Here is a 67,763-nt window from a genome sequence, read left to right as displayed (position 1 = left end):
ATGTAGTCAAGCCAAACACATGAGAGTCATCTAATTATAGGAAAATAAACTTCAAAACTAATAACTTGCCGTTGTCAATTGTGGTCTCAAGAATAATGGGTCATTTGTTCATTACAAAGTTGACCAAGGATTGACTCAACAAATGGTTTCCATTCAGAAAGAACTTTCTACACTCGGCTCAATGCAAATAGAACTTTCCACACCTGGTCTTCTTTAATGGGAAAATTGTCCCAAAAGTCCTAAACCTATTGTGTGGCGGTCAATTCAGTCCTAATCTTTTCAATTATGCCAATTTCATCCTAAAATTTTTCATGATCAACCAATTTAGTGGTAAACATTTTAACGATTTGTCAAATTAGTCTTTCTAGCCAATTTTGACTAGAAATCGCTAATGTGGCGGTCTTGTCAACTTTGTCCATGTAACATGGCCAATGCGAATGTGGACAATTTTTTTCCTTTTCTTTTCTTCTCTTTCTTTCCTTTTTTTTTTCCCTTTTTCCATCCTTCGACCATCGACAAGGCGATGGCCAGCGAAGGGAAACAGAAAAAAATAAAAAGAATAGAAAAGAAAAGGGAAAAAAGAAAAAAGTCATAAAATTAAAAAAAATTGTAAAAATTATCCATATCGGCGCCATCCACGCCATGTAGGACAACCAACACAGACTAGACCGCCACGTCAACGATTTCTGGTCAAAATTGGCGGAATAACTAAAATGGGAAATCATTAAAAGGTTTAGGACTAAATTGACAAATCATCAAAAGTTTTAAAACTAAATTAACACAATTAAAAGGTTTAGGCCTAAATTGACAAATTATGAAAAGGTGTAGGACTAAATTGGCACAACTAAAAGGCTTAGGACTGAATTGGCCACTATACATTAGGTTTAGGATATTTTGGACAATTTTCTCCTTCTTTATGTGAAAAATGAATAGGCTAAAATGCATTAGGTTTACGACTGAAATGCATTATTCGGATTTTTGAAATAATTAACCTAGTAACACATAGTATTTTTTTAAAAGTGGTCATGCCTTCACCTATATCGAGAACTAGTAATAGGCTGGTTGTGCATTTTCTGAAAACTTGCTTGTTTCACACATAAAGGTTTTGTGCATCGTATGTAGTCAAGCCAAACACATAACAGTCGCATAATTTACGGTAACTAAACGTCAAAACTAATTACATGTCTTTGTCGGATATGGTGAATTAATTATAAAGGAAACTCCATTCTTCACGAGAACAATGATTTCTTTCGGTGCCAAAGTTGCCCAAGAATTGACACGTTAGATGGTTTCCATGCAGAAAGAACTTTAGACACCTAGCTCGATGCAAACAAAACTTTCCACAACTAACTTCTTTAAATGAAAAATGACTAAGTTGAAATTAATTGGTTAAATATAGGACTTAAATTTATGAAAAGAAAGCTTAAAGAATGAAGTGCATTATTCGGACTCTTGAAACAATTAACCTAGTAACACGTAATATATTTTAAGGTGGTCACGCCTTCACCTATATGGAGACCTAGTAAGGCTGATTGTGCATTTTTTGAAAGCGTCCTTGTTTCACACATGAAGGTTTTGTGCACCATATACAGTCAAGCCAAACACATGACAGTCGCATAATTTACGGTAACTAGATGTGAAAACTAATTACTTGCCTTTGTCACAAATGTTGAATTAATTATGAAGGAAACACCATTATTCACAAGAAAAACGATTCCTTTCAATTCTAAAGTGGACCAAGAGTTGACGCAACAGTATGGTTTCCATGCAGAAAGAACTTTAAACATCGAGCTTGGTGCAAACAAAACTTTCCACAGCTGGCCTTATTTAAATGAAAAATGAATAAGTTGAAATTTATTGGTTAAATATAAGGCTTAAATGTATGAAAAGAAAGTTTTAAAACTAAAGCACATTATTCAAACTTTTGAAATAATTGTCCTTGTAACGCGTAGTATTTTTTAAAGTGGTTACGCCGTCACCTATATCAAGGGCTAGCAAGGCTGGTTGTGCATTTTCTAGAAAACTTGCTTGTTTCACACATGAAGGTTTTGTGCACCTTATGTAGTCAAGCCAAACACATGACAGTTGCATAATTTATGGTAACTAGACGTCAAAACTAATTGCTTTTCTTATTAGAATATGGTGAATTAATTATGAAGGAAACACCATTTTTCATGAGAAAAACAATTCCTTTCGGTTCCAAAGTTGACCAAGAATTGACACGGCAAATGGTTTCCGTGCAGAAAGAACTTTAAACACCTAGCTCGATGCAAACAAACTTTCCACACCTGGCCTTCTTTTAATGAAAAATGAATAAGCTGAAAGTTATTGCTTAAATGAATGAAAAGAAGGCTTAAAGAATGAAGTGCATTATTGGACTCTTGAAACAATTAACCTAGTAACATGTAGTATATTTTAAAGTGGTCACGCCTTCATCTATATCAAAAGCTAGTAAGGTTGATTGTGCATTTTTTGAAAGCTTCCTTATTTAACACATGAAGGTTTTGTGCACTTTATGTAGTCAAGCCAAACACATGACAGTCGCATAATTTACGGTAACTAGACATCAAAACTAATTACTTGCCTTTGTCGCAAATGTTGAATTAATTATGAAGGAAACGCCATTATTCACGAGAAAAACAATTCCTTTCAGTTCCAAAGTTGACCAAGAGTTGACACGACATATGGTTCCCATGCAGAAAGAACTTTAAACACTTAGCTTGGTGCAAACCAAACTTTCCACACCTGGCCTTATTTAAATGAAAAATGAATAAGTTGAAATTTATTGGTTAAATATAAGACTTAAATGCATGAAAAGAAAGCTTTAAGGCTGAAGTGCATTATTCGAACTTTTGAAATAATTAACCTTGTAACACATAGTATTTTTTAAAGTGGTCACACCTTCACCTATATCGAGAGCTAGCGAGGCTGGTTGTGCATTTTTCGAAAACTTGCTTGTTTCGCACATGAAGGTTTTGTGCACCATATGTAGTCAAGCCAAACACATGACAGCCGCATAATTTACAGAAACTAGAAGTTAAAACTAGTTCCTTGCCTCATTAGAATATGGTGAATTAATCATGAAGGAAACACCATTCTTCTCGAGAATAACAATTCCTTTCAGTTTCAAAGTTGACCAAAAATTGACGCGACAGTATGGTTTCCATGCAGAAAGAACTTAAACACCTAGCTCGATGCAAACAAAACTTTCCACACCAAGCCTTCTTAAAATGAAAAATGAATAAGCCGAAATTTATTGGTTAAATAAAAGGCTTAAATGTATGAAAAGAAAGCTTTAAGACTGAAGTGCAATATTTGAACTTCTGAAATAATTAACCTAGTAGCGCATAGTATTTTTTTAAAGTGGTCATGCCTTCACCTATATCGAGAGCCAGCAAGGCTGGTTGTGCATTTTCTGAAAACTTACTTGTTTGACACATGAAAGTTTTGTGCACCATATGTAGTTAAGCAAAACACATGGTGGTTGCATGATTTGCGGTAACTACACGTCAAAACTAATTACTTGCCTTTGTCGAATATGGTGAATTAATTATGAAGGAAACGCCATTCTTCACGAGAAAAGCGACTCCTTTCGGTTCCAAAGTTGACCAAGGATTGACGCTACAGATGGTTTCCATGCAGAAAGAACCTTCTACACTTGGCTCAACGCAGATAGAAATTTCCACACCTAGCCATTTTTACCGTACCTCCCGTGCACATCGACGCGTAGTTTTAAGTTGCCGTGCAACTGCGCAAGTTTTTTTACCTATGTAAGTCCTTCCATTCCAGACTAAAGCGCATTGTTTCTCTCCTCCAATTTTTTCCGTAAACACTTCTTTTCCTCCAATCTCTAAACATGTAGAATCATCCTTTTGCGAGCAATCAAATCTAAGGGTTAATTTTCTGTGAGTGCTCAGGAGGAAGATTTCAATTATAGGCTTGGTAAGCAACTCAGATAAGCGCATTCACCTGAAAAGGTTCACTTTTTCTATAGAAGATACTTTGATCTTTTCTTCTTGTACTTTGAAAATTACTTATGTCTCTACGCCCTTAATAAAAAAAAATTGTAATAAAATAAGTTACAATAAGTTCATAATTGAAATGAGCAACTCCTTAACTGCTTATAAAAGCAAGATTCACCTATTTATGATTCATAAATTTTCTCAAGAAAATGTAACTCTTAAAGCTGTAAAAAAAAATCACTATTTTCTCAATGCGGTCATCTATGACCACCAAATTTTCCCTCCCGAATATCGGGCTCGATGGGGGAGTGAACCGGGGTGATGGAAACGACGTGATCGTCCATTCCATCTTTGCCATTTTCTAGTCCAATTTCCCTCCAAAGCAGTCTCGCTCTCTTCCCGAGTTTCTCACGTTTGAGGGTGGTGTCTCGCGCACCATTTGAGAAGAGAAGCGTCTCCCCGGTAACCAGTTCTTGCTTATCAGTCCCTTTCAGTTCCTCTGCTTGTTCATCACATCATGGATGCTTGACTCCGATTTGCTTTTCTTTGATTACCCTTTTCTTTCCTGCGATACGTGGGTTCTGAGTTTTCAGTGGTTCTGTGTGGCGATTTCGTGGAAAGGTCTCAGTGACCCTTTATGAACGACGGTTACCGTTTGGAGTAGAACAATAATCTACCATACTTCATTACTGAGTGAATTCGCTGACTTTCAATTTAAATTTATCCTACTGGGTCAACTGTTCCTGAGGAGACATTGCCTTGTTGTCTTATGATAGGTCCTGTTTTGATGAGGCTTGTTATGGTTTGATATGCAATATGAACGCCAATGTGACTCGTTGGAGTTTTTACTATTAATCTAATTATGTTTAAGGGCATCGAATTCGAAAATAGAAGAGGTTCTTGTTAACAGATTTTGACGAAATGGGTACTACTTTTTTCGGTTTCTGACTTATTCGATTAGTGCGCTGCGAGTGTCTTATTGACTACTGAGTCGCTGACCAGTTAATATTTATTTATTAAGAATTTGAGATGCCAGTTTTCCAACTTCTTTCTAGATTGAACATAAACTCTGGGAGAGATTGGGAAGCTGATGGATGCGAGGCTTCCGGTTCACCAAGCTAAATGCCCGCGCTGGAACGACACCCGAGATGTTGGCAGTCATACGCATATATGTGACCTACCTGATGAAATTCTTCTGCGCATCCTGGGTCTTCTGCCGTTAAAAGAAGTTGTTCGAACAAGTGCGCTGTCGAAAAGGTGGGAGTATCTGTGGACGTCAATTTCTAGTCTTGTCTTCAGAGAAGATGAAAGCAATGGGAGGATGGTTTTCATGAACTTTGTGGAGAGAGCATTGTTACTCTGCCAGTCGTCTCCTCTGAAAGTATTTTCTCTTAATTATGTGATTGATGGTGACGAATATGTTGCTGGTGATGAGTCTCGTATAAATTCGTGGATTACTGCTGCAATAAGGCGCAATGTTCAGGAGCTTCGATTGCACCTTGGAATAGAACATCCTTCTTTTAATTACAGTTTACCGAGTTGTATATTTAGATGCGAGACGCTGACAGAATTCCATCTACTATTGAACGGTACCCTCAGACTTCCTTCTTCAGTACGTCTCAAGAATCTGAAGGTCTTAGCTCTTGAGTATCTACATCTCGATGATGATAGGTCGGTCGAGCAGCTGTTTTCATGCTCTTCCCTTGAGACGTTGTCTCTGGACTATTGCACTTGGCCAGAGGATATGACTATGCATATTTCTGCTCCTAAACTTTTGAGTTTGTCCATAGTTGAACGCGACTCTTTTCTAGATATTGGAAGTCACGCGCATATCAAGATCCTTTGCCCCTGTTTGAAGTCCTTTGAATATTATGGTGAATTTTTGGATGATTATGCCATATCTGGCTCACCCTCTCTGGAAGAGGCTATCATCCATGTGTTTCATCCATCTGACGTAGAGAGAAAGCCAGATCAATGTGCACGCCATGCATATAAGCTTGTGAAGGAGCTTTCTCGTGTTAAACTCCTGACTTTATCTGAGGACATCCTTGAGGTACACTATTCTATTTGCATCTTCAATGCCATGTCTAAATCTTCCATTCATTGGATCTACCTATTCCCAGAGCCTTGAGGGGCACTTTATCTTTTCGTTACCTAAGGTACACTTATCTGAACCATAGTGTGTGCTGCCATTTTTTGGCTTTGTTAACAGGACTTGGATGAAAATAAGAGGATTCTTGATCTTGGCTCCGTTCCCTTCTTTGGTTATCTTACCAAACTGAAATTGACAACTCGCAACGTGGACCTAGAATCTGTAGCGTTTCAGGTTTTGCTCAGGAAATGCTCCATTCTAAGGAGTCTAAAGTTTGATGTGGTAACCGTTCTATCGCTGTCCTTTGCCCCCTCCTCCTCTTACTGCAGATATCAAAGTGACACTGATTGAATGTGATTGTGTATCAGGGTGTTTCCATCGAGTCTGAAACGGCCGAAGGGATATTGGACCCGGCACCTCACTGTTTTCTGACCTCGCTCAAGGAGATCACAATTGGTTACTTCGATGCGGCTGACTATGAACTCCTGGCCGTCATGATTTTGCTCAGGGCTGCTTCGGTTTTGGAGGAACTAGTTATACATTGTACGGAGCAGTGTTTCGTGACTTTCCCAGGGGACTTGATGGAAGCATTGCTGGCACTCCCGAGGGCTTCAAGTCGATGCGCAATTACCTTTTTGGCGTGCAAAATGCAGACTGCATCAAATGTGTAGGTTCCTTCTTTGTTTTGCTGAAACGAACAGCTCCCTGTGACATCCATAATTTAGAGTCGTATTTGGAGATTTATATGTTCTGAGAATGAATTGCTGGCTTTCGGATTGGCTGATAAATTTCTATCGATGTCCTTCTACTAGTACATGCCTAATTGCCTATACTATTATATTCAGGAACAGGATCATCTGTTAACAGATCATAAGCTTTTTCTTTTGATTCTTCTACTTTTTCAATCTCGAGTATTTGAAACTTTTGAAATATATCGATATGGATTACTATTCGATCTACCGCCACGGTTGAGTGACGTGTGTGTTTGCACTTAGTTTGTTAATTGAATTTTTGCAGATGTCAACCATTCAGTGGTAGACGTATAACCATACCGGAAGTTGCTTTAACGAAAATACGATAAAATATTAATGCATAAATTGACGTAAAAGATTTTTTGTAGCGTTTTTTTTTTTAAATTTTGAATGTTACTTTAGATGTCCCACCAAATAAATCCTCAATCTTTAGGTCTTTCAACTCTTCAGAACGTTGATCTCGAAGGTGATTCAGTGGAGAAGCTGCTGCTTTCGTGGCTTTTCCCCTTGAGAAGTTGTTTCTCGACTCTATTGCATGTGGCCAACGTACAAATCTCCGAATGTTCTTGCTCGCCAGCTTTTGATGTTTTCTGTAGTTAGCACGTAACAAGGGTGATTGTGAAAGTGCCTCGGCTCCGTTTGTTTCGCAGAAGATTTGACATATCTAAATAATGTTTTCCAAGTTTCCAGAAAAATGACAAAATTTTTCGATATTTAACTCAAGTCTAAAAATAAATTGAAAATTATTTTCTATTGTTTGGAAAAGAAAACCTGCTCACTATTCGAGTGCTAGTGATATGGGCAATGGCAGGTGGGGAACTGGCCACGGGCTGGCCTTGATGGTCCTAGGTTCGAGAGCCAAGGACTGGCGACACAAGCACAGGCACCGGTCTCAGGTCCATAGAAGCTGGTCCCGGGTCCATCGAGCCCTGACCTTGGCCTAGCTCCTTCATGCTTGAGTCCGGTCTCACAAAGGCCGAGCCCGGACCCCAACACCCATGCCCGAGTCCCCGACACCCGGCCTGTATTCATTGAGGCAGGGCCCAAGTCCATGAAAAACCGGGCTCGAGACCCTCATACCCATGCCTAGATCCCCAACCCAAGTCCATCGTACATCGTTCACTAGAGGGAGAGAGAAACTCTGATCACTATGCTTACCACGGGTTTAAGCATATAGCCGACCATAAGCTATCCAAGAAGGAGAGGCGCACTCAAATATAACTCGTGGGCAAGAGATTTAGGATGCCACATGGACAACTTTTAAGTGACGTGTAGGTAACGTTAGGTATTATTCATCGGAAAGATTTGATTATACCTTTTGAAAAAAAAATTATTACTTAGCTGAACTAATTGAAAAGTTTAGAAAGTAACTGCATTTCATACACAAGATTTAAGACTTCTAGTATAATTTTCTAAGGGAAAATTTCAAATCAGTACCCAAAGTGAGGTCATTTTCTCAAAAAAAGATTCAAAGTGGACATAGTATCAAATAAGGGTTTGAAATGCCTAATCAGTCTCAAATAAGGGCCCGAAGTGCCCAATTAGTCTTAAGTAAGGGTCTGGGTTCGCCGGCCGGTCAAATGCTCACCGGCTGACAAGCACGTCACTGTTCCGATCGCTGGAATAAAGGCAATTTCATCTTTTACTTTTTAAAATTTTTTGTTTCTTTTTTCCTTTTACTGTTTTTTTCTTTCCCTTTTCTTTTTTTTTTTTCCTCTTTCCCTTTAGCCGGCCTATGGCCGGCGGAGGTTGCCGGCCTCAGGCGGAAGCCGGCGAGGGCGGCCCTGGGTTTCCCTCATACATGAAGTCACAAAATAGAAGCTCCTGCCCTATATTACCAAATCCTGAATAATCCTCCTCCTTTTATAACCAAAAAAAGAAAACGAATAATCAAAAGCAGCATGGCATCGCCATACTAATTTTTTCATCATACATTTTAAACTTCGGTAAAATATTAATGACCATTTGCCAAATAACTTTCAAAATGAAATTAATTAATTTTTTTTGTCTTTTTTTTGCGAAGGAAAAATGACACAAACAGTCCTTGAACTTTTAATTTGTTCAATGTCATCAATGAATTTTTTGTACATGTTCAATTTAGTCCTTGAATTATATAAATGTTCAATGTAGTCCTTCCATTAATTCAAATTCGGGAATTACATTGAATATTTTCATATAGTTCAAGAACTATATTGAGCATGTACCAAAAGTCCATGGACCACACCGAATAAATTAAAAGTTCAGGGACCACATATAATATTAGACAAAAATTTATGGACCACATTAAATAAATTAAAAATTTAAATATTATATTACATATTGAGTTAAATTTCAGGTACCGTCTGTGTAATTATCCGTTCTGCGAACTTTAGTTCTATACTATTTGCTTTTTCTTTGTTCCCTCCTTTCAAAAAGTTCACTCGACCCTGCCCCTTCCTCTCCTATCCACCCAAATCGCCGCTGCGTGGATTCCATCACCTGGACAAACCGGTGCTTCTTCGCTTATGGCTCGCTGGTTCTCTTTAATCTCCATGAACGCTTGACTTCAAATTTTTTTTTCTTCCACAGCCATGTTTTCTTGCTCTTTCTACTATGTATCATCCATGTGATCAGCTGCTTTCATTCATATCCATGTCATCCTCGGCTTTTCGCGGTTCCATGTGGTGATGTCTTTTCTGGGTTCTTGATGTTTGGAGGGTGGTCAGTCGTTTTCCACTAACCTGTGTAATAGTTGGTGAAACAATGGTACATGGGTGTTGTTGAAGAAATTTGCTGGCACCCCATGTGTTTGATGAAAAGCTTCAATGACCCGAAGTGCACACTCGTCCCGTGGGGTCGACATTTTATGTTCCGTTGCATATTTCATTGTCGAGTGAATTGGCTCATTTGTACACCCATGTCCCCGTTTGTTCTGGCTCTTGTCGTTTAGGCTGGTTTTGCGATGCTTGTTAAGGTTTATCATGAAATCGCAATGTGCCTGCCAATGGAACTCATTAGACTTATTTGACCCTGGTCATGTTGTAGCGATGCGCATCAGGTTCAAGAATTCCAGAGTTTTCTTTATTTTAAGCGTATCTTGAAGAGAGTTAATTATCTTACCACTTGGTATAGTCATTTTGACATTCAAAGTGTAATGAATGTGTTATGATTGGTGATTATCTTTATTTTAGATTTGACCTGCATTCTGGAGAGGTTGTGGATCTGATGGATAGGAACCCTCTGGTTCACAAGGCAAAATGCCAGCACTTGAATGATGCTCGAGATGTTAACCGCTGCAAGCAACTATGTGATCTACCCCATGCAATTCTTTTGCGCATCCTGGCTTTTCTACCAACAGAAGATGCTGTGCGAACGAGTGTGCTGTCGAGACGGTGGGAGTATTTGTGGACGTCCATTCCTTGTCTTGTCTTCATAGAAGAAAATATCGATGGGAGGATGCTTTTCAGGAACTTCGTGGAGAGAGCATTGTTACTTCGTGACTCGTCTTCTTTGAAAGCTTTTTCTCTCACGTGCAAGGTTGACAGTGAAGAATATCTTGACGGCAACGAATCTCGTGTCAATCTGTGGATTACTGCTGCAATACGCCGCAATGTTGAAGACCTCCGCCTGCACCTTAAACTTGGTCATGGTGCTACTGTGTACATGTTACCTCGTTGCATATTTAGGTGTGAAACTCTGAGAGAACTCCATCTAGAAATGAACCATGACCTCAAGCTTCCTTCCTTAGTTTGTCTTACAAATCTAAAGGTCTTAACTCTTACGGGAGTTCAGTTTAGAGATGATAATTCAGTGGAGAAGCTGCTTTCGTGCCCTTCCCTTGAGAAATTGTCTCTTTACAGCTGCGAGTGGAATCTTGAGGTTTTGGAAATTTCTGCTCCCAACCTTTTGTACTTGACTATTGTAGAAGATGTCTTGGCTTCTGGTATCCGGAACTCCCAAGTAAGGATCCATGGAGCTTGTATCAAGTCCTTCGACTATTTTGGTGAATTATTTTATGACTATGTTATATTGAGCTCCAGCTCATTAGTTGAGGCTTCCATTGGGTGTCATCATGACGAGACTGAGAAAAATATCGATCAAGGCGCCTGCCATTTATATAAGCTCTTGAAGGCTGTTTCTAACGTAAAACAAATGTTTTTATCCATCGAATTTCTTGAGGTACGCTTTGCTGCTCGGTTCCTCGATTTCGTCTTTATCCCCCTCCTCCTTGGATCCATTTATTGGGACAATCTTGAGGTACGCCTCATCTTGATTCCCGATGTTAGTCTAAGTTGCTATTGTATGGCTTTGTCATCAGGATTTGGATGAGAGAGAGGATATTCTCAATCTCAACTCCCTTCCAATCTTCCATAGTCTAACGAAATTGATATTAGACGACTGTCACGTGAATTTAGAATCTAGAGCACTTTTGTTGTTGCTCAGTGGATGCCCTATTTTGAAGAGTCTTGAGTTCTCTGGGGTAATTACTCAATCCTTAGTCCTCTTTCCTCCCATTCTTTTGTTCTGCATTAGTGGTGCTATTGTTGAGATCAATGTTAAAGCTCATTGATACGTTGTTGTGAATCAGAGCATTCTTGTGGTCTCTAAAAATGAAGACTGGACATTGGACCCCATGCCTCCGTGTCTTCCTTTGTCGCTCAAGGAGATTACGATTCGTTGCTTCCAGGGGACTGATTTGGAATTGTTGGCTGTAAGGATTTTGCTCAGGACAGCTGCAGTTTTGGAGAAAATGTTGATTCACTGTTCAAGGCGCTGTTCGAGGACTTTTCAAGGGAACTTGACGGAACACTTGAATGAGCTCCCTACAGCTTCAAATCAATGTACGATCTTTGTCAAAGCGTGGGCACCTGGAATTCTATAGCATTTGACATCCGTAATTTGGTTAAATTCAAACTTGTGTTCTGATGACTCAGATTTTGTAATTGTTTTGAGTCGATGGACATGTGAATTTCAAGTTCTGTTCTACTAATCATCGATGCATCCATTGTCATAGCTGGACTACTTCAATCATCCTACTTGACAAGTCAATATTCACGGTATGTGTTGGGCTATCCATTGCTTCTCTTCTACTTCTCCACAGTGAGCATAGGCATTAAACATTGTCCAAAGACAATGGATGAAACTTGTAAGAGTATGAATTAATTATTTTTATCGTTTCGTCGTAATTCGAAAAGTTTATCCTACGTAGTAGATTAATCACTTAATTCTTTCTACTATGTCCTCCGGTCGTCTGTTTCCGTCCTTGAGTCCCCTTTGCAAATACTCGAGTGTCCCGAGAAACATCAGACTAATGTCGATTTCAAATCAATCGGGATTAACTTTGAGCCATAACCGACACTAAATGCTATTCTTGTGATAACTTTTCCTTCCTTGGAGGCTTTGACAGTCGACAGCACTAAAATGGAATGATATGGACAACTTTCATCCGCAAAAGTTGCTTGCAATTGAGGGATGCTTTTACATCGGTATGAAGGTGAGGGTCTGCACACCAGTTTGCACATCAATGTCATCAATCCTGTTCTTTTTTGGTAGAATTCACTTAGCTAGACGATGATGAACGCTCTTTTATGCAATGGTGTGTATTCATGTGTTCGTCTAGGATGAGATGTTGTCGAAAATGGTCACGTCTCAACTCATAGAATTCGAATTCTGACAAAAAAAAAACTCATGGAATTCGAAATGCAAACCGTCCTTAAGACACCATTTTCAATCTCACGGGAGAAATGTTCTGATCCATGACACCTTGCATTCAATCTCAACCTAATTCCCTAAAAAAATCTCCAACTTTAGGTTCAAACCCTATTCTCCCCACCCATCCGAAAATCGCCACTAAATTCTCTAAGATTATCAACATCGAGTCAGTTACAAGTTCGTTATCACAACCTGTGTTTTCATCGACACCCTCACTATGTTTTGGAATAGTAACAACAACCTGATGTCGATAATCTTGAAAAAGTTGGTGCGATTTTTTTACGCGTAGGCATATTGGAACTAGAACGAAAGTTAGGAGCTTTTTTTTTTTAAGATTAATACCATGAAAAACCCCAAACTGCTACATCTATGACAAATTTACTCCAAACTAATTGTTTGACCACGAAAAATCTCAAACTAGTACACCTGTGTTAAATTTACCCAAAAAAAAGTTTTGACTACCAAAAACCCCCAAGTGATACACTTGTGACAAATTTACCCTTGGTTAAATTGGATTACCACCACGAAAAACTACAAATTGATACACCTGTGATAAATGAAGGGGTAAAACCCTAAACCGGTACACCCGCCAGCTGTCACGTGTCATCCAACTCAACAATTTGACGAAAAAATTTAACGAAAACTGACCGAAGGTAAAATTTATCATAGGTGTATCACTTTGAAGTTTTTTGCGTTATTAAACCTTTTTCTTTAAATCTAAAGTTGATAATTTTTTAATGGAACGAGCCCCTTCAGTCTCATTCGGAAACAAAAGAGTCGTGCGCGTTCCCAGTTGAAAGGAACGAGCCGACAGGCCCACACGCAGTTGACCTCGACGAGTCCACGTCCAGTCCCGCCATTGTCGCCTGTCTGGCTTTATACATCTTGTTCCGGGCAAGACACGTCGATCCTCGCCCTCTTCGGTGTCTCCGATTTCTCGTTTCTCCGCCGCTTCTGAAGTCGCTCTCCGGCGAAACCAAACAGGTATGGTTCAACCCGTCGCTCATTTACGACTTGGGTGATGTTCTTTTTCTGGATCTTCGTTCTTCATCCTTAGTTGTTTCGTGGGTGCGTTTTATGGTTCTGTATAGAGTAAAGTTTTGGCGCTTTTGAGGGTACGAGGCGAACTGGATGGTGAATTACTTGTGATCTGTTATCAATCGATCAATTGGGTTTTACTTACCAGAAAAAAACAAGAAGAGATGGATTGATCAATTGGGTTTCAATAGGGAGAGAAGTTTCACTCACCAGTTGTAGGTATGAGTGGCATGGTAAGCACTTGTTGGTTGACGCACGAAGCGTTTGATGAAGTGCTTGAATGACATTGACATTGACACGCTGTGAACTACCAACACTGCTGAGGTTTAAATGAGAGCTTGTACCCGCCATTCGTAATGCTTCTGTGCTGTGTTTGGTTGAATAGTGGCTCATAAAAAAAATTTAAAGTGTCATCATTCGTGGTTCCTGCTTACAAGAGCACTTGTTTAAATATGCATGATTTGAATTTTCTCGGGATATTGTGTTAGCTTGTTAGTCTGCCTAGAGTTGTCTAATATATCTTCATTTAGTTTCCTCCTTCATGCTCTGACTCTGAGTAGATTACTGGAGCAATGGACAACAAGTTTGATGCCGGTAGCTGCAACCGATTATGTGATCTACCTGATGCACTGCTCCAACACATCCTTGGTTTTCTTCCTTTAAAAGATGTTGTGAGAACGAGTGCATTGTCGAGAAGGTGGGAGTACATGTGGGCGTCGGTTCCTAATCTCAACTTCAATGAGTTAGAGTTCCCCGATAGAATGGAATTCTTGGGCTTTGTGGAGAGGGCATTGTTGCTTAGTGATTCATCCCCTCTGAAATCTCTCTCTCTCTTGTGTTTTGTTGATCGAGAGGCATCTCGCATAAATTCTTGGATTACTACTGCCATAAGGCGCAAGGTTCAGAAGCTCCAAGTGTGCCTTTGTTTCCAGACTGAGCCGGATATCAATTACATGTTACCATCACGCACGTTCAGGAGCGAAACATTGACAGAATTCTGTCTAGCAATGCACTGTCATGTCAGACTTCCTTCTTCATTTTCTCTTCCGAAGCTAAAGGTCTTAACTCTAATGGAAGTTACTTTCGAGGATGATGGTTCAATCGAAAAGCTGCTTTCAGTTCCTTCCCTTCAGACTTTGACTCTTCAGAAATGCATCTGGTGGCATCTCAAAGCTCTGTATATTTCTGCTCCGAAGCTTTGGCGTTTGTGCATCATGGAAAAGGTATTTCCTACGGATATCCGAAGCAATTGCCCAGTATTGATTAATGCACCTAATCTCCTGTACTTTCGCTATAGTGGTGGGCTCTTCTCTGAGTATACCATATCTGGCGCTTCCGTGCTACTTAAAGCTCTTGTCGGAGTACATGATCCGGTCGAGGGAATTTCTGACCAGTTTGCCTCTCACACATATAAGCTTTTGAAGGATCTATCTGTTGTAAAACATCTTACTGTGACTTACAACATCCTTGAGGTATACTTGTCGATATCTATCCTATTTCTTGTCTTTTGGTATGAATAGATTGCACTATGACGCTTGATGCTTTGAAATTTTGGATTGGCTTTGGCCGTCTAACGAACCATTCTTTGGATTTGTTATTAGGATTTCAACTTGAGACAGAATTTCCTTGACTCCTTCCCACTCTTCTCTTGCCTTCTATATTTGGAATTCAACTCGGGTCGCGTAAATTTAGATTGTAAAGCACTTGTAGCAATGCTCACCAACTCTTCTTCTTTGATCAGCATTTATTTTGGCGGGGTAACTATTCTGTCAGTATAGTTTCCTCTTACTGCATTCAGCGTTATTGACAAATTCTGTGATCAAGCGCGGAAGTTGATTGATATGTAATTGTGAATTAGGGCTTGCTTGTGGACTCCGGAAAAGATGAAGGGATATTGGACCCAGCGCCTCGGTGTTTCCTGTCGTCGCTCCAGCAGATCACAATTTGCAAATTTGATGCCACTGATAACCAACTCTTAGCCGTGGGTATCATGCTCAGGGCCGCAAAGGTTTTGGATGAGCTGTGCATTAACTGCTCAGAGCATTGCTCGGAGAATTTTTCAGGACACCTTTTGCAACACATTATGGAGCTTCCTAGGAGCTCACGTCAATGTACTATTAGGCTAGTCACCTAGAACTTTTAGTGCATTCGGTTCAGTAGTCGCCTTGTGTACTTACCTAGGACTTCTTGATCGATTGTAATTACTTTAGTTTGCGATGCGCAGTAACCAATCGAAAGTTTAAGCATGCTAATCATTTTGTGCATGTCTCATTTGACAAAACAAGTCAACAAAGCCTCACCTAAAAGCTGGAGAAGCATGATGTAAGTAACCTTGAGGATGTGATTGAAGTTTAGATTCTGCATTAATACAGGTTTGAACGCGTAATTAGTTTTTAAGCTAGTTTATCGGCAATGCATAGCGCGGTTTTGTTTATAGAAGTACATTTTAATATTCAATTGATTTCAACTGTGAAACTCCTAAGACATTAAAGGGATAATGACACAACTGGTTTCTGGACTTATAACATGGATGATGGAAAACAATCGAGACATACCTTGAAGCGATGGAAGTTTACAACGACGGATTCGATTCAACCTACATTTTTCACATCTCATATGGACGATGCGTCCTCTAATTATATATGCATGTTTATCGTACTTTTGATTCTTTTTCTTTTTGTTTTATTTTTACTAAATCTTGTAGTATCGACCTTTTATTTAATCTTAAGATTCGAAACTTTAGCCTATGGATTATTGCACATGTAGAAAATCTTTACACACGTACCGTCGGATGATTGACAAGGGTGTTTGTTTGTACTTAGTTTTCTAACTGAATTCTTTCACGTGTCAACCGGCCCAATGGTGAATGTATATCTTTTTCTCTATACAGGCGATATTTTAATAAACACACTGTGAATATCGATGTATAAATTCACACATAAACTTACATCCACGATCTCTTGCATTTCAAGGTAGTATAGATGTTTCGTCCCAATACATATCGACATTGGCGGTCAGGTCGCCGTACACAGAAAGGTCGAGGGTGCTTGATGCCACACTCGCGTAAGCTCCCCGGAGCTTCAAATCGACGTACGACCTCGTCAAAGCGCGACCACGGGTCGATGTTCGCAGTTTGGTTGAATTCGGGTTCGTGTCCTGAGAACTCAGATTCTGTTGTCGTTCGAGTCGAGGGACACGTGAATTATGAGTTCTGTCCTAGCTAAGCTTTCATGATTTTGTCTTAATAAAATAGTTTTTGCTAGGGTTAATAGTGGCAATCTTGCCTTTATCAAAATTTTACTAATCATAATCCGTACTTATCAAATGACTGTTTTTTTTGTCTTATCACCATGGTTCTTCCTCTATTTACGCAATGTGCATGTCTGAATATTTTGATTTTTTTTTTCTCTCGGGGTTTCTTATGAGCATTGGTTTGTCAAATTCTGGCTCTATTTATTAATAGTGAGAGGAAGATTATTAGGGCATTTTCCTATCTTATGGACATTAGGGTGATTATGCTAAAGAGAAATCAAGGAAAAAAAAAACTGCGGAAATGAAATATGTACAACACGAATTTTCGTGATTCAACAATGTGCCTACTCTATGAGGATAAATCGACAAGATGGCTCTAGTGTAATTGATAAAGAGAATATTACGGTTACTTAAACGCTCAACTTTCAAGTGTTTCACAATCCTAGATAATAACTAAACCAACAAGAAACAATTACAAAAAAGGAGAGTTTTCGGACACTTTTTACTCTCTTGGATGACAACTCTCAAAAGCTCTGACTTCAAAATATGGCTTAAAACATGTCTGGATTGAGTCCACGTCGAGCCCAGACAGGACTATGTGCCGGAAACAACAATTAGGCTCTGGAGATTTGCCGGGTGTCCTACTAGTCTAGGCAGGCCGACCCACGATGACCAAATTGTCAAAAGAATTCGTTTGATTCGATCACGTCTGCTTACTTTCTTCCTTTGTCCTGGTACGTTCAATCCTGGCGTTTAGGAAGTCCCTGGATCATATTCCATTGTACCCTAATCATGGATGTGCTTAAAATTCTCTTCGTCACTCGAAGACCAAAAAAAAAAAAAGGGTTGAATAGAGATTCACTTATGACTCAATGGTAAGGGCAACAAGAGATGGATTCGAGATAAAGCGACACTGGACTATTCAACTCATATACTTCCTCGTCAACATTAACTTTCGGACGGATTCCCGGACACGTCAAAGCGCTATCTAATTCCTCCTTGTTTTAGAGACCCTCTTTTCGTCCGAAGCTATGCAATTTCGGGTTTATAAGGTATAAGGTGCAAGCTAGCGAAGTTCTTTTGGTTCGGCTCTGTTCTACAAAAGTTTCCTTGCTCTTATGTCACACCCCCACCTCCATACTCTTTGTATACTTCATTTTCCTGACCGAGCTCAGCCACTTCTTGATCGGAGAGGGCCATCTTCTCACGCCCTCCGATCGTCCATCTCAATCTTCAAGCCCCCTCTCCAGATATTTCGAGGGTCCCGAAAAACAACAAATTCATGCAATTCCAAATCAATCGAGATTAACTTCGAGCCGTAATCAACAAATAAGAACGTCTAATTACCAGCCCTATGAATTGTTTGAGTTGTCGTTCTTGCAATGTCATTCCCTGCTTAGCGGCTTCGATTGTCTACAGCACTAGATGGAATGATATGGTCAAATTTCTTCAAGAGGGATGCTTTTACACCGGTCTGTACACCAGTTTGCACATCAATATCATCAAATCATTGTCTTTTTCGGTAGAAATCACCCTAGCTATACGATATGTAGAGCGCACTCGTGCAATGGTCTGTTCATAACTTCATACCTTCATCTCGGACGAAAAACGAGCAAGTGATGTTATAGAAAATGGTCACGTCTCAACTAGGGGTGATCGGTTTTTGGTCCGATTTGATTTCAAGGTAAAATCGAGAATCGGACAGGGAGGACCGATTCCCAATTTTGGGAACCGGGGACCGGACTAGACCAAATCAGTCCAATGGAACCAGACCAATCCACTAATTGCATTATTTCTTCAATTTCTTGCACTCACTATTACGTCAAACAGTCGATGCATATACCGAAACTTTTGAACCTTGCTGATTTATTTCCCTTGGAACATTGAAATGAAGAGTTATCAATAAACATGGGATCAGGATTTGGAAATTTCGAATTCATTTTCTTAACGATAAAAAAAAAGTATATATATAGTCGGTCCAGGAACAGAACCGTCCAGACACCGGTTCTACTTTTAAGAATTAGGGACCGGACCAACACTTCCAGAAATCAGACCCGACTAGTTCGGTCCAATCCGGGAGGTTTCCCGTTTGAACGGCCCGTTTTGCACGCCCCTAGTCTCAGCTCATAGAATTTGAAATGCGAACGGCCCTTAGACGCCATTTTTCCAATGTCATGGGGGGAGTCCCGCCATTCTCGTCTGTCTTGCTTTGTCCATCTTTTCCCGGCGACGCGTGCGACTCCTCACTCTCTCTTCTCTGTGCCTCCAAATTCCTCATTTCTCCGCCATTTCTGAAGTCTCTGCGGCGAGACCAAACAGGTATGGTTCAAATCGTCGCTCGTTTATGACTTGGGATCTTCTTTCTTCATCCTTAGTTATTCGTGGGTACGTCTTGCGGTTCTGTATCGCGTGAAGTTCTCTGCTTTTTCTGGGGTACGAGGCTAACTGGATGGTGAATTGGAAGAGAGAGAGAGAGAGAGAGAGAGAGAGAGAGAGAGAGAGAGAGATCAATCAATTGGGTTTCAAGTGGGAGAGAAGTTTCACTCACGAAAAGCTTCAATGACCGGACGTGCACACTCATCCCATGGGGTCAACACATTATGTTCGGTTGCATATTTCACTGTCAAGTGAATTGGCTCATTTCTAGACCCATGTCCCAGTTGTTCTGGCTCTCGTCATACAGGCAGGTCCCATGACACTTGTTAAGGCTTATCATAAAATTGCAAGGTCCTGTGACGATTTTGGCCCGAATTTTTTTTTTGTCTTAATAAAAATACCAATTTTTACTCGAGTCCCAAATCTGGCCCCCGTGATGTGAAATTTTCAAATTATTCTGGTCAAATTTGGGATTTAAGTGAAAGTTTGTGATTTTTTATGAAAAAAAAAAGTTCGGACCAGAATTGTTACTCAAGGTGAATTTGGTGTTTTTTTTTTTGGAATTAGGCCTAAAATTGCAATGTGCCTGCCTGTGGAATTCATTGGACTTAGTTAACCCTTGTCATGTTGTGCGGACGCGCATCAGGTCCATATTATAATGGGATCTTGGAGAAAGTTGATTATCTTACCACTTGGTATTATCATTTTTACATTCAAAGTTTAATTAATGTAATATGAGTGGTCATTATCTTCATTTTAGATTTAACCTGTACTCCGGACAGGCCGTGGATATGATGGATGCGAGCGCGCTGGTTCATAAAGCTAAATGCCAGCACTTGAATGATGCTCTCGACACACGAACAGCTGCAAGCAACTATGTGATCTCCCCGATGCAATTCTTTTACACATCCTGGCTTTTTTACCAACAGAAGATGTCGTGCAAACCAGTGTGCTGTCGAGATGGTGGGAGTATTTGTGGACTTCCATTCCTAGTCTTGTCTTCAGAGAAGAAAACAACCGTGGGAGGATGCTCTTCAGGAACTTCGTGGACAGAGCATTGTTACTTCGTGACTCGTCTTCTATGAAAGCTTTTTCTCTCTCATGCATTGTTGACAGTGAAGAATATTTTGACGGCAATGAATCTCGTGTCAATACTTGGATACTGCTGCAATACACCACAATGTTCAGGACCTGTGCTTGCACCTTGAATTTCGTCATCTTCGTACTGTTTACATGTTACCTTGTTGCATATTTAGCTGTGGAACCTTGATGCGTTATTGCGAATCAGGGTGTTCTTATGGACTCTGAAAGGGATGACGGGATATTGGACCCCATACCTCCGTGTTTTACTTCATCGCTTAAGGAGATCGTGATCCATTGCTTTCACTGGACTGATTGTGAAATCTTAGCTGCAAGGAATTTGGTCAGTGCTGCTCCGGTCTTGGATAAAGTGTTTTTATCCCGGTCAGATGGTCCACCGAAATGGCAAGGGCGCTTGATGCCACACTCAAGTAAGCTCCCCGGAGCTTCAGATCAATGTCCAACCTCGTCAGAGCACGACCACTGGGACTACATCTTAGATGTAGTCGACGTCGGTGGTTTGGTTAAATTTGGGTTTGTGTCCTGAGAACTCGGGTTCTGTTATTGTTCGAGCCGATGGACACATGAATTTCGAGTTCTGTCCTACTAATCAATTATGCATTTGGCTTGGAGGAACGACTTCATCATCCTACTTAACAAGTGAATATTCACAGGACCTGTTGGGCTATGTATTGCTTCTCCCCTATCCCTCTTCGGTGAGCATCGGTGATACTTGTAATACTTTTATTATTTCGTCGTATTTGAAAAGTTTGTCCTAGGTAAGTTTTCATGATTTTGTCTTAATTTAATGGTTTTTACTAGGGTTAATAGTGGCAATTTTGCCATTAATGATTTATCTATGGAACTCCAAATTGCATTCGAGTTCACTAATCACTTCAGCATTATTTTTGCAAAATATGTTTGGCTTGAATGATCTAATCTCGTGATCATATTGGACAATGCATAATCCGTATTTAACAAATTGACTTTTTTTTATGACCATGGTTCTTCTTCTATTTACTCAATGTGCTTATCTGAATATTTTGATTTTTTTTTTTCTCTTGGGGTTTCGTATGAGCATTGGCTTGTCAAATTCTGGCTCTATTTATTTATTGTGAGAGGAAGAGATTATAAGGGCATTTTCCCATCTTATGGGATTACAGTGATTATGCTAAAGAGACTAAAAGTAGTGAATAATATTACGGCTAATGTGGCAAGATGATCAAACGAAATGATCCAAGCGAAGAAAAAACAGAAAGAACGAAACTGTAGAACGAAACGTGAGCACAACGGATTTTGAGTGATTCGACGATGTGCCTACTCCACGGGGAAAAATCGACGGGATGGTTTCCCTGCAATTAATAAAGAGAACATAACGGTTGCTTCAATGCTCAACAGATGACAACCAAACCGACAAGAAACAATCACAAAGAAAAAAGAGTTTTCAGACCGACCGACCCACCATGACCCGCAACTCAGCCACTTCTTGGTCGAGTGCTCGCCTAGCGGTCTTGTCTAGTAGGCGCTACGCGGGACGATCTTCTCACGCCCTCCGATCGTCCATCTCCATCTTCGAGCCGCCTCTGCAAATATTTTAGAGTGTCCCAAAAAACATCAAACTCATCCAATTCCAAATTAACCGAGATTTCGACCCAAAAAAAAAAAAATTAACCGACATTAACTTCGAGCCATATTCAACAAATAAGAACATGCAATTACCGGCCATTTGATTAGGGGTGTGCAAAACGGACCGCCCAAATCGGGAATCGCCCGGACTGGGACCGAATCAGCCCCGGGAGTGTCGGTCCGGTTCCCGATTTTTAAAAGTGGAACCGGTGTCGGTGGTCAGGTTCCCGGTTCCAAGGGAGAACCGAACCAGACCGGACGGACTACACATATTTTTTTTTATTTCTTATTTCTTAATAAAAATTAGTAAAATGTTAACTAAACCCACATACAACACTTTCTATTTATCGCCGCACCACAATGACTCTTCCCTCATCGTTATTTCCATCAATATCTTGAGAATTGTCACTCTCTCTCGTTGTGATGGGAAAAAAACAAAAAAGTAACCGATTCCGTTGGATGAAACTAGAACCGGACCAAAGGCCTAGTCCGGTTGGAACCGGGAACCAGGGACCGGACCGTGAACCGATCACCCTTACATTTGATAACTAAGGCTGCGCATGGCAATCATTATGTGCCCGGGAACATATTCTGCTCAGAAATGATTCTTTTTTATTCTGTGCTCGGAACCAATTTCTAAACATTTGAAGGCGTTTGGTAATTGCCCAAAATTTATATTCTTAGAATAGAAAAAGAAAAGAAATGCGTTTGGTAACTACACAAAATTTCATTTTATTAATAATATTTTTATTAATATTTTGAATTTTTTAATATTTCTTTCTTTTTTTTTCTTTTTTTTTTATTTCTTTCCCTTCCCTTCCTTGGCCAAGGCTGGTCTCTGGCGCCGGCGACCGACCCCAGGCCAGGGCCGGTGAGGGCGTTACGGCCCTCGCCGCCCCCCTCGCAGCCGGCGTCGCCAGTAGCGACAGACCTGGGCGGTGACGGCGAGGTCGGCCTCGCCCAGCCAAGGCGAGGCCGGCCTCGCCGTCGCCACCCAGGTCGGGGCTGGGCGAGGCCTCGCCATCACCGCCTCACCGTCGCGGTTGCGAGCCGCCCTCGCCAGCCACCGGCGAGGGCCGCGATGCCCTCGCCGGCAGCCGGTGGCCTACGTCCAGTCGCCGGTGGCCTACGGCCGGTGGGCGGCAGGTCGAAGAACAACAACAAACCAAAAAAAAGAAGAAAATGAAGAAGAATCAGAAATGGAAAAACTATTCAAGAATCAATAAGCTACTTTTTTTTGCTTCTTGATTATGTTCCAAAACTGATTCTGAGAATAATTTTTTGTAAAATTATGTCCGGGCATAAAAAGTTTAACTAACGGATTTCTGCTCCCAAATTGATTCTGGAAATAAAAGAACGAAAATTTTTACTATTTGGTAAATTGTCAAACAGGCCCTAAAATGTCGATCTTGCGATATCTTCTCCTTGTTAAATGGAATTACATGCACGTATTTCACAGTCCCGCCGTTCTAGCCCGTCTTGCTTCCTACATCTTTTCCCGGCAAGGCACGTCCATCCTCTCTCTCTCTCTCTTCAGTGTCTCCGCTTTCTCACTTCTCCGCCATCTCCGACGTCGCTCTCCGGCGAAACCAAATAGGTACGGTTCAATCCGTCGCTCACTTGTGACTTGGGTGATCCTCTTTTTCGAAATCTTCGTTCTCCGCTCTTGTTTATTTTTGTGGGTACGTTCTGTGGTTCTGTATCGCGTAAAGTTTTCAGCTTTTTCGGGGTAGGAGGCGAACTGGATGGTGAATTGGGAAAAAAGAGATGGATCGATCAATTGGGTTTTCACTCACTAGTTGTAAGGTATGAGTGGCGAGAGATTCATGGTAAGGAATTTGGTGCTTTGGGCACTTACTGTTTGACACGCGAGGCGTTTGATGAAATGCTTGAATGAGATTGACATTGACACGCTGTGGACTACCAATACTGCAGAGCCTGTACCCATCATTCGTTAAGTTTGTGCTGCGTTTAGTTGAAGGGTGGAATCTTGAAAAAAATCTTTTGAGTGTCATCATCCGTGGTTCCTGCTCATGAGGGCCCTCGTCAAGTTCATCAGGCTAATTAGTTCACATTGAAGTCGTTACTTGGATAAAAGGAGCTTTCAATCTGCGTGATTTGAAAGTTTTTGGGATATCGTGTTAGTTTGTTGGTTTGCCTAGAGTTGTCTAACGGAACGTCACTTGATCTTCGTTTAGTTTCCTCCTTCGTGCTTTGACGGTGAGTAATTGCCGGAGCAATGGACAAAAGACCAGCTGTTAAGAAAGCTAGGCGCCATGACTCGAAGAACAATGACAGTAGCTGCAACCGATTGGGTGATCTACCTGATGCACTGCTCCAACACATCCTTGGTTTTCTTCCTTTAAAAGATGTTGTGAGAACAAGTGCATTGTCGAGAAGGTGGGAGTCCTTGTGGGCGTCGGTCCCTAATCTCTACTTCAATGAGTTAGAGTTCCCTGATAGATTGTGTTTCTTGGGCTTTGTGGAGAGAGCATTGTTGCTTCGTGATTCATCCCCTCTGAAATCTTTCTCTCTACTGTGTTTTGTTGATCGAGAGGCATCTCGCATAAATTCTTGGATATGCACTGCCATGAGGTGCAAGGTTCAGAATCTTCGAGTGTGCCTTTGGTTGCCATCTGAGCCAGATATCAATTTTGTGTTTCCTTCATGCACGTTTAGGAGCGAAACCTTGACAGAATTCTATCTAGACATGCACAATTATGCCAGACTTCCTCCTTCCATTTGTCTTCCAAAGCTAAAGATCTTAACTCTCGTGGGAGTTACTTTTGAGGATGATGGGTCAATCGAAAAGCTGTTTTCAGTTCCTTCCCTCCAGAAGTTGACTCTTCTGGATTGCATCTGGTCTCATCTGAAAGCTCTGAATATTTCTGCTCCGAAGCTTGGAAGTTTGTACATTACGGAAAAGGTAGTTTCTACAGATATCATAAACAACTGCCCAGTATTGATCAATGCACCTAATCTCCTGTACTTTTACTATACTGGTGGGTTCTTCTCCAAGTATGCCATATATGGCGCATCCGTGCTAGTTCAGGCTCTTGTGGGAGTGCATGGTCCGGTCGAGGGAATTTCTGACCAATTTGGTTCCCACGGATATAAGCTTTTAAAGGATCTATCTTCTGTAAAACATCTTACTGTGACTTACAACATCCTTGAGGTATACTTGTCGATATCTGTCCTATTTCTTGTCTTTTGGGTCGCAAGCATTGCATTATGCACAAATGCTGTATGACTTTTGGATTGACTTTGGCAGTCTAATTAGTTGTTCTTTGGATTTGTCATCAGGTGTTCAATGTGAGAAAGGATTTCCTTGACTCCTTCCCAGTCTTCTCTTGCCTCCTAGTCTTGGCATTCAACTTGGATCGCGTGAAGTTAGATTCTAAAGCACTTCTTGCAATGCTCAGCAACTCTTCTTGTTTGATCAGCATTAGCTTTGGCGGGGTAACTATTGTGTCGTTATTGTTCTTTCTTACTGCATTTGGTGTTATTTACAAATTCTGTGGTCAAGTGTGGAAGTTGATTGTTATGTAATTGTGAACTAGGGCTTGGTTGTGGACTCCGAAAAAGATGAAGGGATATTGGACCCGGCGCCTCAGTGTTTCATGTCGTCACTCAAGTTCATCACAATTTGCAAATTTGATGCCACTGATGACCAACTCTTAGCCGTGAGTATCATGCTTAGGGCCGCTAAAGTTTTGGATAGGATATGCATAAAGTGCTCAGAGCATTGGTCGGAGAATTTTTCAGGGAACCTTTTGCAACACATTATGGAGCTTCCTAGGAGTTCAGATCAATGTACTATTTCGCTAGTCACCTAGAACTTTTAGTGCATTCGGTTCAGTAGTTGCATTGTTTACTCACCTAGGACTTCTTGAGGGATTGTAGTTATCTATGTTTTGTATTATAATCTGGCAATGTTCTTTTCATAGAGATAAGCGACAGATCATTTTTTACCTTGGCGGTCGCCCCTGCTCCTACCGATGAATGGTGTGGGAGATCAAATGGATTCCTAAACAAGAATGATGCTAGGAACACAATATCATTTACCATCTGAACTTTAGTTTGCGATATGCAATAACCAATTGAACGTTTAAACATGCTAATCAGTTTGTGCGTGTCTCATTTGCCAAAAGAAGTCAAGAAACCCTCACCCAAAAGCTAGGGAACCATGATGCAGCTAACCTTGAGGTTGTGATTGAAGTTTGGATTGTGCATTAATTCGGGTTTGAACGCATATTTAGTTTTTAAACTAGTTTATGGCCCATGCGTTGTGCGGATTTGTTTATAGAGAGGGAAAGCCTCGCTTCCGGATGCAACATAAGCCTGAATAAGGGCATCAGCTTGAATTAATTTCTTCTGTGAAACTCCAAAGACAGCAAATATAGAATGAATTGAAGAAAAGTAGGCAAATTAGTGAAGGTAACTGAGTCACTTCCCGCCCTATCCCAACCTTCACTCCTCTAGAGTTAATCATATGCATGTAAAAGCCAGGGAAATCAGCTGTACCCAAAATCTATGTTATGATGAAGATGTGAACTAAGGTTTGGATCCTGCACTAATTCAAATCTGAATAAACAAGACTAGATTTTTAATTAGAAAACAAGAAAATTTTGTTACAGATAATAACTAATCACCATACTAAGTGTTTTAAGCGATTGGTACTATTGAAGAAACGATGTTAAAAGAGGTAACTTCCCATATTGAAGAGCTCGAAATAATTTCTATACTAGATTTCAAGCACACGCTATGTGCCTGCGCTGTTGCTTTTAAATGTTTCCAGTTTGTAATCATTGTAAAATTAAGTCTTAACAAAGCTCTTCTAGCTCTCTTCCGAAGTGAAGGTGCGAATAGTACTGAGAATGTGTGTGTTTAAGTATAATTATGCCCTTATTATTTGACTTCATATAATTTGGGGAAGCTTAAAAGTGAGACGAAACTCACTTTTGCCTAATATGAATAGATATATCTTCACATATCATACTAGACATACATCTTATATGATTACTAGTTTATATATATAAAGTTCGAGCTGATTATCGTAGATTTTTTTCCCGATGTAAACTCTGCTGATCAGGAAAAACTTAGGGTCCTGGAATATTTACTTCCACCAGGAATTCAATGGCGAAATGGACAGAATTCCCTAGAGATCTTCTAGAATCTCGTCACCCGGCAATTTCTTGTAGGCAATTTCTTGTAGAAGACTCCATAGCCTTTGGGCAGCATGCATGTCGTGGTGGTCGACCGCCACCAAAGCGAAGTACAACGCGAAAACTTAAGCCACTTGGCTCGTAATTCATCGAGGCACTGCCATTCGAGTGCCTCTCCTTGGATAGCTTATGGTTCACTATGCTCAACCTCCTTTCACGTGCTCTCATCGAACTTCCCAGCTTGGATAAGTTCTTCCGCAACAGCTACACCTCCTCTAAAGGATCTATCTGCTGTAAAACATCTTATTTTGACTTACAACAGTGTACTTGTCGATTTCTGTCCTATTTCTTGTGTTTTGGGTCGGAAGGATTGCATTATGCTCGAATGCTTTTGGAATTTTGGATTGGCTTTGGCAGTCTAATTAGCTGATCATTGGATTTGTTATCAAGAGTTCAACGTGAGAAACATGTCATTCAACTTAAATCGCGTGAAGATAGATTCTAAAGCACTTATTGCAATGCTCTGCAATTCTTCTTGTTTGATCAGCATTAGATTTGGCGGATAACTCTTCTATGGTCAAGTGCGGAAGTTGTGTGTATTTGTGAACTAGGGCTTGGTTGTGGACTCCGAAAAAGATGAAGGGATGTTGGACCTCAGTGTTTCGTGTCGTCACTCAAGCTCATCACGATTTGCAAGATGCCACTGACTCTTTGATTATTGGTTTTTTTAGGGCATTTATTATTTTTTATTTTCTATTACCAAAAATGCATATTTGAATTATTGGCAAAAATTTAGATGTCAACCGCAAGTGAGACTGAGATAGAGGCTGACAGATAGAGAGGACTCATCTTTGGTCCCGACAGCGGCGCGACCGGAGGTGATGACAGGGGAGGCAGCAACAGCGAGCACGAGGTGGCTTCAAAGAAACAAGGGATACGATTTTTTGGAGGAGCGCAAGGACGGAGACAGGCGAGGCAAGGCGCGGCGGCCGGCCGGCAAGGCAAGACGGTGAACTGGTCGATGAAGGGGTGACTAAACTGAAATACTGAGGATAGAGAATTGAGGATAACACGAGACAAAGAGCTCTAGGTTTTTGAGTTTTGTTAATAGATTATATTTATGAAATTAATTTTAATGAAATTTCTTATCAAAAAGATGATAAGATTTCTAATAATTCTTTTCTTCTTGTTAAAACCTATTTTTTTTAACTTATTAAGTACATAAATTTAGATTTGATCATCAAAGATGAAGTTGAAGCGCAAAACATTGAGGATGACTCATTGAAGGATACAAGTCAAATCCAAATCAAGTCACGGTGTCACGAGAAACACGATTGAAAAGGTCAAGAGTGAGAGATACTCTTGGATGGATTAAAGGCCCTGTTTGGTTCAACTTTCCCAAGGCCCTAAAGCCCCTTGAGGAAAATATGAGGTGTTTGGCAAGTATTTTTGGGACTTCATTGGCCAAATTCTAGCATTAGAAATGCTGACAGAATTCTCGAAATGCTATCGTTGGTTCGTTGTTGAGGGTTTCTTCCTTAAGCTCGCTGGTTCGTTGTTGAGGTCCAGGTCGCCCATCATCGAGGTTGAGGGCTGCACATGCCGTCAAGCCGCTGTCTTCGCCGGAGCAGCTGTCTTTGCCTAAGCTGCTATGGATCGAGGTCAGGATCGAGGCTCAAGCGACCCAGATCTAGCTATGCGACCATCGCCTGGGTTGCGGACGGTTGAAGAGCCCGAATGGTTTGCGAGATGGTCGCCGGTGAAGCTCCATTGCAAATCCAGGATCAGAAAACCCTAGAATCAACATTGCAAATCGCCGGTGAAGCCTCTTCACCTTGCCGAGGTCACTCGTGACCGCAGGTCACCTCGTATGGGTTCACGCGACGACCAACGGTCACCTCTGGTCCTCGTCGATGCTCATCGGTGAAGCTCGCTCAGTGCCTGCTTCTGCCAATACTCGTCCAGATTTGTTTTTCTTTTTTTTCTTTTTCTTTTTTTTTTGTCTTCACTTCAAAGTTGTTTTACAAAATATGCACCAAAATGAGTTATCTAAACACTATTACTTTCACCAAATGCCCCTTCATTCAAAGATACTTGGGGAAATGCAAAGCCATTTCCTCAAAGTTAAACCAAACAGGGGCTAAATAACTAGCCATGATTATTTTGTAACTACTCAATACTTTTATAAAAGGTCGCTGTCATCCTTATTATAGTTTATATTAATGTAATAAGGTTTGGTTCAACATTCAAACCCGGTCTTACTCACCCTTAGCAATATCAAACAAGTATATATAGAGCTCGTTACATCAGCTCCAATATATCTCTACTCAAAAAAGCACTTTCAACTTTTAACTTTGGTCCATATGAAAATTATCAATCTATCTATATATAATAAAAAGACCGGATAGAATGGCATTCCATGATTGTATCAAATGTCAAAATCTTATCAATCCCCAATTTTACCTAAACGGACATGATTGATCCACATGACATGTGAGGGCCACAAGAAGGGAACAAAGTTCTTTTCTCGAGCTCTTTCCTTTACCCATATGGCTGCACTTGTGCTATTACACATGACCTTTTCAAGACGTGGTGTGTTTTTTTTTTTTAAGTCTTTTGATGTGAAGCCAAGCTAGTTATATACCCATTTAAGCCAAGCCAAAAAGTAACATTTTTTGGGCAATCAAAAGGGTAAAAAAAGCCAGGCTAATAACTTTTTTTTAAGGTAAGGTTCTTGTAAAAGAGCGATGTGTTGAGTTGATTTAATGTAACGAACTTGATGCTAAAGCCACATGTTCTGGAGGTCTCCAAGGCAACGAGAATGCAAAGGATGAATACCCTTTATTAGAGTTAAGTGAGATGTTGGCATTTGTTTTGTTTTTTGAGTTTTTGGTGGTTGTCTTTGTATGAACTCAGAATGGAAATGATGCTCAGTTTAAATAAATGCAGCAGCTATTGTATACATTTGGCACAGATTCTCATATCTCTCTATTTAATACACTTTTTAGAAGTAGAAACACCACCAAGTTAGTGATCAACATTTACTGTGATCTCCCTTTTCAAAATCAACTTAAATCAAGCAAAAAGCACTTAGGATGCCCAATAATGACTGGATGGTTGCGTCAGCGATTTCCAGCGAAAATTGACGAGGACTACATTAGAATTTTGTGCGAAACATTTATAACTAAATTAGATAAGTCGAAAAGTTTATGACCGGACAAGTTAGGAGAAAAGAAGGGGTTCCTTTCGCATTCCCTCCTCCCCTGTGTCTTCGACATCAATGTCGCGATAATGGGTTTCTCAGGAGTACTTCGAACGTGGGGAGGCTCTCTCCATCGTCTCCGCTCCAAATGTGCAGCTAAAGCGTCGAGCCGAGATGCCCACGGTCGGGGCATTTGGCTTCGCTCAGCCAAGTTTGCTGCCTCGCGATGAAGTTTGGGCACCACGACGGCGATGCATGTGTGGTGATTTCTCTGATAAGCTGTATCCACTCGTATTGGCATGGAGCTGTGAGTGTTGCTCGCCGTCTGTTTGATAAAAGTTCAATCCCGGAATGTAGTTTGCTGGACAAGCCTGTCGGTATCATCATAGTCGAACTGACAAGATTAATAGTTAGATATGTCTTGTGACCTGGCCATCCGATTATTAATTGATACTAATAGCTAAAATTGGAACATGAGCTGAAAGATAGAAGGGAGCCGGTCTCCCCGGAGACATCCGATAAAATTGAAAAGATACAGAGATGATTAGCACAGGCCCTTGCGCAAGGATGATGGGCGCAAATTGAGAAACGGTTTCATTTTTTTCTTTACCGATTTGGCTATGACTTACGAGTACAATTGCTCGTGTTGAAAGATAAGGAGGATTTACGATCTCATTGACACTTCATGAGATGCACCTTTTTGTTTATAGCTCTTAGCTGTGATTCCATAAAAATAGTTAATCGAAGCTTGAAAGCTCCTTTAAGGCTTCTCCCACCGGAGACATCGTTATCAAATATCTATCCCGAGAAAAACCGATTCTTGAATCCCTTTCATGCTCACGTCACGTCGAGGTACTGCAAATTACAATCCAATTTATCGTAATCAATTAGTTAACATGTTGGTTAACCGTATTCTAAAATACGAAAAGAAAATCATTGACTTATCAAATTATCTATCGAGTCACGAAAAAAATTCGAACAGAAGACATTTTTGTATGAAATGGAAAGACGAACCGATGCGGGGTAAGGGCGGATGAAGCCAAGTGTGCATCTTCTCTCCACATCATTGTGTGAAGTCAAATGTATTATTCCAAAACAAATATTATATGTCGACGGAGTTTCCGAAGCACTTATCCGAAGCAGACCTTCTTGATGCAATGCAATTGAAGTCATCTCCTATTCAAGAATTCATGCTGCTTTCTTGGGAAAAAAAAAAGTTAATATCACGAAAAACCTTTGACAAATTTACTCCTAATTAATTTTTTTACTACAAAAAACCCCAAACTGATATACCTGTGACAAATTTATCCTCCATTAGTTTCCGTTAAATTTTACGATCAAATTACTGAGTTGAATGGCACGTGGCAGTTAATGGGTGTATCAGTTTGGGGTTTTACTCTTTGTTTGTCACAGGTGTACTAGTTTGTAATTTTTCATGGTATTAATCCAATTTAATGGAAACTAACGGAGAGTAAATTTGTAACAAATGTACCAGTTTTGGGTTTTTTGTGATCAAAAAATTAGTTTTGAATAAATTTGTCCGGTTTAGGATCTTCTATGGTATTAACCAAAAAAAAAAGAGAAAAATAAAATAAAATAAAAAATTATTAAAAAATTAAAAAAGACTTGCACAAATTATACACGTCAACTCTGCACATGCCACATACAACGGCCAACGGCCATGTTATCGATTTCCGGTCAAAATTAACAGGAAGAACTAATTAGCGAATCGTCAAAAGATTTAAAATTAAATTTGTCAAATTGGAAAGTTTAGTATTGAATTTGTTGTCATACAATAAGTTTAAGTATTTGCTACTATGTAACAATTGGCTTAAAAGTTAATTCGGTATAGAGATTTAAATTTTTTTTCATTGATCCCATATCTTTAGTTATGTATTTAATATTATTTGAATATTTTCAATATTAGCATTGTAGGGATGAGACCTTAATTTGAATTTACCTACTTTTTGATGTCATGCGTATTTTAGTTGTATTGATAATAATTAGGGCTAATACTACAAAAAATTCCAAATTAGTACATTCATGTCACATTTACTACAAACTAATTTTCATGTCACAAAAAATCCTAAAATAATATATCCGTGCCACATTTACTCCAAAATTTGAGATTTTTCAGTGACACAGTAATCAATTTTGGGTAAATGCGGCACAAATGCACTAGTTTGAGAACTTTTTCAACACAAAATGTAGTTTGGGTAAATGTAATACAAATTTACCAGTTTGGAATTTTTTATAGTTTGACACTAATAACTATCCCTGTATGATTTTCTTGTGATGGTCAACTTTCAAGTTTAAATCAATATTGTTTTACATACTAAGATTCATGATGCTCTCGTATCATGAATATACTATTAAAGATATAATATTCTATGTGTACATTATTACTACCCTTAAGTCGATTTAAAATTAAGAGTTTAATGTATTTAGATTAGGGTTAATACCACGAAAATCTCAAACTGGTACACCTATAATAAATTTACCACAAACTAATTTTTTATCACAAAAAACCTCAAACTGGTATATTTGTAACAATTTACCCTCCGTTAGTTTCCGTTAAATTTTATCGTCAAATTTCTGAGTTAGATGACACGTGGCAGTTGACGGGTATATCAGATTGGGGTTTTACTCTCCGTTTGTCACAAGTGTACCAGTCTGTGGCTTTTCATAGCATTAATTCAATTTAACGGAGGGTAAATTTGTTGCAAATTTACCAGTTTGGGGTTTTTAGTGGACAAAAAATTAGTTTAAGGTAAATTTATCACACGTATACCAGTTTGGGACTTTTCGTGATCAAAAAATTAATTTTTTGTAAATTTATCACAGATATACCCGTTTGGGATTTTTCGTGATATTAACCCCTTAGAATATTTAACTTCAACATGTAATGGAATAGCAAAAAAGCACCTATTTCTACATATTTTTTTTAAAAAAAAAAGGAATATCATCACAATTAAATTAGATTAAATTATCCAAACTATAAAAAATATTATTTAAGTAAAAGAAATAAAGAGAAAGATCATGAAGACCTCTTTCCTAGGTATTATTTGTAGGGATGAGCGGTTTCCGGTCCGGTCCGGTCCAACCCAAGAACCGGGAACAGGACCGATTCCCAATTTCTAGGATCAGGGACCGGACTGGCTAGTCTTGGGACCGTGAACCGAACCGGACCACGGACCGATGGTCCGTTTTTTCCTTTATAGTTTTGATTTGATCCCACAAGGACATGGAAAAAAATTGGAAAATATATATAATATATGAAAAAATTGAATAATCGGTTTCAATGGGATCAATATTAAATATTTTTCATACATATATATTATATATTATATATATGAAAAAATTAGAAAAATATATATTTATCGGTCCGGTCCGATTGCCACCCTAGAACGGGGAACTGGACCGCCCGAAAACCGATTCTACTTTTAAGAACCTGGAACTGGACCGATATTCCCGAGAACCGGACCAAACTGGTCGGTCCGATGCAATCTGGTCCCGATTTGGGCGGTACATTTTGCTCACCCCTAATTATTTGAGAGTACAATTTAATCAATGGTGGCCAACTTGAGAAGTACAAATCTTTCACTAAGGACTTACTTAGTCGGGATAAACTAAAAATTTTATTAGTCAAGAGGAAAATAAATGTATTTATCAAATGGGTATTAACGGCGTAAGATATAAATAGTACTGAAATTTATCAATTTCGTGCATTTGAGCCGTTCCGTCAACTCTCTTGACTTCTTGTAACCCCACATCCCCGGTTTTGTTTCTGTTTTTTTTTTTTTAATTTGAGATTACTTTCAGATTTTTAGTGTTATTTATATACATTTTTTTTCTAAATTTCTAGTGTTGCATTGAAACGATGTCGTCTTTTTTTGTTTAGATGATCTAGGGGCACAGGCGTGAAGACTCGGTTATCTGAAGGCCCATCAAACACCATATAAGCCCTAACAGCCGGTTAAGTTTAGGTATTTTGGCCTTTTGCACATGGTCCTAACTCAGAACAATTTGTATGTAGTCGGTAAGATTCATGGAAGTGACCTCCAATTCGAATGTTGAAGAGCTCGGGAGTTAAATGATGTCGTTCTTTAATTGAAAAGCCATGTAATATAAAAAATAATTAATAAAATCACATAGCATTTTCCGTCCACCGAAAAAACCGGCGGAGTTGACGGAATGATTTGAATTGCGATCGGTTTTCGGTCCAATTCCAAGGTGAAACTGAGAACCGGAGTAGGAGGATCGGTTCCCAAAATTAGGAACCGGGGACCAGACCGGTTGGTCCTAGACTGAGAACCGAACTGGACCACCGTCCAATCTGGTTCCAGTTCGATCCAATGGAACTGGTCACTTTTTTTTTCCACTACTTAATTCCATCTTTTCGTGTTGAATTAAGTGTTATGTATGCAAAGATACTCAAATTGAAAAGATGAATAAAAAAACGTGCTTCACTTAGGATTTAGTTTACATTTTACTAATTTCTTTGAAGAAATAAAAAAAAAAAAAGGTATATGTAGTCGGTCCGATCCGGTTCCCTTTGGAACTAGGAACCAAACTACCCGGACACCGGTTCCACCTTTAGGAATTGGGAATCGGACCAGCACTCTCGGGAACCGGACAAAATCGGACCAAACCGGCCAATTCGGTTCGGTCCGGGCGATTCCTGATTTGGGTGGTCCGTTTTGCACACTTCTAACTTGAATGCACAAAATTGAGAAGGTAGACGGGGCCAAAGGGGGGTCGAACGGCACCCAGAACTCAGACCTTCCTTTCCATTCCAGCACACCTAATCAATTCATATGAACGCCCAGGACGATCGAACCGCATTCAGAAAGGCGAAACCGATCCCACCTCTCTCCAAATCTAACGTGGTCACTCCAAAACTTAAATGCAAGAAACAGCGATTTCGAATATCAAACCGCACGAAGCCGACAGTTTTCAATACATCCGCACTGTAAAAAACAAATTTCCCTTAACCGAACCTATCGGTCCAGTCCGATCCCGTCGATTTTTCCAAAGTTATAAATCGAAACCAAAAACTAAAATCAAATCAAATTAAAAAAAATTCGAAAAATCCATCTCAATTTCGATTGGAAATATTTTTTTCGAAATCAAATTAAAAAAATAAAAAATGAATGTGGGAAAAAGAAAGGGAAAATACCATAAAAAACTCAAAACTATGTCACTTGTGACAAATTTACCCTGAACTTTTTTTTGACACGAAAAACCCCAAACTATGCCACCTGTGACACATTTTTACCCCACAATACTTTTGGCCCAAGGGCATTTTCGTCTTTTTCCTTTTTTATTTTTGTTTTTATTTTATTTTTTTCTTCGCTCTTCCCTCCGCCGGCCAGGGCTAAAGTATCATGGGGTAAATATTTCACAAATGGTGTAGTTTGGAATTTTTCGTATCATAAAAAAATTTTGGATAAATTTGTCATAAACGACGTAGTTTAGAGTTTTTGCTGGTGTTTTTCCAAAGAGAAATAAATAATCTTTCAGTTTCAGTTCGCTTCCTCCACGTCTTTCCTGCTCATTTTTTTGTCCGTACCGCTTCAGTTTCCCATCAAGCCGACGCGTTTCTCTCCTCCCTTTCGCGCCATTGCATCTCCTCCGCAATCGTCGTCGCCTTCCTCCTCTCTCCTCTTCGCCGGAACCCTAATCCCCCCTCGCTCGCATTTCGCTCCCGCCGTCTCCGATCGGCCGCCCCGTCCCTGCCGGAACCCTCCGATCCGGCGCCGCCAATGCCGCTTCGAACGAGAGGTCGGTGAAGCGCCCGCCCGTCCGCCGGGGCAGGCGGATCCGATCCGGGGAATGTCTTGGGTGGGATGGAACCGGGCGTCGGAGAGCTTCCACCTCGCCCTCGCGTACGGCGCCGAGGATCCGAGCCCCGCCGCCGAGGATCCGACGCGGGCGTCGGTCTCGTCGGCGTCGTCGTCGGGATCGGCGTCGGGGTCGGGGTCGGGGTCGGGGTCGGGGTCGTCGCTGAGCTCGATGGGGCCGCGGGATCAGGAGGCGGGGTCCGGGAGGATCGAGCTCGACTGGACGGCGGGGGATGACGAGGATCAGGTGGCGCTGAGGTTGCAGTCGCAGCTGATGGTCGCGATGCCGGCGCCGCAGGATACGGTGACCGTGGAATTGAGATGCCGAGGGGAGGATGAGAATGTGGGTGTCGACATGAGGGTGGTTAAGAGGAGGGAGCCGCTGAAGGCCGTGAAGATGAGTAAGACTAGTGGGTCTGGGCAGCAGAGCGATGGGATCGGAGTTTTGACTCGGCTGTTGCGGTGGAATTTCGCGAATTCGGTGGCTGCCGGCGTCGGCGAGGGTAGTCTGGTGTGCGGAGAGCATTGGAGGACCGTGACCGTGATCAGCCTCTTTGGTTGTGGTTTGTCGGTGAGTGGCTTATGCATGGTTTTCTTAAGATCTCTGATGATGTTCGTGGCTTAGAGTTTATGATTTGGACGGCATTAGGTAGGGTATGGGATGCTATATGATTCAGATAAAATCCAGGTGGCTTAAGTTGGAAGATGGTTCTGAGATTTGAATTTAAGTTATTTGATGGTGGAATGCCATCAGAGTTCAATCTGGGGATTTTTGTGCTCAGTTTAGCTTGTAGAAGACAAATCACAGCTGGTTAGCTTCTCAGAGAGCCTAAGTTTTGGGGCAAAAAGGAAAGAAACAAAATGTAGGACTTGTAGTATCTACGATTTACTGTTTCGTATCACTAATTGTGAGCATCAGTTCAACTGTAATATATAAAAAGAAAATTGACCATCTTTCAAATTTACCACATTTTCAATTAGTCTTCTTCCAAATTTACCACATTTTCAATAAGTCTTCTTCCAAAGGGCATTTTCTTTTTATTTCCTTTTGGAGGCATATCATTTTCTTTCTCAATTGGGGTGTTAATGTAATATTTTTGGCCCTAATTAAGTACTACTTGATGCATTGATAGGCTTTGCCAGTGGAGATAACTAGATTGCCGCTTGTTGAGAAGCTATACCTTGATAACAACAAGCTATCAGTTTTGCCACCTGAACTTGGTGAGCTGAAAAATTTGAGAGTTCTTGGGGCTGACAACAATATACTGATTTCTGTACCTGGTGAGCACAGAGGATTTTTCTCGTACATGTTCTGAATGGTAAAATTCATTACAAAGAACATAACGTAATCTTCTGGCTCATCAGTATTCATTTTGGTTGTTCACTGTAAGCAGTTGAATTGCGACAATGCGTGGAACTCGTGGAGTTGTCGTTAGAGCACAACAAGCTTGTTCGGCCTCTTCTTGATTTCAGGTCAATTTATTTGCAAATTCATGCGTCCGCTTACTTCATGCTTTTGTTTCCGTCTCTCGATTTGAGAAAAACTAGTATTTCTTTGTGTGCGACATTGCAACTTCAATTTATCTAATATGGCCTTTCAGTTTAAGTGCAGGGCTATGGCTGAACTACGAGTTCTTAGACTATTTGGGAATCCTCTTGAGTTCCTTCCTGAAATTCTACCGCTAAACAATCTTCGCCATTTGTCTCTGGCAAATATTAGGATCGTGGCAGATGAAAACCTAAGATCAGTGAATGTGCAAATAGAGGTAACACCTATGCTGGAAAAGGGAGTAAATTATTAACTTTTTTGCAGTATTTTCGGAGGAATGATTGGTAATTAGAGTACTTCTTCTGTGTGATTGCAGATGGAAAACAGTTCTTACTTCGGCGCATCTAGGCACAAGTTAAGTGCATTTTTCTCTCTTATATTCCGCTTTTCTTCATGTCATCATCCTTTGCTAGCATCTGCACTAGCAAAGATAATGCAAGACCAAGGGAATCGGACCTTTGTTGGTAAAGATGAGAATGCAGTGAGGCAGCTAATAAGTATGATAAGCAGTGACAACCGACATGTGGTATGTTTTTATTTTCTGGAGTTACCCTAACTTGGTTGGCCGTTGATCATTTCTGAAAACTTCTTACTTTGAGCAGGTGGAGCAAGCATGTTGTGCTCTTTCATCTCTTGCTGGAGATGTCTCTGTGGCCATGAAGTTGATGAAATGTGATATTATGCAGCATATTGAAACAGCATTAAGATTCATCACGGAAGAGGAAGTGATATCTGTTTTGCAAGTGGTTGTCAGTTTGGCTTTTGCCTCTGATGTTGTAGCTCAGAAGATGTTGACCAAGGATGTTCTGAAATCGCTAAAATCACTATGTGCTCGTAGAAATCCAGAGGCAAGTTCTCTTATTTGTGCTACTAGATTTTGTGTTTCTTAATTTTCTATAGTTGCTGAATATCTTAGTGGTTGACTGCTATCTTTGATTAGGTGCAAAGGCTAGCTCTGTTGGCAGTTGGAAATTTGGGCTTCTGTTTGGATAACCGCAAAATTCTTGTTACTTCTGAAAGCTTGAGAGAGCTTCTCTTGCGGTTAACCGTTGCCCCTGAACCACGTGTGAATAAAGCTGCTGCCCGGGCTTTGGCAATTCTTGGTGTGTTTCTGTTTCCCAGTTTTTATCTTCCAACCCCTCCTTTGATGAGATAAATGAAGGAACTAACAAACGTACTGAAATTATAGGGGAGAATGAAAATCTACGACGTGCAATAAGAGGGAGACAAGTCCCAAAGCAAGGATTGCGTATACTTGCAATGGATGGTGGAGGAATGAAAGGCCTTGCTACTGTTCAGATGCTTAAAGAGATTGAAAAGGGTACTGGAAAGAGGATACATGAGTTGTTTGATCTTATATGTGGCACATCAACTGGCGGCATGCTAGCAATTGCCCTGAGTATCAAGCAAATGACCCTGGATGAGTGCGAAGAAATATACAAAAATCTTGGTGAGGGTGATGCGATATAGAACAGAACTTGCATGGGAGTGCCTTTTGTCGTTTGCTTACATTAATTTCATTTGAATTTGTATTGGTCGGTTGTCCAGGAAAACTTGTATTTGCTGAACCTGGGCCAAAGGACAATGAAGCTGCAAGTTGGAGAGAAAAGTTGGATCAGCTTTACAAAAGTTCCTCCCAGAGTTTTAGGGTGGTTGTGCATGGATCTAAAGTAAGAGGATTATATTCTACTCTATATTGTTTTCTTTGACTCCTTTGCATATGCACTGTAAAGCAATATCATTTCTTAAGTGGATAGAAATAAACTTGAGCATCAAACCTTATCGGTATTAGAGATGGAGTCCTTTACGTTCCACAATTTTCTTTCACTGCCGGTGTTTCGGCCACAATTGCAGTGAATTGTGGATTTCTAAGTTAATTACTAAATGTTGTCATTCCGGTGGTTAATTTCCTGTAAGGTATCTTTCCCTTAAGTAGTGAAATTTGGAGAAATTAGCAATGTGAATGGATTTTTTCTTTTTCTTCAGTTTTTTCCTCATGCCTTAGATTATTGTTGTCTAGGCTTGTAGAAAAGCCACTCTAATATGTGATCTGGCAGCATAGTGCAGATCAGTTTGAGAGTTTGTTGAAAGAAATGTGTGCTGATGAAGATGGAGACCTATTAATAGAGTCTGCAGTTAAGAACATTCCCAAAGTCTTTGTCGTTTCAACTTTGGTTAGCATGATGCCAGCTCAGCCTTTCTTATTCCGCAATTATCAGGTTTGAGTACTCCGAACATCTTTGCACATTATTTTCTAGCCAAGAGTCATCTGCAATGGTTTTGACACAAAATTTTGAAGGATGTCATGCTTGTCGTAGCATATTACTGACTTAATTCCTTTTTGCCAAATTGCAGTACCCTGTCGGAACACCAGAAGTATCTCTTGCAATTTCCGAAAGTTCTGGCGTCGGTACATTAGGATCACCTACTACTGGGGCACAAGTTGGCTATAAACGCAGTGCTTTTATTGGAAGTTGTAAGCATCGAGTCTGGCAAGCCATAAGGGCCTCATCGGCCGCTCCATATTATCTTGATGATTACTCGGATGGTACTGCCCTCCTTTTTAGTTCTTCCTCTGGTTTTTTCTTCCTATGCTTCTTCTGTCTTCTGTCTACAGTTTTGCTGCTTATCCATCTAATTTTGTTGAGTATTCAAAATACTGCCCCAGATGTGCATCGTTGGCAAGATGGCGCGATAGTGGCTAACAATCCTACAGTTTTTGCCATAAGAGAAGCACAGCTTCTTTGGCCAGACACAAGAATCGATTGTTTAGTTTCCATTGGATGTGGCTCTGTTCCTGCAAAGGTATTCTTTTGTTGCCTGCTTGAAGAAGAAATGTAGAATGACTTATTTTCCCTCGACAAGGTCTCATGCCACTTTTGCTGTTTCCTCATAACATCGCACTATTTTAGATCTGATAAGATCATCATGGAAAAGTTACATTGCCCCATGGTAAAAAATGTGGGAGAGAGAGAGAGAGATTGCATTGAAACAGAGCGAAATGGAATTTCTTCGTGAACTAATGACAGCATTCTTCTATGACTTTGGTGGATGGAAGATAAATCATTCATGACCATTCTTACACCTTTATATGAAGCTTTCAGCTTTCTTCCGTCCTTAATTCCTGAAAGCCTAATGATACATGATTATCTCTTCTACATTTCCCTTCAGTCACAATGATTTAAAGATTCTTTTGCCATGCTTGCTTAATTTCCTTTTTACCCTTCATCCTGGTGAATGGCATGCTTGTTTTGCTTAAACACAACAAGCTGCTTTTCTAAGAAGGCAGCTGTGCTGTGACAGCAAAGAGAGTGCCGAGGGAGAAAATGCTCATCGCATTCCCTGTGCACTATGAATTCAAGCTTTCCTCTACATCGTCACAACATTTGATGTTCAGGATGGGTAAAAGTTTCGTCGTGGAAATATTCAGCCTTCGATACCTTCCATATACGCCTTTTTGAAACTTCTCTGTTTGGAATTTTGGGACCTAATCTGCAGTCTTTTTCTACCTATCACATGTAACTATTGCTGCACATGAATGTGGGTCGCACCGGGAGAATCTGAGCCCTGCAGTCATTGCAAACTGTATCTGATGTGTTATAAATTTCTGTCCTTAAGTTGAATGTGCTTGAGTTTATACTGCATTTTTTATTGAACTTACATAGAAATGCAAGAGAGCTTCACTATGCTCGATAGATTATGTACCAGTAGAAAATTCATAGAGAAATTCGGCACAGATGATGACAATTTATATCAAAGTAATGGCCCCTGGTTTTGAGACCACATATATGCCCAGTCTAAGGCATATTCTGAAGGATGTCGTCGCTATAACGTACTGTTAATTTGAGCACAGTAGAATCATATTTCTACTGTTTCACATAGGGAGAAATTTTTGGTTGTTTAGCAATATCCACCTTGTGGCTTTTAAGAACTTCTATTTAAGAGAAGCTTCACTAGGTATCTTGTAGAGCTATAACAGATGCAATAATCATGGATTCTTGTTTATTCAGGATTCAGACTCCTTTCGGTTAAACTTTGGGTTGGTCTTTATACCATCTTTTGTAAAAATTGTATGTGCTAAGTATAACGTTTTCCATTGTTATATAGGGATGTGCAATATCTTGTGCTTTTGAAGAGCCTTAGTAATTTTAGAACGTAATTTATGTATCAGAAGGACTCCAAAAGTCATTTTTCTACCTGCTAGTAACTTGAAATCCTCAATTGGTTTAGGTGAGGAAGGGTGGTTGGCGTTATCTTGATACTGGACAAGTTTTAATAGAGAGTGCATGTTCAGTGGATCGCGTGGAGGAAGCTCTGAGCACGTTGCTTCCCATGCTCCCTGAGATGCAGTATTTCCGGTTCAATCCAGGTAAACGTTTTATACGTGATTTTTTAGATGAATGGGTCTCCAAGACTTGCAGTTTTTCTCTTATTAGGAAACTGATATGATATGCTTTACTTTTCTGTTAAATATTTGGTTCACATATTGTATAAATCAGTAGCATCGTCTCGATTATAATGGGACGTTTGGTACTAAAGAGTTTTTCCAGTTGTCATTCTACAGAAAAATTTTGGAAATCTTTTTTTTTTTTCCTGTACCTTTTCGGTTTGCAAATTGTTTTTACCTTTTTATATATCACTTTTCATAATATCAACTCACATATTAATTAGAAATCAAAAAACGTGAAAAGAAAATGAATTTACAATATTTCATTTGTTTGCCTGGTGTCAGTTTAGAGAGAGGAACCTGTTATTATTCTTCATTAGAAAATCTTTTCGTGTTATAAAAAAGTTCGAAAACAATGGAGCATAACTTAATTGTTTTCTTCAGCTTTTGGTTTTCAGCTTACAATTAGCTTCATTGAACTTCACTAGAGATTCCCATTGAAGCTTCAGCAAAGCTTCCTTACTTTGAATAATTTTGACATAAGGAAAACAGAGAGAACAGCTTCTATGTTGATGGAAATTTAATCTAACCAAACCTGTCACAATTTTCATTTCTATACAATATCTTTCATTGAAGTGTATCAAGTAAAATTTCAAAAATACAGAAGGACCTCTGTTTTCATTCTTGTTTTGAGTGAAATCAAAAGGCACAACTAGTTTCTAAAACTGAACACTGCTCAAGTCTCGTTTGCAAGTTCTCAGTTAGTGAACTGTGTTTCTGGCCGCACAGTTGACGAGCGTTATGGTATGGAGCTGGATGAAACTGACCCTGCTGTATGGCTTAAGTTGGAGGCTGCAACCAACGAATACATCCAAAACAATTCGCAAGCTTTCAAAAATGCTTGTGAAAGATTGATCATGCCTTTCCAACTCGATGAGAAGTGGTCAGATAATTTAAAGCCTCAACATATCTCAAAAACAAAGGCATCTGATTCAGGCAAGTATTTACTGCAGATCTTCATATATTGCCATTACCTGTCCTCTTACTCTTCTTTCCTCATCTGCATTGTCTATGCAGCAACAGAAGTGCATGGCCCTTCTTTGGGTTGGAGACGCAATGTCCTTCTCATTGAAGCTTTGCATAGCCCAGATTCAGGAAGAACTGTTCATCACGTGCATGCGCTTGAGTCGTTTTGTGCCCGCAGCAGTATAAGGTTATCTTTTTTTGACAATTTATCGGGAAGTTCCAGGGCAGTACCTTCAACCGCATTGCCCACCCCCTTTACATCGCCTCTATTCACTGGAAGCTTTCCCTCAAGCCCTCTACTTTATAGTCCTGATATTGGTCATCAGAGGATTGGCAGAATTGACTTAGTCCCTCCTTTAAGCCTGGATGGATCCCACTTAGGAAAGATAACTGCCTCACCGCCGAAGTCTCCTTCAAGACCCAGAGAACTGTCTCTACTCGCTCGCTCATTACATGGGAAGTTGCAGAATTCACCGCAAGTGGGAATCGTACATTTGGCTCTCCAAAGCGATTCCAATGGTTTAATTTTAAGGTCAACATTATGTCCTACTTTACTGCATTCTTGTTTTTCATAGATATTATATAAGTTTTGACACGCTGAAAGTATGTTTCTCTAGTTGGCAAAATGATGTCTTTGTGGTGGCTGAACCTGGGGAACTGGCGGATAAGTTTCTACAGAGTGTCAAAATGAGTTTGTTGTCGACAATGCGGGGTCTTCACAGGAAAGGAATATCACTGCTTGCCAACATTTCGACAGTGGCTGACTTGGTTGCCTGTAGACGGCACTTCCAAATTGGATGTGTTGTCCACCATTACATCGGATGTCAAAAACAAGTAAGTTTTAGTTATTGCTGCTGCCGTCCAAATAGTTGCTTCAAGTTCTTCAAGCAGAACATTAAGAATCATGGTGGACTCCACTGAGATGCTCTGTTTTTGGAAGGTAATGGAAGATGATCAAGAAATCGGCGCATACATGTTTCGTAGAACAGTCCCTTGTACGCATTTGACACCTGATGATGTCCGTTGGATGGTATGCTTCCTTAGTCTTGGATGGTTCGCCACGTGCTGCTTTTCTTCTGCATTGCATTGACGATATTTAAGTAATTTATACAGCCATTATAGTATCCACATGACACTCTACATATATGAGACGAGCAGCTCGTTTTTAAATAAGCTTCAGGATAATTGATACTTTGTCTGTCTGCATCACTATAATGATTCGCATACATCTGTCCCTTCTCTTCTGTTGCTGAAATCCTATGGTTGGCGCTATCAGGTTGGAGCTTGGAGGGACAGAATCATAATTTGTACTGGCACATATGGGCCTAGTCCAACTCTTATTAAGGCCTTTCTAGATTCTGGTGCAAAAGCCGTTATCTGCTCGTCAGCCAAACCTTCAGAAGCACAGGTGACAGCATTCAATGGACAAGGTGTGTTTGGCAACTTGGAAAATGGGCGATTCGAGATTGGAGAAGAAGAAATGGAAGAAGAAGAAGAGGAAGAGGAAGCGGAAGCAGAACCAGCCAGCCCAGTGAGTGATTGGGAGGACAGCGACCCTGAGAAAAGCGCGGATCTCAAGGGATTCTGGGATGATGATGAAACAGACTTGTCTCAGTTTGTTTGCCAATTGTACGACTCCTTGTTCCGGGAAGGCACGAGTGTAGATGGTGCTTTGCAAAATGCTCTTGCCTCACATAGAAAGTTGAGGTACTCCTGCCATCTACCCAGCACAAAGTAGTCTAAATGTTAAAATTGTTGTATCATTCAGCCCATGCTCAGCTGTTAGCCATGTGTGATTGAGACATGAGGTTTACTGGAAAAAAAAAAGAAAAAGAAAAAAAATAAGTGAGGGTATAAAAATAGCTGAAACGGCACAAAGAAAAAAGTAAAATAAGTATACTCATGATGACAGAGAAACTGAGGAAAAAATTCAAAATTTTGAGGCCTGTAGGAGATTTCATGCCTACTAGATAGATACCAGAGCATTGGTGGATGTGGAATGTCGTAAATTATGTAACTTCTCGAGTAAACATATATGCAAGTGCAGTTCATCTTGTCTGTTCATCGTGCACTTTTCTGCTTAGGTCCGTCGATCTCAACTGCTCGGCTCCTGTGTACATGCAGTTATAAAACTCTATCTATTCTCTTCGCATTCGACAAATGCGATTCCCCGTTCTGCATGTTTGTTTTCTACATTTTAAATGTAAGTTAGTTGTATGCTTTGGATATACATACTCGCCTTTGTGATGTGAAAAGAAATAGATACGTCCCGTTTGATTGGTGGGTGGATCTCCTGTGATCTGAGATTAGAGAAGGATCATCAAGTAAATCTGGTGTATCATACCGTATCGTGGAATCCATGGCGGTTTCCATATAACCTACGCCTATAGACGCAAATCTTTTAGGAATGTGACGCGTTACATCTGGTGAGACACTGCGACCTTTGCTCCATTATGGGTCGAATGTAGCTTGTTGAAATTGTTGAGCGTCTTAGGTGTCGCATGGACTGGCTTCGCAGCCTAGTTCGGAATATGTGAAGGATATCGTTTCGGTGCATAAATAAAGAGGGGGGAAAAAAGGGCCACTCTGTATGCGAGTAGATTTTTTCAGTTCCCCTCGCTACACCAGATGAACTTTGCAGAGCAAACTAGACTTATGTTAAGATGTGAACATTTTTCTTGATGGGTAGCTAGGCCCTACGTGAAATGGTAAGAGTCGTCAGATCTGATTTTGATTGCCGCGTAATATTTGACGAGACTCGAAAGCCTTCGAAAACTCTTGAAGCTTGTGAAAAGTGTACTTCTTTTTTGTCAAAGTAAAAAAAGTGTAATTCAATTAAAGGGATAATGATATAAAAAGCCGTTGAACTTTGGCCTAACGTGTAATGTAATTTCTGAACTTTTAATTTGTTCAATATAGTCTTTAAATTTTAGCTCAATGTGCAATGTCGTTTCTAAATTTTTAATTTGTTCAATGTGGTTCAAGTTAATTTCTGGATTATATGAAAATATTCGATATTATCATTCTATTAATTCAAGTTCAGGAATAACATTGAATATTTTTATGTAGTTCAGAAATTAGATTGAACACGTATAAAAAATTCAAGGACAACATCAAATAAATTGAAATTTTAGATACGATATCGCACATTGAGTTAAAATTCATAAATCACATTTCACATTGGGCAAAAGTTCATTGATCATTGGTGTCATTTTCTCTCAATTAAATGACGGTTTCATAGGCAGGTACGATCTTAATGAAGATCCCAATTTGTCACAGTGTCAATACATCCTCCATTTCTCCATATTTTGAGAGCAGAAGGACGAACAGTGGCATGTACTTTTGGGATAACACTGCTTTGTCGTCCCTAGTCAAACGGCAGGTGTGATGTGTCAATTTAGAGCTTATTGGTACGGTACAAGTTCACTCCCAGCGCGCAATTTGCGGCATAAATTCGGACACAACCATAGTTGGAGCAGTAAATGGGCTTGAGTATGTTCCTTTAGCTGAAATTGAAAGAAAGAAAATGCTTAGAAGTGAAGGCTGATGTGATCATAAGATGAGATAATGCGGATAAGTTTTTTTAAGGAAAAATGATATAAATGATTAATAAACTTTAGTTTAATGAGTAATGTCGTCACAGAAATTATTAATTTATTTAACGTGGTCCCTAAATTTAGTCAAATGTGCAATGTTGTCCCTAAATTTTTTATCTGTTTAATGTGATCTTTGAACTATCGGTAAAGGTTCAATCTAGTCCTTAAACTATAGGAAAATATTTATCATCATCCTTTCGTTAATTCAAGTTAACGGAATCTGATGTGTGGCTTTCAATCAGTCATGTTTGAACAGTGGAACAAAAAAACAGTTACACGTGAATTGCCCACATATGATATGCATCTCAAATCTGGAAAAAAAAAATTCTGCGTGGGTTATTTAAAGTCCCTAATTTGTTTCTTTCATTTTCTAAAGTAGATGGATAAAAGGATAGACGTACTGACTTATCACTCTTAAGCATTTAACAATTAATAAATGTCATCAAATAACGTCACATTTGTCATTTGAACAACTAGAAGGACCGCATTAGAAACGAAATTGCCCATTTAAATCAAAAGTTTGGGGATCATTTGTGTTATTATCTCTTATTTTAAAGTGTTAAAAAGATGGGGCAGCCTCTTCCCATTCTTATTTCAGTACAGAAAGCGAAGCTAATGATTTGCATCTCAGGCCGATGGTGTTTAATCAAATCACAACCCTACTGCTACGACAGTATCATTACCGTGTTTCACAAAGTGAACTATACTTTGGTGGTCACGCTCATTGAAGGAGAACACATGCGTATTTTGAGAGAGAAAGAGATGTAAAAGAAGGAAGCATGCATCAGAAATTTCTGGGTCATACAACATGACTGGCTTACTATACAAAACCGAGTCATCTAAACAATGGTGTTTATGAAAGTGAAAAATTTCAACAAACCCGCCGAAAAGAAACTATTATGAGAAGCCCCCACGCCGTGCACTTTGAGAAAAGAGCACCCGGCAAAACTCTTTGTTATGATTACCAAAAGAAGAGGACATCCACAGACCAAAAGCAATCTTACCCCACTGAGAAAAAGGTCATCGGCCGTCCATCACTCCCTTCATTCGCAAGCATCCTCCTCCTAACTCTAATTGCATATATAAAGCGTTCGGCTGATGCAATAGAATTTACCAGGACAATGGCTGCTGCTACCGGACCAGTTGCCGTAGGCACTCGAGGCACGATCGCAACCCTCGTCAGGAAGGAAGTCGAGTATTTCCATGGCCTCGAACGAGAAAGCTCGAGCCTGGCACGGGAGCAGGCCTCGGGCAGGGACTCCGGGACAAGCTTCGGGTTCCTCCGTGTCGCTTGGGGAAGAAAGAAACGCAAAGGAGTCAGCGCGTTCCACCCGAGCATCTGCTCCGTAGCACGGGTCGTGGATAGCTACCGGACGAATGGGAATCGCGGGTTCAATTATGCTCTTCTCGAGGACGAGTTCGAGAATGTGAACATGTAGACGATAGACGACGATCTGCAAGTTTAAGGAGGACATTCGTCCAAAGTCATTTTCTTTCAGACTCCTTCAGCCTTTTGGTGTCAATAAATACAGACGCTTGCGCTTTCTTTTTCCTGTTCAATTCATGTGGTTGCTTGACTCCTCTCTATGTTCCTTTTGCCCAGATACATGCCAAGCATTTACCCTCAATTTACCCAGATTTCCTCCCGATAAAGAAATTTCATTTTCCCTTGCATAAGCAGAAAGTATAGCTAGGGCATTTGCTGACACAATACACTGAATCGGCTTTCTCAATATTGCGAACGTAGACATTGCCTTTGAGCGGCAAAAGTCCATATCGTCTTACGGGTACAGAGTACATCGAAGCGACAATCAGTCTTCTCAGGATAAGGGTGTGTTTTTCGGCTAGGAAATTGTAAAAGTAGTTTTGACGGGATGCATTTACAGTTCGGTGAGAAAAGCATGCTGCATCTCTAGCAATCAAGCAACATGAGCAACAAACAATGAATGGAGATTAACTACATTGGCACCTTTGCTAGCAGCAAAACAGTCATCCGATCTCTGATTTACCAAAGCGGTACTCAGAATGCACTTAATTCCGGCAAATGTGGTCGAAAACTATCCACTAAAAAGATTTAACATTCCCTCATTAACATGCCACAAAAGCCTTAGGCAACATTGGTTATCCTTCAAGACAAGGCGACTTCAAATGGATGGATGGACGAATTTAGAAGGTTCGGGCGATAACAATCACATGTCGGATCGACACAAACAGCAAACAGCGCATATCAAACTTCCAGATTGATGCTACATACAGCACATTGTTCCATTGGTAAAACTTACCATGGAAATCCCCCGCGCTACCCTGACACAAAAGATAACCGCAGTGAATTACCAACCGGAGAGTAAGCATCATAAGACTCGCTATAGGCGGCTCAAAAGGGAGGCTGCTGCTACTTGAAACTGCACCAAGAGAGAGGTAAGATATCTTCCCAAAGTTGGTTCACCTTCTAATGTGCTTTTAGTCTGTTCCTTGAGAATAAACAGAACTTCATGAATGATAAGAGGATGTCGGACGGAATTCCGATACCCTCAATACTTTAGGCAGCCGTTTCATTTGACAATTACCGAAGTCGATCAATCTAAAAAGGTCACATGGAAGTATCAATTTCTTCCATGACTAGGGGAAAAAGATAAAACCGCCTTCTATGATACAAATGTCTGTCCATTTCAGATCGAGCCGCGCTCTTATTGAACCAAAAGAAAACAGCAAAGTAATCTCATCTACCTTACTGAGGTAAACCAGCTTCCACTTCATCCCACAAATCTGTATTCCTAGAGAACTTCTCCTTGACCTGTGCAATAAGCTCCCTAGCCTCGCCGACCTTATCGATACTCACCAGCCCGTTAACCAGCGACTTCATCGTTCCGAAATTCGGCACCCAACCCTTCTCCATACTCTCCTTACACACCCGCAAGGCGGTGTCGAAATCCCCTCCCTTGCAGAGATAGTGAATGAAGGTGAAATAACAATCGCTGTTGGGCCGACACCCGCCGTTCACCATGCTCTCGAACATCTTCTTCGCTTCTTCGAACCTCTCCTCGTTGCAGAACCCGTGTATCAAATGGGCGTACGTCTCCGAATTCGGCTTCATCCCCCTCGCCAACATCCCGTCGAGCAGCACCTTCGCCTCGTCCGACTTCCTAAGCTTACACAAGCTCCGGATCCTGATGTTGTAGATACCAATCCCCCGAGAGACCTCGTGCTTCTGCATCAATTCCAAAACCTTCCCGACATCTTCGTACTTCTCCTCCTTGTAGAACCCGGCCAGCATGTTCCCGAACGTGGTCGCGTTCGGCCTGACCCCCTTCCTATCCATCTCGGCGATCGCCGAGTAGGCCGAGCTCGTCGACCCGGACTCGGAGAACGCCTTGATCACGGTATTGAAGGTCTCCAGATCGGGCGCCACGCCATAAACCCTAGGGAACTCCACGAAGATCCTCTTCGTCTCCTTATAGTCCTTGGCCACGATCGAAGCGAACAGGAGCGCGTTGAGCGACTTGACGGTGCGGCGGATGCCCAGCCCCTCGACCTGCTCGAACGTGGCGATCGCGTCGGCGATCATGCCGGCCTGCCCGTAGAGCACGGTGGCGTGGCACATGAAGCGCTCGTTCCGCAGGTCCGGCCGCGCCTTGGACTCCTCGAGGAAGCGCCGGACGCCGTCGAGGTGGCGCGACTCGGCGAGCTTCGAGATGGCGACGGAGAAGGCGACGCGGTCGAGGTGGGACTGCGGGGTGAGGGAGGCGGCGCGGCAGATGTCGAGGATGCGCTCCGGGTTCTTCTCGGCCTTCAGAAGGGAGAGGGCCGCCCGGGTCTTCTCCTTCGACGAGAGAGGGGCGTTGGAGTCCGGCGACAGGATCGACGACGGCGACGGCGACGGCGAGGAGAAGCGGCGGCGGAGGAGCAGGTGCGGCGAGATCGGCCGGAGTCGAGCGAGCGGCGACATTTGCGGCGGCGGCGGCGGCGGCGGCGGTCGGCGCTTCGGCTGCGAGAGCGACGTTTATAGAGAGAGAGAGAGTGTGTATGTTGCAGAGCTGAGAGAGTGAGTGTGAGGAAGATGAAGAAGACGAGAGAGCTAGGGTTTATGCTCGTGGAGTCAATTGAATACCAAATCAAACTTTGGGGACCAAAATGGAATACGTGGAAAGTGTTGGGTGAGATATGCAACTTTCGTGTAATTGGAGGACCGTGATGTGTATCAGTACAGTAGGGGGATTCGAGAAAGCTCATCCGTCAGATCGGAGTGGAGAGCAGGGGATCGGACGGCTGTTATTAGTTAGAATAAAAAAAAAGGAAAAAAGAGAAGATCCGGATGGAGGGGATTTGAACCCGACGTGAATCGAACACGCAACCTTCTGATCTGGAGTCAGACGCGCTACCATTGCGCCACGGATCCGGCGTTGTAACTTCCTGCTGAATATAAATATTTATACAATATTAAAAATGCCCCGGGCAGATATTAAAAAATATATAAAAAAATTAATAATAATGCAAAATAGAGATTATTTTCTAAAAGCCCACTTCTCTATTCAAAATGCCCCTTTGGAAATATAAAAGTTGTCTGCCTTTGAAGCATCTCGCTTTCTCAAAATATGAAATTATTTTTTTTGTAATTTTATTAAAACATGTCGACATGAGTTTTTACTATTTTTAATATCTTAATCAGCATATTCAGAACCTTTGTTAATAAGACCCATTATAACTTTATACGACCCAAATTCCTGGACTTGGAAGTCGATGATCCGGACATGGGCAAGTGGGGTTCGAGACCCGGCCTCGATGGACTCGGGCACGGGCGCCGAGGAACTAGCCCCGGCGTCCCAAGTCCGGCCTCGATATACCCAGGCGCAGCCTCAATGAACTCAGGCCCGACTTTGATGGACCAGGGCTCGGGCGCCAGGGAACCCGGGGCGCCGGGCTGCCAAAGGACAAGAAAGTAAAATGAGAACGTCGAAGGACGGCAGAAACGGGGGGAAAGAAAATCCGTGGGGACGTGATGATGAAAAGGTTCTTTCCCCCCTCCCCCCACAGCACACAGACCAAAACCGCCAAAACCGCCCAATCCCCAACGTCATCCTCAGGACCAGGAGCGGCCGTGAGGGAACTCCCGGGTCACCGCCCCGTCAGAATAGCGCGGGTCGGACGCCGCGCCCCCCTGCGTTTGACCCCCACGGCACACTCCCCCGTGTGCACGAATCTTCCGCGGCATCTCCGTCGTCTTCGCAAACTCCCAGGACGGCAAGATCCCCCGCACGTGCCAGTTCTCAATCCATATAAGCAAAATGACCCAAACGATTTTTATACTATAATAATCTAATGTGCAATATAATCCCCCGACTTATAATTTGTTCGTCGTCGTTCCCGAGCTTTAATCCAATCTGCATTATCGTGTTTAGGTCTTTAATTTGTTCAATGTGATGCATGTTCAAACTAGTCCATGGATCATAAAAAAATATTCAATACCGTCCTTGAACTTAAATTAATGAAAGAATAGCATTGGTTATTTTCACATAGTATTGGACTAGTTTGAACATTTACTAAAATTTTAGGAGCCACATCGAACAAATTTAAAAGTTCATTGATGGTGTTGCACACATTGGATTAAAGTTCAAGGATCAAATTGAATAAATTTAAAATTTAAGGATCACATAATACATTAAATCAAAGTTCGTGAATTATTTATGTCGTTATTCTATATATTTTTTTTGGGGGGCCGAAGACATTTCTTGATAACATTAATAAACTTGCAAAAGGAACTTAAAGGTATAGCTGTGTTATCTAAAAAAATGAAATCGAATAATGGTGAAATTGAGGATTGACGAACCTGAATTTGCAAGATTATCACGAGATTTACCGGGATTCGACGAGCTCTTAAAAATTCATGTTCCATCCATTAGTCAGTATCACACTACTGGTGTCCATGTCACAGTAATACACGCAATCTCTCCTCGCTCGATCACGAGGTCTGCCGTGCATTTCAATCTTTAAAAGCTTTTCCGATCCAAAATAATATTAATAAAAAAATCCTTAAAAACTTGTCAACTTCGTGTACTTCGTGAGTGCATCAATATACTATTATCGAGGTACGTACATTTGCATGAACCAAATACACCTGCCAAATTTCTCTCACTTCAATTTTTTCACGAACTTCTCACCTCCCTCCCCCCCTCTCTCTCTCCCCTTGTGCGTGACCGCCGGTGAGATTAGCAAAGTTCCCTCACTGAAGACTACTCTCTCTCTATCTCTATCTCTGGTTCCTTCCTTCCCTCGTTTCTGTTTTTGTATCGAGCACTTCCTTCGAGGAGAGGAAGCGATGGCGAGGATGGTGGGAGCAGCGCCGCCGCCTCCTCCTCCTACAATGGCGGCGCTCGGCCTCGCCGTCGCCTCGGATTGGTGGGACGACATCAACGGATCGACCCGGTGGCAGGACGCGATGTTCTACTCCCTCTGCGCCGCCTACGCTCTCGTCGCCTCCGTCGCTCTGGTCTCTCCCTCGCCCCCTCCCTCTCTCTCTCTCTCTCTCTCGCATCGCTACTTGTGTGCGTGCTCGTACTGTGGTTGGTTGGGTAGGGTAGTTTCGGGCTCGCCGTCGTCTCAGAAGTAGAGTGCGCGCGCGCGTTCTTGCTCTGGATCGCAAACTCCGGGGTGTGCCGGGGGTCGTTTGTTGGGATCGAGGTTGCTTCTTCGAGCTTATTCGGTTCAGAATTAGTAGGATTGTATTGGGTTGGATTGGGTCTGTTGGGTCATTGACATTGTATCGAATGACATCAAGTTCACTCGTGTGCCGAGGCGGTTACGCTGCCGGTCGGTTTAGTGGAAAAGCTAATTTGGTTGGTCAACTCTGTTCGGTCGAACGTAAGGATCGCTTTCCTACTCTTTCCGTTTTGGGGAAAAAGCCGCAGTCTTTTAGTGTTCTGAGGATATCTTGGTGCCTAATTGTTCCGAAACTGATTTCCGTTGGAATAGGCTGGGTTTTTCTAAGAACCCCTTTTTTTTACGCTCGGTGATGTACCCGTCTTGGTAATTTCCTTTGCATTCGAATCCCGCTGCGTTGTTGTGAGTGGTGCCGTGGTTTTGCTTGTGATTGTGCAGATTCAACTGGTTAGGATCGAGTTGAGAGTGCCCGAATACGGTTGGACGACCCAAAAGGTTTTCCATCTCATGAACTTTGTAGTCAATGGAGGTAATGTTTCTGAATGTTGGTAGAGATTTAGGCTTTTGCTTTTTACTCCGTTCGGTTTGGAATGTTCGGATGCTTACTTTGCCTTTATTTTCAGTTCGTGCTCTCGTATTTGCATTCCATAAGCAAGTATTCGTGTTGCATCCAAAGGTTAGTCCTCCAGGGTTCCCAAGCTGTTAGTTTCCGATCTGCGATCTCATCTGTTTTATTTTCTACTTTATCACATCATACTGCGTTAATTTTAATAAATCTCAATAAGGCAGTCAATTTGAGAACTTTTGTTTCTTTAAGTTCTTTATTTCCTTACTGTTGGAAAGCAATTAAATTATATAAATCTGGCCTTGTATTTGTTGAATTTTATCTTCCTTTGTTATGAAATCACATTGGCTCGTAAATCTGCACCGATCTGGCTTGCTCTCCGTAAGCTTAAAGAAAATAAAAATCTTTGAATCATGAACAGTTTAGAAGAGTTAGAACAGAGCTGAAAAAAGAGTGTTCCTCAATTACCATGTCGTGTAAACTTGAATTCATATTCAGATAAGGGAAATGTAATACTACTATTGCTAGCATTTACTACTGAGAACTATCGTTGGCCATCTTGCTGTCTGAATCGTTTGAGCCATCAACTAGACTAAAGAATTCGTAGATTTCCGTATTATTCCTTGTGAATTGGTCTTATTAATTCGAAGAGTGACGAACAAATGAGTCTGTATCACTGCGACCTTATGATTCTGATGCAAGATTCTGATGCAAAAGATCGTGATATTTAGATGCTTCTTATGGATCATACATATTGAATAAGTTGCATCACCAGCCTTTTATGTAGTCTTTTCATGTGGAGGTTCTACATCGTGAAGCTAACCCGTAAATAAGATCAGACATCTAGTTGTAAAGTACGTTTGGGGTTGTAAATCTCCCTTAATTTCATTGGCATCCTCGCTAACGTTTTCAAATTGTGTTGATTTTCTATGCAACATGTAAACTGCTTGTTAGAATACTAGTATCTCTATTTTCTGTGAAAATTTTGTTGCTTATCGAGTTAACGTATGTGGACCAGGTGTTAACTTTGGTTCTCTTGGATCTTCCTGGACTCCTGTTTTTCTCTACTTACACTCTCTTAGTTCTGTTTTGGGCCGAGATATATCACCAGGTGATTAAACATAGCTTTGTTCGAGTAATGTTAGATCTGCTTCCTGTGAGGAATATATATAATTCTGTTCTAGCTAACTTTAAGTTATGAGAATTTGACCTCTGGGCATCTATTGCCGAGCAGGCGAGAAGTTTACCATCAGATAAGCTGAAGATATCTTATATATCTATAAATGGTGCTATGTACTTTATACAGGTATATCTCTCACAGAACGATCTTCTGTTACTAATCAAATATTTGATAAGATTTAGATTTGTCTTTCTTTTTCCTTGCTTTTCTATTTTGACATTTTATGTTATAAATAGACTCAATGAATTAAGGCTTGTCATATTTAGGCAAATTTGGTGCTGCGCTTTCGAATGTAAAAAATAGATAGCACAATATCAATGTGAAATTTACCCTTGTATCATATCTGTGTAGGGCACATGGCTTTCATAAATATCCTTTTAAACTTTCCCAATTTGCTCATTTGCTTGTCTAGCATTCACGTTAATGTAAAGCTTCAAAATGGTTAGCCCGGCTGCTTGTAGTTTCAAATTACTGATGATGGAGTCAAGTGAATTTCTTAATTTCAGCTCTCAAAGTCTTATCAATTCTCCATACCCAAGTCAGAGGAAGCAAGACCCAGATTCCTGAATTAAGTTACACTGTTACAGCCCTTATGCATGAAATGAGAAACTAGGCTTGCTGATTGTAGATAAATTCATCAAGGACCAAATACCAATAATAAAGTGACCATAACAAGGTATCTGCATTGTTATGAAGTTGTGGTGTTATGTAGTCTGATCCTTAAGTTGACGGAATTTGTATATATCCTTGTTACCTTTTTAAATCATTCTACAAGACGGTTGTTAGCCTGTTGGCAAAAGTGCAGCATAAGTTAGCTCCTGGAAGGTACAGGTCAGATTTAGGTTGTAGGAAAATATATCATATTATTCGTCCCTCATGCGATTTGATGTAATTTTCACATCAGGTTTGCATCTGGATTTATCTGTGGATAGACGACAACAGTGTTGTGGAATTTATTGGGAAGATATTTATTGCAGGTGAGAATCCAATTTTACTTCCTAAGCTAAAAATATATTTCACTTTGTTACACTTCCTTGTAGCTATTTTAGTTTGTCATTCCACTAACTCCATTTTATACTTGATTCCTGCAGTTATCTCAATAATAGCTGCATTGGGTTTCTTATTATATGGAGGAAGGTGGGTTCAGCAGCACCTTTGATACTCACTGTGACCATTGCATCTAGGCCTTCATACACTGTTTACCCAATGCTATCTTATCTTCGTGGCTTTTTTTGTACATTGGCTAAATGATTCTGCTTATTATCATGACTTGCTTCAGATTATTTTCCATGCTAAGGCGTTTTCCTATTGAATCTAAAGGGAGGAGGAAAAAGCTTCATGAGGTATGCAGCCCTCCTTCTCTTGTTTAATTTTTCCTTATTTTTTCCTTCCGCTCATCATATTGTAGCAAGCTTTAGGCATAGCCTCTCATCATATTGTAGTGGGCTTTAGGCATTTTATCGGGTCTTTATGATCTCAGCATGTGTCTGTCTCAACATCTATTTTGCCAGAGAATCGGAGGATACAAATTGATAAGGGGGTCACTGCAAGTACTAGCTTAGTGTGAAGAACTTTTTGTGTATTGATCACAGCCATCTCCATTGCTGCCTATCTATATATTGCCTGAAAACCATGCTTGAAGTGTTATCCAGTATGATCATTATCGATCTATGCATCTATATGAGGTCTGTCAGCACTAAGGGCATGCCCTGCTGGGACATAGCTGATGTTTTGAACTCCTGACGTTATTTGTTCTGTACATCCATTTCTATTTGTGATCTGAAAGTGGCAAGTGGTAGCTGAACGGAAGTGGTAAAATGTGATAGGCTGCTGCTGTTTAACTAATAAAGTAATTGAGTGTATAGTGTACATGCTACTTGAGTCACCCACCCTTGGTGCCGCTGCAAAATATTTTGTTCACCTCTTGCTAACTGTCTTTGGATGAAGTGTCACAAAACCAGTGTGTTGAAGGAATTGGACATATGCAGTCATCTTCTAAGACAAGCCATTTGTTATACACATTGCATTAAAAAACTTGCCAAGAATGTGAAAAGGAGTCTTTGACTTCATTTTAATTATTTTTGACACCAGATCTGCATTCTCTTGCAGGTTGGATCTGTTACAGCTATATGCTTCACCTGTTTTATTATCAGGTGTACAGTGGTAAGCTCCAATTTTGGGATAGTCTTCCGTTCTGCTACTTACAGTTTCAAATCTGATGCACATCCTTACTAATATTCTTTTTTCCTGTTTAATTTACTAGACTTGACCTGGCCAAAAGAACAGAAAATACAATATACAACTATAATGGCTTCAAAATGCTATTAGCCTTTTCTTGCCTTTTCTAGTTGAAGCTTTGCATTTCTTTTAAGGTCTTGACGTGGAAAGGCCACTTCCCCTTTTGCTACTTAGCAATCATGAGAAGAAATGCAACAAAAGTTGTGCCTCAATGCATCCAATTACATCACTTTGTTGGTCAGATTAGCCGGCTCATATGGCTAGGCCCTCTGCCACTTTTGGTTCTACCTGCTGAGTATCGAACCCAGCAAACTCCCCTGAACCCATCCCCACCCTACCAAAAGGACCGAATTGCCTGTTGGTTTCTATTATGAGCATTAGTAAAGGCTACCCCCAGCAGAGAAGGCTGAGAGAACTTGGTGCAGACTATTAAGCAATGACTCTTGTTAACAGATATGCTAAGACAAGCACTCTTTTTGGGACAACAATTAATTCACATGATATCACAGCGCCGGTTAAGGGTTGGAATTTTGACACTCCTTACTGTTTATTGTGTTTTAATCTCTGGTTATCTTATCTCATCAGCATGATTATAATCCAAGTTCTGTGATTCACATGTAAGGTCCGACTTACGCGAGAAAGGGACTGTTAACCAGTATGCCGATAGGCAAGATTCATAAAAGTTCAAACTTTTGAGAAAAATAATCTATTTACAACTCTTTTTGCCAAGGGCAAGCCAATAAATACGGACACTTTAGCTGTTTTTATCTCTATCCAATGGTTAGCTGATAAGTTTTAGGATTTATTATGTAATACATAATGGCAATCAGTTTTTTCTTGCTAATATTCTCACTTATTAAATGTCTTCGAAACAAGATTACTCTTAGAAACGATATGGAACGGTTGGCAGGTCAAGCAATTGAACGGCTGGTTCCATTGCTTATGATGTCATCTAATCAAATGCTTTAATTGAAAAATAAGAAAGGGTAAATGACTAAATTGGCATATAGGTCAGTTGGACCGAGGTTGTTGAATGTGAATAGTAAAAATACATGAGCCTTGAGGCGTTTGAGTTGCGTCTACCATGGCCTTGTCATTGGCTTTTTGAAGCCATAGAAACAAAGAATAGACTAAAGTTGAGGCATTTGTAGGACAAAACATAACATGTTGATTTGAGATTGAACTCTCTTCTCCTGTGGGATGTCAGGGGATTGGAAAATCTGTAAGCCCCTGGCGAGCAGTCATAGTTGTTTCATTTGAGCTTTTGGCCCAATAACCATGTCTTCTTTGGTGCTTCTAATTTATTCAAAAATAAAGAGTTGACTATGATTGGATGTGAACATACTTTGGAAGTTGAGAAAGGTTGTCACTTGAAAGAACTGGGAGTTTGGACTCTTAGTTGAACTCAAACCCAGTTGGAGATTGTCATCAACTTGACTTTGCCAAAGTGCTTCAGAAGAGGATTCTTGATAGAGTAGTTTTGACAGCATAGAAATAAAGCGTGCTTATATTGTACTTATCACCAGGAACTACTGACTTTACCTCTGCTTAGAGTTAAATCTCACCAATTATCGACCCAGATTGGAGACTTTCTTGCCCTTGGACTACCACTTTGTCCTCTTGGTTGGGACGATGTCAATTTCTTCCCAACCTGTATGGTATGATGTCTGGGCTAGACAAGAACCTAAACTGTCAACTGAACATGGAGCAATCATTTGCATTTTGCCTTTGCTGATAATACCTTGACGTAATGATGCAATGCTTCTTACATGCAGGTTCTTCTATCAGCTTTTGATTCAGATGCATCACTCGATGTTTTGGATCATCCAATTTTGAATATGTTATACTACATGGTATTCTCTTAGCTTAGTTATGGTTGTTGCTCAAGTTGTCTGTGATTGTGTTGCCGTTTTTGAAATTGGTATTTGAACTTCTTTCCCTCTCGTGCCAGCTGGTTGAGATCCTGCCTTCTGCTTTAGTCCTCTTCATCCTACGCAAGCTGCCTCCTAAGAGGATATCGGCCCAACATCACCCTATCCGATAGCCATAGATCATTCTTGCTTGCTTAATTATTCTTCACCCGCTCAAGATGGGTTTTCATGCCTCATCCATTGGCTTTGAGTAAGTCGAGTGGAGCCGGAAAAGAATTCGGACATATCATTCTGAGATGGCACAGGACGCCAATGGTTTGCTCGTGCTTTGTACATTATGAAGCTTCCTCAAGTTTGCCAAAGGGGACAGAATCATTGTTGATATCATTGTTGATTTCTGCGGGCTGTGTGACTTGTAGAATCGGTTCTTGATACCTTTCACATGCCTATTGTGTCAATGTCTGTGAAAGGAGAAGCTCCTGCTATTTTCAGGTGCTAGGTGTCAATTCTTTTTTCGGAGTTTTCAATGTCTTGTTGTGCTCATGAGTAGTGATTGGAAATGATATCTTAGTTTCTTCCCCATTTTTTCTTTCAGAACACTTTCTTAGATCCTGTTGTAATGTTAGGGCTTTGTTTTAGAAGTTGTATTCGGTTGGAATCGTCATTTATCCCTTGAAGAAATTGCAGATTGCAGTACCGCATGGCTTGTGGTTCCTTGTTGCTATTTGTTAAAGTTCATTTGCATTCGAACTGTCCAACTCTAGAGCCAGAAACAGACGATCTATCATTCCTAACGAAAAAACAGCAAGTTCATTTCTCATTTTTTTCTGTCAGATACAGAACAAAGACTCCTATGATTCCTCCTTACCTTTTGACATTTGAAGCTTCAGTGAAAAAAGTTCTGGTTTTATATGGTTCTCCGCGGCAAATCGCCATAGAGGACTGGGTAAATTGGGTGGACACCATTTGACTTTTGGTTGAAATGCAGGTTGGTATCTGCTGTTATTTGGAATTTGTATAATCAACCGCCGTTATCGTCCTCCAGGGGCCAAAATTGCTAATCGAACGTTGGTGATGCTAAATTTAACCTGCCGATTGTGAGATTTTGATGCCTACTGTCATTTAGAAATTTGTATTCTAACATTGCAGTAGATAGTCTACAAGTTTGGAGCCTTGCTGGTCTTTATCTGGGGCTATAAACGGACTAGACGCCATCGACATAATTGCTCTCTACCAGGAAATCTAAGTCTCAAAGGTCTTGAGAACAATGAGAAGTGCATAGAGATTTTCAGATCACAGCGAAATAAAACATCTCTTGCACAAGTTACTTCAAGACAATCTCCCAAGATCGATGATCGCCTGCAACTGCAACGACTACACAGCACGAAACTGACTCAATTCTTTTGATATAAACATTTTGGTTCTGCTGGCAAGAAAAGGAAAAGAGAAACAAAGATTAAGAGATGAAAATTTTAGAAAATCTTCCCTCTCTTCTATAGGAGAAGATAAAATGAGATGACCCTGATGGTTGCTTTGATTTTGTTTAGCAGTCTGTTCTGCGATGTTGACGAAGGAATACAAAACCCATAAAGAAAAAACACAAGTCTGCCATTGCCTCACATCAGTTGTAGTAGAATTCAGAAGCCACCAGGCAGTTTATCTAAGCAAGTATCAAGTCTAGCGAGCCATGTGAGAGAGAGAGAGAGAGAGTCCAAACTTTGTGTGAAGCTAAACAAAAAATCATTCCTGCTCTGGTGTTTGAACAAGAATGCTATATTCACTCCAACTTAAGGACTCAACTTCAAAACTGCACAACTTCAAAATCCGAATAGCATATATCAGGTTAAGCTTATAAGCAGATGAGGGTTAATTACAAGCACCAAAGCATGCGCAGGAGTGTTTTTCTACAGTAAGCGACCAGGATTGTTCCGCCACCTTTGTAATTTTTGGCTTCAGATCAACAGTAGAATAAGCTGAACCTTAAAACCTTCTTGTCTCGGCTATCCATGCCATCAATCTTGGTGAACTTCCTCAGGAGGAGGGGCGGCGAATCTCACGGCTGCTGGCCGTGCGTCGACAACAGCCTCATCAGGAAATAGGGCTCTGATAAATGATGGGGTTCTTAGGGGCCGACGACGAGTCATCCGCGGGTACACATCTTCAAGAAAGTAGTAGGCATGACCAGCTATCATTCCCTGCATCATAATATTTCATATTGAGCATAAGGACCAGCACAACAGAAAATTATCCTGGAACTGTAATTAGATAATACAAACCACGACAATAGATTGCACAAGAGTGCTATTTCCACAGCCTTATATGTTTTAGCCAAAAAGGGTGAAGTAATAACGCCGCCCATCAATAATCTACTGTGATCTTGGTAAAAAGGCAGTGGAATATTGACAAATATCATTATTTTAACGCCGGCCACCAGACGGGAGCTTTAGCAGACTAATGGGACTGTTTATGGGTGTTTGCTATTCATGATAAGATCGTTATTTCAAGCCAAAGGATGTGAAGCACACTCGGAGTTGCTTGATCTCAGATTGTTAAGTTAGGTTGATTCTAGTAGATCTTTACTCCTGAAGAGGGGGGGATGATTCTGCATCGTTCAAGAAACTATAACACTATTGACTAAGAGCCTCGTTTTTATCTTTCACTCTGCAAAAGTTACAGCTAAGTATATGTGCAAAGTAAAGCCAAAACAAGAGCTCCTCCAAGCAGAACATGGACATTAACCATCATGTCTCGCTCAGCTCAGCCTCATAGAAATTCAATTCTCAGACTGCATCCATCCAAGCACTCGACAGCATCAAATATTACAGAAACAGAGTCTTACCAATAAATCCACCCAAGCACTTGCACCTACAAGGACTGAGAATCCCAGAAGAACCTGCATATAGAAAACACAAACTCAATTGCACGTGCATCCAATTCTCCAAGTGAATGAAATATGCTGAATGAGAAATTTGAGGAGTTCATAAATAAATATTACAAGTGCTCAAGATAAATGCCTATTTTTTTTATAACAAAAGAAATAAACTCCAAGCCTGGTGGGGAACAACTGGATAAGCAAGCTAAAACCCCAGATGTCGCTTTCTTTTATTGACTGAGCAACTAGGAACAGATATAAAACCTGATTAATCATGTCTCATGCAACAAAACCAACAAGCAATGTCCTATCCCACTTTCTCGGAACAGTTTCTAGGAGTGAAAAATAAGGATTTTACTTACCCATGGTAGGTAAGCTGCAGTAAATGTAAAGAGACCCAAGAAACTCATATGGATAAAAGGATTTTGCTTGCTCCACACATAAACCTGCACAAAACACAAAAAGCAAAAGCACGCATTAGGACATTATCAGTCCACTTAAGTCATGATTGGTAATTGCACAAAGAGAGCAAAACTCACCATCATGAAAGTCAGTGAGTTGCTAAGAAATATAATTTTTGCAAATGATTCTGATACATAAGGTAACATTCCTCCAATAAGAACGATTCCAGTTAACACAGTGGCGCCAAATAAGAGCATGTAAAAGAAATCAGCTGTCTTTCCCCTAAAAGAATTCTCTTCAAGAAGCTTGCAGTACCGAGCAAGAAAGAACATGTGGAATAAGAAGTCCAGATCTGCAATCAAATAGGAACAAAGAGGTAAAGCTTAAATTAGCGGAGTTGCAGCTAATTGTGGGCATAAGTAAATCTCAGATTATTTGAGAACTGTTCAGATGTTCCGTGCTGAAGGCCATTGCTCTCAAGAATCTTCTCAAAAGCATTGACATTTAGGAGACAGAGGAAAACCAAAATGACAAGCAACCCCTTTGCCCAATCAAGCTGTCTGTCCAACTTGCAAAATCAAAACTTGAATTTATAATACCCTGTGAATAATGAATGTATGTCCACTTTCAAGGATGATCCCATAGGGAAGGGTAAACCTAATTCCTTTTCAGGGTTCTTTTTTTCTGCTAAAGGCAGTCGGTAGCACATTCATAGGAGGCACACATACACTGATGAACAGAATAGATCATGCATGGATAGAGCATGGTGCAGGTTAAATAGTTCATCTATTTTTCCTTCAAGAAACTGGGTAAACCATGCCTACTGACTGAGAGTTTGTAGATTAAAAGATACGCAAGTTACTCGAGCGTATCATGAGGTAATGAAGCTCCAAGATAGAGGACATTTTCTCTAAGGAATCCATTTCAATAGTACGTGAATCAAGATAATGACGATGATTATGATGACGTGAACATGAAATTTTTAGACTGAAAGCTTTACTCCAAGTAACATCATTAACTGTGTAAGTACTTTTGTATCATCGTAACAGTGCCAATTCACCCACATCTTCTAACATATGCGGACATGAGCTCAGGACTTTACCCATCTTGCGGAAGTACAAGAAATTGGTGACGAGGCGCCATAACTGATATTGCTTGAACACAAGCCTCGGATTCAAGTAGAGGTTATAAGGTGATATTATCTGCACAACCCGAAAAAGCAAAACTGCCATCAAACGCAAAATCAAGTTGCCAATCCGGAACACAACTAGTTGGCACGGGCAGAATTGTAAGACAGAGATTGACAATTTAAGAGTAAATACAAGATTTTGACTCCAAAAAGCCCCACAACCAAACCTCCTTCACAACCCAAGGTACCATTATTCACTCACCGAACAGCCGGCACTTCGCATAGAATCAATCGATCAAATTACCAAACTCCCAACCACACATTCGAGCAACAGATACAAAAAAAAAAACCCACCGAAACTTCACGGACGAAAAATCTTCAAAACGCAACAAACCCACCAAAGATCAAGCTCCAATCCGTCGACCCAGTTGCAAGAAACCCACAATTAACAAACAATTCACCGAATAACCAATCACCCCCGAACCCATCGCGACACACGAGAGAAAACAAGAAGCAGCCAAATACAAAATCTTTCACTCGACAGCAAGAACAGAGGGGGGCATCAGCCGAGAGGCGGGACCTACCTCGAGGGAGCAACCGATGGTGGTGACGATGGCGGCGGTGAGGTAGGAGCGAGTGATGATGGGCATCTGCTTGTACCATTCTTCCACTGCCTGAGCCATTCTTTCCCCCCCACACCCTCCAAACCAAACCAAACCAAACCGACAAACCAAAAAGAAAACAACAACCCACCCACTACCTTATTCTCCCCGAACTCCAACCAACGACCGATGACCAGCTCGACGGTTCTTGATTCCCTGGGTCTGCGCGAAGCACTCGCAAGAGTCGACGGGAGAGAGAGAGAGAGGGAGAGAGAAGGGGATCGAAATCAAGAAAACGAAACTCAATCCGTACGTGATTCCGGCTTTTTCTTTTTCTTTTTCTTCTTATTTTTATTAATATTTTTTTTTATTTTTTCTTATTTTTCGTATGGACGTGGTAAAAGCTTCGGCTTTTGTTTTTTTTCCTCGTACTTTCCGATGAACGAAGGAGGGGAAAATGACGAGCATTCAGCGAATTGAACCCGCGCGTGACGCGCACGGGCCAATAGGCCGATTTTTCCCATCTGGGGAGAGTTCCTTAATTTTTGTAAATTTTCCATCTTAATTTTTTTTTTCCGAAGCCCTTCCGATGGATGTTCCCGTCGTTAAATAAAGGGAAAACGACATAAAGGATCCCTGAACGTTGGCCTAATATTGAAATAAGGAGCGTGCAAAATGGATTGCCCAAATCAGGAACCGCTCGGACCGGATCGGATCGAATCAACCGGTTGGGTCCGTTTCCCGGGAGTATCGATCCGGTTCCCGGTTCCTAAAAGTAGAACCGGTGTTCGGGCGGTCCCGTTCCCGATTCCAAGGAGGAATAGACCAAATCAAATTGACTACGTATACTTTTTTTTCTTATTTTTTTATTTCTTCAAAAAAATTAGTAAAATGTAAAGTAAACCCAAAGTGAACTTTATTGGCATAAATTCATTGACAAAATTTAGTAAAATGTGAACTGAACCCTAAGTGAACTTCATTGATATAAATTAGCAAAATGTTAACCAAACCCTAAAGGACCAGTTTCATTGGATCAAAATCGGAATTGGGAATCGATCACCCCTAATATACAATATCGCCCATGAACTTTTGAATTGTTCGAATTGGTCCTTGAATTTTAGCTTAATGTGCAATATCATCCCTAAACTTTTAATTTGTTCAATGTTTGGTCCTTAAACTTTTGGTACGCATTTAATTTAATCTCCAGACTATGTGAAAATGTGTAATATTGTCATTTCATTAATTCAAGTTCAGAGACGACATAGATAGTCTAAGAACTAGATTGAACACGTGTCAAAAGTTTATGGACCATATCGAATAAATTAAAAGCTCAGGGACGACACTACATATTAGGATAAAGTTCATGGATTACATTGAACAAATAAAAATTCAGGGACGACATTACACATTAGGTTAAAGTTCAGGGACCATCAGTGTAATCATTATCCCTTAAATAAATTTCTTTTCTTTCCTCAAATATACTTTCTAATAATTAAATCTGCGTTTTCTCGATACTTCTTCCATATTTTCATATTTGGCAGAAAGTAATCGAAGCATTTTTCAACAAAATAACAAGTGTGCTGTCCATAAAAGATATTGGATCTTAAAGAGAGAGATTATGATGGAAGATCCGAACTAGTCTCAAAAATTTAATTCGAATCATTTTAGGATAGGAAAGTATTGGAGATCTAAAGTTATCCGAACTACTTCTGAATTATGATGTGATTTACAAACCTTATGTATAAAAAGATATATGTGATTCTTTTTTTTTTGCCTATATCTATACTATATATAAAGCGAACTTTTAATTAGGTGTCCACCCTGCAAATAACTATAATAACCCTTCAATAAATCAAAGAGACGATATATTATTATGAATTTTATGGTGAAAATACACGTTGTATGTGACCAATTCCACCACAAGTTAGTCCACTACAAGTTGCATTAAATCACCATTCACCACTACTTCAACAATTTCACATTCATAAATTGCATGTCTTTCTTCTTTAATGTGCTCATGCAACAACAATGTAAAAAAAAACCCCGCTCTCCCATGAATAAAAATAACTTTTAGGTCATATCTAACTTTATAAGAGAAGCAATTTCACACAAAATGTACACAAAAAAATAATTGTCTGCACATAGCGCATGCATCGAAGCTAGTTTCGTTCGTAAAGTGAGTATAAATTGGGTATAATATCCTAAAAAACCTTCAATTTTAGCTTTTATTCCAATTTTACCTTTTGTCTCAAATTATACCATAAACTTTTTTTGATACTATAAAAAACCCTCAACTTTAGATTCAGTCCTAAATTTATCCTAAACCTTTTTTTGTCTTATGAAAAACCCTCAACTTTAGGTCTTGTCCCAATTTTACCGTCTACTCCCAGTTTTACCCTAAAATTTTTACAGTCTCATAAAAAACCGCAAACTTTTACTTGAGTCACAAAAGCCCCCATTAACCCTTCGTGCCGAGAGATGGAAAACTCCCAAGCACGAGCTATTCAAGTGTTCCAAGCGTGAGCTCTCCGATTACGAGAGATGGAACATTCCCAAGCACGAGAGATCGACAAGCGCAAAATCCTAGGAGCGATTTTAACGGAGAGTTAATTGAGAGCAGATTTAGGACTCAAGTAAAAGTTGGTGAAAAAATTAGAGTAAAATTGAAACTGGACTTAAGGCTGAGATTTTTTTACGAGATAAAATAATTTATGGTAGAATTGGTACTGGACCTAAAGTTGAGGATTTTTTATGAAATAAAAAAGTTTAAGGTAGAATTGAGACATGATCTAGAGTTTGGGGTTTTTTATGGAACAAAAAAAGTTTATGGTAGAATTGAGACATGACCTAAAGTTAGAGATTTTTTACGAGACAAAAGGTAGAATTGTGACAAAAGTTAAAATTTGAAGTTTTTTAGGGTATTAGGCCGTATAAATTGTAGATGAAGATTTAGTTTCCTTATCCATGAAATAGCAACCATAGATTAATGGAGTCGATTTACTCTTTCTCCCTAATTAACTGTCTAACTTTTCATAACCATGAAATTGTCTTTATTAGCACCAAGTAGGGCGAAAATGACCATTTCTTGATGGTTTTGGAAAGCTAAAAACGTAGGCGAGCTTGGACATTGAGGCTATCCTACCCTTTGCTAGGATGAGTAGATTCTTTTCCTAGCAATATAGGATCAAACCTATGGTTAGGATGTATTGCTTGGTCTTCTATTTCCCCAGTTCCAGTGCAAACTATTCTCTCATGATTTGTTTCTAGAATTGATGAGCATGATGTACTAGAAGAAATTTCATATGAAATTCTTAATTTTATAACTCTTATTAAATTTAATTTCTAATTCTCCATCTTCAAATTCGATAATCTTTTCGATTTCTTGATTATGATGAGGAAAATCCTATTTATACGGGGAGACCGGACATCTTCAACCTTGTCCTTCCCACACAGTTCATAGCACTCCTAATAAGTCCATTAAGATTACACCATTAATATACGTGATCCACTGGTAGCGTCCTCTTACCTATACTAGAAGATACGACTCGCAAAAGACACCGCGAAGTTTCGTCTAGGGGGAAAATTCCAAATAAGGATCTAAAGTACCCTCATT

The 67,763-nt window shown here is 40.4% G+C and overlaps 9 protein-coding genes and 2 non-coding genes across 17 annotated transcripts; 8 read left to right on the top strand and 3 right to left on the bottom strand.

The window, feature by feature from the left end:
* The first annotated feature begins 4,270 nt into the window (after positions 1 to 4,270).
* LOC115688070 (F-box/LRR-repeat protein At3g26922-like) lies at positions 4,271 to 6,725 on the top strand. The gene is made up of 4 exons (XM_030613803.2): positions 4,271 to 4,424; positions 5,018 to 6,015; positions 6,175 to 6,336; positions 6,423 to 6,725. The coding sequence occupies exons 2-4, from the start codon at positions 5,053 to 5,055 to the stop codon at positions 6,723 to 6,725; spliced, it is 1,428 nt and encodes a 475-aa protein (XP_030469663.1). The 5' UTR covers positions 4,271 to 4,424; positions 5,018 to 5,052.
* A 2,453-nt stretch (positions 6,726 to 9,178) lies between these two features.
* Positions 9,179 to 11,857, top strand: LOC115688088 (F-box/LRR-repeat protein At3g26922-like). Of its 4 annotated transcripts, XM_056315698.1 has the most exons (5): positions 9,252 to 9,296; positions 9,375 to 9,843; positions 9,977 to 10,964; positions 11,104 to 11,265; positions 11,374 to 11,857. In XM_056315698.1, the coding sequence occupies exons 2-5, from the start codon at positions 9,767 to 9,769 to the stop codon at positions 11,665 to 11,667; spliced, it is 1,521 nt and encodes a 506-aa protein (XP_056171673.1). In that variant the 5' UTR covers positions 9,252 to 9,296; positions 9,375 to 9,766; the 3' UTR covers positions 11,668 to 11,857. The 4 variants fall into 4 exon arrangements, with proteins under 4 accessions (XP_056171674.1, XP_056171675.1, XP_056171673.1 ...); XM_056315699.1 differs by lacking the exon at positions 9,375 to 9,843 and having other exon boundaries at positions 9,179 to 9,296; XM_056315700.1 differs by lacking the exon at positions 9,375 to 9,843 and having other exon boundaries at positions 9,206 to 9,321.
* A 1,403-nt stretch (positions 11,858 to 13,260) lies between these two features.
* On the top strand, positions 13,261 to 15,797 carry LOC115688091 (F-box/LRR-repeat protein At3g59190-like). Of its 2 annotated transcripts, none has more exons than XM_056316078.1 (4): positions 13,261 to 13,481; positions 14,096 to 15,007; positions 15,137 to 15,292; positions 15,394 to 15,797. In XM_056316078.1, exons 2-4 carry the CDS (start codon positions 14,108 to 14,110, stop codon positions 15,667 to 15,669), a joined length of 1,332 nt encoding a protein of 443 aa, XP_056172053.1. In that variant the 5' UTR covers positions 13,261 to 13,481; positions 14,096 to 14,107; the 3' UTR covers positions 15,670 to 15,797. The 2 variants fall into 2 exon arrangements, with proteins under 2 accessions (XP_056172053.1, XP_030469693.1); XM_030613833.2 differs by having other exon boundaries at positions 13,295 to 13,481; positions 14,066 to 15,007.
* Positions 15,798 to 23,312: 7,515 nt separating this feature from the next.
* Positions 23,313 to 25,840, top strand: LOC115688090 (F-box/LRR-repeat protein At3g59190-like). Of its 2 annotated transcripts, none has more exons than XM_030613831.2 (4): positions 23,313 to 23,466; positions 24,068 to 25,044; positions 25,173 to 25,328; positions 25,430 to 25,840. In XM_030613831.2, exons 2-4 carry the CDS (start codon positions 24,109 to 24,111, stop codon positions 25,703 to 25,705), a joined length of 1,368 nt encoding a protein of 455 aa, XP_030469691.1. In that variant the 5' UTR covers positions 23,313 to 23,466; positions 24,068 to 24,108; the 3' UTR covers positions 25,706 to 25,840. The 2 variants fall into 2 exon arrangements, with proteins under 2 accessions (XP_030469691.1, XP_056172051.1); XM_056316076.1 differs by lacking the exon at positions 23,313 to 23,466 and adding an exon at positions 23,473 to 23,675.
* Positions 25,841 to 30,735: 4,895 nt separating this feature from the next.
* LOC115688117 (U6 spliceosomal RNA) lies at positions 30,736 to 30,839 on the top strand. The gene has a single exon (XR_004006548.1). It is a non-coding gene; the product is annotated as a U6 spliceosomal RNA (small nuclear RNA).
* Positions 30,840 to 35,781: 4,942 nt separating this feature from the next.
* On the top strand, positions 35,782 to 45,105 carry LOC115688102 (phospholipase A I). Its single transcript, XM_030613844.2, has 18 exons — positions 35,782 to 36,650; positions 37,213 to 37,360; positions 37,474 to 37,552; positions 37,692 to 37,845; positions 37,945 to 38,154; positions 38,231 to 38,476; positions 38,569 to 38,731; positions 38,818 to 39,078; positions 39,177 to 39,298; positions 39,686 to 39,847; positions 39,984 to 40,176; positions 40,297 to 40,433; positions 41,859 to 41,997; positions 42,805 to 43,011; positions 43,093 to 43,573; positions 43,659 to 43,875; positions 43,982 to 44,071; positions 44,318 to 45,105. The coding sequence occupies exons 1-18, from the start codon at positions 36,072 to 36,074 to the stop codon at positions 44,777 to 44,779; spliced, it is 4,050 nt and encodes a 1,349-aa protein (XP_030469704.1). The 5' UTR covers positions 35,782 to 36,071; the 3' UTR covers positions 44,780 to 45,105.
* A 2,653-nt stretch (positions 45,106 to 47,758) lies between these two features.
* LOC115688069 (uncharacterized) lies at positions 47,759 to 48,076 on the top strand. Its single transcript, XM_030613802.1, has one exon. The coding sequence runs from the start codon at positions 47,759 to 47,761 to the stop codon at positions 48,074 to 48,076; it is 318 nt and encodes a 105-aa protein (XP_030469662.1).
* A 499-nt stretch (positions 48,077 to 48,575) lies between these two features.
* On the bottom strand, positions 48,576 to 50,608 carry LOC115688103 (pentatricopeptide repeat-containing protein At1g61870, mitochondrial). Its single transcript, XM_030613846.2, has one exon. The coding sequence runs from the start codon at positions 50,581 to 50,583 to the stop codon at positions 49,366 to 49,368; it is 1,218 nt and encodes a 405-aa protein (XP_030469706.1). The 5' UTR covers positions 50,584 to 50,608; the 3' UTR covers positions 48,576 to 49,365.
* Positions 50,609 to 50,961: 353 nt separating this feature from the next.
* On the bottom strand, positions 50,962 to 51,033 carry TRNAW-CCA (transfer RNA tryptophan (anticodon CCA)). Its single transcript has one exon. It is a non-coding gene; the product is annotated as a tRNA-Trp (tRNA).
* A 1,895-nt stretch (positions 51,034 to 52,928) lies between these two features.
* LOC115688104 (tobamovirus multiplication protein 1-like) lies at positions 52,929 to 59,841 on the top strand. Of its 2 annotated transcripts, XM_030613847.2 has the most exons (11): positions 52,929 to 53,121; positions 53,730 to 53,820; positions 53,915 to 53,967; positions 54,875 to 54,967; positions 55,091 to 55,162; positions 55,941 to 56,013; positions 56,128 to 56,173; positions 56,316 to 56,379; positions 57,146 to 57,199; positions 59,050 to 59,127; positions 59,226 to 59,841. In XM_030613847.2, the coding sequence occupies exons 1-11, from the start codon at positions 52,951 to 52,953 to the stop codon at positions 59,316 to 59,318; spliced, it is 888 nt and encodes a 295-aa protein (XP_030469707.1). In that variant the 5' UTR covers positions 52,929 to 52,950; the 3' UTR covers positions 59,319 to 59,841. The 2 variants fall into 2 exon arrangements, with proteins under 2 accessions (XP_030469707.1, XP_056171780.1); XM_056315805.1 differs by lacking the exon at positions 55,091 to 55,162.
* Positions 59,842 to 60,848: 1,007 nt separating this feature from the next.
* Positions 60,849 to 64,460, bottom strand: LOC115688096 (derlin-2.2). Its single transcript, XM_030613838.2, has 6 exons — positions 64,133 to 64,460; positions 63,522 to 63,621; positions 62,557 to 62,771; positions 62,380 to 62,463; positions 61,985 to 62,038; positions 60,849 to 61,340 (listed from the first exon to the last, which is right to left on the bottom strand). The coding sequence occupies exons 1-6, from the start codon at positions 64,229 to 64,231 to the stop codon at positions 61,158 to 61,160; spliced, it is 735 nt and encodes a 244-aa protein (XP_030469698.1). The 5' UTR covers positions 64,232 to 64,460; the 3' UTR covers positions 60,849 to 61,157.
* Positions 64,461 to 67,763: the final 3,303 nt, after the last annotated feature.

Source organism: Syzygium oleosum, unplaced genomic scaffold (genome assembly GCF_021117445.2).
Source record: "Syzygium oleosum isolate NSW1041296 unplaced genomic scaffold, Sole_v2.1 Sole_v2.11, whole genome shotgun sequence".
NCBI lineage: Eukaryota > Viridiplantae > Streptophyta > Magnoliopsida > Myrtales > Myrtaceae > Syzygium > Syzygium oleosum.
This window is presented reverse-complemented; position numbering and strand designations above follow the sequence as displayed.

Bases quoted from the DNA above. Each gene is read 5' to 3' on its own strand.
- LOC115688070 (XM_030613803.2), top strand. From the start codon at position 5,053: ATGGATGCGAGGCTTCCGGTTCACCAAGCTAAATGCCCGCGCTGGAAC. The intron at 6,016-6,174 runs GTACACTATTCT...CTTTGTTAACAG, and splicing joins TATCTGAGGACATCCTTGAG to GACTTGGATGAAAATAAGAG. The intron at 6,337-6,422 runs GTAACCGTTCTA...ATTGTGTATCAG, and splicing joins GGAGTCTAAAGTTTGATGTG to GGTGTTTCCATCGAGTCTGA.
- LOC115688096 (XM_030613838.2), bottom strand. From the start codon at position 64,231: ATGGCTCAGGCAGTGGAAGAATGGTACAAGCAGATGCCCATCATCACT. The intron at 63,622-64,132 runs GTAGGTCCCGCC...CGGGTTGTGCAG, and splicing joins CCATCGGTTGCTCCCTCGAG to ATAATATCACCTTATAACCT. The intron at 62,039-62,379 runs GTAAGTAAAATC...TTCTATATGCAG, and splicing joins CTGCAGCTTACCTACCATGG to GTTCTTCTGGGATTCTCAGT.
- LOC115688103 (XM_030613846.2), bottom strand. From the start codon at position 50,583: ATGTCGCCGCTCGCTCGACTCCGGCCGATCTCGCCGCACCTGCTCCTC.
- LOC115688090 (XM_030613831.2), top strand. From the start codon at position 24,109: ATGGACAAAAGACCAGCTGTTAAGAAAGCTAGGCGCCATGACTCGAAG. The intron at 25,045-25,172 runs GTATACTTGTCG...ATTTGTCATCAG, and splicing joins TGACTTACAACATCCTTGAG to GTGTTCAATGTGAGAAAGGA. The intron at 25,329-25,429 runs GTAACTATTGTG...ATTGTGAACTAG, and splicing joins TCAGCATTAGCTTTGGCGGG to GGCTTGGTTGTGGACTCCGA.
- LOC115688088 (XM_056315698.1), top strand. From the start codon at position 9,767: ATGAAATCGCAATGTGCCTGCCAATGGAACTCATTAGACTTATTTGAC. The intron at 9,844-9,976 runs GTTCAAGAATTC...TCTTTATTTTAG, and splicing joins GTTGTAGCGATGCGCATCAG to ATTTGACCTGCATTCTGGAG. The intron at 10,965-11,103 runs GTACGCTTTGCT...CTTTGTCATCAG, and splicing joins TATCCATCGAATTTCTTGAG to GATTTGGATGAGAGAGAGGA.
- LOC115688069 (XM_030613802.1), top strand. From the start codon at position 47,759: ATGGCTGCTGCTACCGGACCAGTTGCCGTAGGCACTCGAGGCACGATC.
- LOC115688102 (XM_030613844.2), top strand. From the start codon at position 36,072: ATGTCTTGGGTGGGATGGAACCGGGCGTCGGAGAGCTTCCACCTCGCC. The intron at 36,651-37,212 runs GTGAGTGGCTTA...ATGCATTGATAG, and splicing joins TCTTTGGTTGTGGTTTGTCG to GCTTTGCCAGTGGAGATAAC. The intron at 38,732-38,817 runs GTGTGTTTCTGT...CTGAAATTATAG, and splicing joins CCGGGCTTTGGCAATTCTTG to GGGAGAATGAAAATCTACGA.
- LOC115688104 (XM_030613847.2), top strand. From the start codon at position 52,951: ATGGCGAGGATGGTGGGAGCAGCGCCGCCGCCTCCTCCTCCTACAATG. The intron at 56,380-57,145 runs GTATGCAGCCCT...ATTCTCTTGCAG, and splicing joins GGAGGAAAAAGCTTCATGAG to GTTGGATCTGTTACAGCTAT. The intron at 57,200-59,049 runs GTAAGCTCCAAT...TCTTACATGCAG, and splicing joins TTATTATCAGGTGTACAGTG to GTTCTTCTATCAGCTTTTGA.
- LOC115688091 (XM_056316078.1), top strand. From the start codon at position 14,108: ATGGACAACAAGTTTGATGCCGGTAGCTGCAACCGATTATGTGATCTA. The intron at 15,008-15,136 runs GTATACTTGTCG...ATTTGTTATTAG, and splicing joins TGACTTACAACATCCTTGAG to GATTTCAACTTGAGACAGAA. The intron at 15,293-15,393 runs GTAACTATTCTG...ATTGTGAATTAG, and splicing joins TCAGCATTTATTTTGGCGGG to GGCTTGCTTGTGGACTCCGG.